This window comes from Cupressus sempervirens, chromosome 10 (assembly GCF_028749045.1).
Source record: "Cupressus sempervirens isolate cs-2001-9-10 chromosome 10, ASM2874904v1, whole genome shotgun sequence".
In the NCBI taxonomy this organism is placed as follows: Eukaryota; Viridiplantae; Streptophyta; class Pinopsida; order Cupressales; family Cupressaceae; genus Cupressus; species Cupressus sempervirens.
In genome coordinates this window covers 546,497,394-546,569,482 of record NC_143127.1, presented here as the reverse complement: position 1 = coordinate 546,569,482, position 72,089 = coordinate 546,497,394, and the positions used below count along the sequence as shown (strand labels likewise).

The 72,089-nt window shown below is 32.9% G+C and overlaps 2 pseudogenes; one reads left to right on the top strand and one right to left on the bottom strand.

Annotated features, from left to right (window-relative positions):
• Nucleotides 1-32,428: 32,428 nt before the first annotated feature.
• On the bottom strand, nt 32,429-39,734 carry LOC149535059 (structural maintenance of chromosomes protein 4-like; annotated as a pseudogene).
• An 87-nt stretch (nt 39,735-39,821) lies between these two features.
• On the top strand, nt 39,822-57,217 carry LOC149535058 (putative UPF0481 protein At3g02645; annotated as a pseudogene).
• The last annotated feature ends 14,872 nt before the right edge of the window (nt 57,218-72,089 follow it).

The following is a 72,089-nucleotide window of genomic DNA, read 5'->3' as shown; positions in this document are numbered from 1 at the left end:
AGATAGGAACAACTCCTATAGGAGACTAGGAGGGGTGGGTAGAGACATGGGCTCCTTCTATTACAGTAAGCCTATAAGTTTGATTCATCATAGCATCATTAATTTTAATCAGTATTTCTATAACTTCATACTTATGTACATTAAGGGATTCTTAAATTATGTCCAGTTAGTGACAAAGGAGGAGATGAGAAAATTGGTGGTGTCACACTTTCAGCCATTTCATTTAGCCTTGAGACTTTTATGATATGCATTATTTGATTACTCATTATTTTTCTATTTGATATTCTATTTTACATGATTTCTCATCTTCTTTTTCTCTTGTAGATTTCACCTGATAGAGAGGGATAGTGTGAGGGGGTTGTGCAACCAACCATTGATAAGAGGGAGGTAATTATATATTTTAAAGTCATTAAATGTATATATAGATAGATATGCACATTTTAATTATTTATGATAATGAAATGTTGTTGTATTGTTTATTTTATAGGGGGTAACATCTGATGATGCACATACCTCGATTCACCATCACAGACCCTCGAGTATTTCCATTCATAGTGATAGCCTATAGTATGTATATTTTTTATTTATTTGTTACTTATCTTAATATTGTTTGATTATAAAAGCTATATTTTTAACTGTCATAGGAAACACCTGATGTGATGGAGAGGGGTCAGTAGTGTTGGTATTAAGTCTTGTTTGTTATTAGTGACAACACTTATTCATATTTCATATGGTTACCAAATTCATCATTAAGTCTCTAGTGTTTACTGAGCATTCCAGTGGTTATCAAGTTTCATAGTTCACACCAAGCATTCCAGAGGTTACTGAGTGAAATCAGGTAGTGTGAAGTCTAGTAGTTATCACCGAGTAGTTTAGTTGTTACCAATCTTCGTAGTGTCTATCGAGTCATTAGTTCTTGTGATGTGAAGCCAGTGTTAACCAAGTGATGGGATGAGTAGAGTTTATCGAGTGCAAGCAAGGTAAACTTGGTATTCAATTTTTACTGAGTGACACTATATCTACCGAGTCTCCAATGTTTACCAAGTTTGAAGCTACGTTAAGTGATTAGTATGGATAGAGCCTCTTCTTCTACTAAATGCATGACAATGCTAAGTAATGTAGTGGACGTCGAGTATCAAAAATTCACCACGTCAGCTTATAGAACCCGAGTTTCTACATTTGGGTTGACTCAATAATATTGGTGTTATCTTGTGTTTTGGTTGACCTTGTAATTATGAGAATTAGGATGGTATATATGTAATGTATTGTATCATACCCAAGTATGATAAGGCAGTAATGTTTTGAGAAGAGTGAATGCAAATATGAATTAGTAGTAGAGAAAGGTATACAACAAGGTTAACTCAAGAGCGGTCAAGTTTTATCTATCACAAAGAGGTGATCAACATTTCAAGGATCTAAATCAACAATTAAGTTTTAAGTTAGATCTACTATTTCATCCTAATAGGTGAATCAACTTTAAATCCTTTGGTAGGGTAGACTTAACAGTCTTTTCTTCAAATCTCTTTACTGAGTGCATACTTCATTGTATGTTTGTAAAACCTCTAACAAGGTGGGCCTAATAGTCCTAATTGCTCTTAACAGGGTAGATCATTAGAATTGATCATTATAAGCCTTAATAAGCCAAATTTATACTGTAGTATTGAAGTTTTGTGGGTATCATCCCCACCCCAATTTTACTTTCTTATTGGAAGCTTTTTGGGTCACCAAATATTGTGTTCATGTGCCATGAATGTTTATCTTTTAGTTTCTCATGCATGTAGTAGATTAGATCTATTGATGATAATTGGTTTCTGTTATTAAGTGCTAAATTTGTTCAAAAGTTTTGAGGTTACTGATTCACCCCTCCCCTCTCAGTAACCTAGCTAGTCTTGATTATTTCCAACAAGTAGGGCTTTGTTATCTTTTCTCACTTAGGTGACATTTTCTAATTAGATATCACCTGAGGTAAATTATGATTTGAATTCTTGATTATGTTATCATTAATAGCATTATATTTTAAGTATGAGATCAATCTGACAACTATACAAACATGTTTAGGTCAAACTTAGTGAGGTGTGTGCTTTGTTGAGGACATATGTGAGGACTCCTAAGTGGTAGAGGAAGGTGCGGTGAAAGGAAAATGATGTTGCTTTCATTATTGATCAACATGCATTTGAATAAATTTATTTTTTATATGTACAAATCAATTAATAAGCTAGTCTAACTTGGATTTTGTCTTTTTTATTCATACAAGATCTAGGGAGTTCAGAGAGTGCATTAAAGAGGCTCCATTTTGATTACTCCCACAACCTAGGATGTAGTAATTTTTAGGGATTCCTTAGGGCACATTTTCAGATGGCATATGCCATATTTTATGTATAAACTTTGATTTTTTATACATATTTTGATGGCATGCACCATATTTTGTATATAGATGTACATTTTGACATACATTTACATCTATGTTATATATTATTATGTATTTTGATATACTATATTATTGTGAATTGATGCGCTTGTGTATTTTTATAGTGTATGGAATCTTGTTTATTTTAATAATATTCATAAGAATCTTGTCAATTAAATTCTCATTGATTGGAATCTTGTATATGGTTTATGAAATCTTATTCATTACATAGTCTTGTTCATTAGAATCTTGTTTATGGTTTATGAAATAAATATCACACTAATAGAAAATAATTGAACTCCTCCAAAGATTTAAGAAAGGTTTCATAGATAATCGTACCCACACCCTTAGTATTTGTACCCATGTACCTAAGTACCAAGTACACATCTCCCAAGTAATGGGTACTTGGTGGAGATCATCAGAGCTAAGGAATTTGATTAAGATTTTTGATATTTTTAAAATGTTTTTTGTTTGGGTATCATCTTATTGTTTATCAAGCTTAATGTAATACCTAGTTAGTTTAACTTTGATACAATATTGATTAACAAAAAACTTTATCATTGTTCAAGTTAGAAGCTTATCATTTTCAATATGTCATTATCATATGATTTATGATCTTATTGTTCATGTTTAAAGTCTACCTTCTCTATCATGCATGTAAAAATTTATCATATATTATTATTACAAACATATAGAAAATGTAAAACTAAAAACATTACATTGCATTTGTAAAATTTTATCACTATTCTTGTTATGCATCTAAACATTTATCATACATTATTATTACAAACATATAGCAAATCTGAAATTGAAAACAATAAATTACATTTGCAAACTTTATCATTGTTGTTTTCTTTTGAAAAACCATTGTCATGACACATAATTTCAGTTTTTCCATAACTATATAAGTATAATTTAAAATAAATTTTGGCATACCCAAGTACTCTCATCCTCTATTATGAAAAATAGTTGTATCTGTACCTGTACCTGTACCTTGACTACCTCACCTACCTCCATCCACATGCAACCTTAGATATAAGAAATCCCAATACCAAAAATCCCTCCTTAAGAAAAATAATGAACAAACAAAAGAACAAGGGCTTTGAGTTACAATCCTCAAAGATCGTTACCTGAATTTGTTTAATCTACATTGTAATCACCTTAATCTATGGTGTTTGTGAAAATTTTTAGTGATGAATGTTTCAAAATTTGTGCAATAATGCACCAATTCATTAAGGAACACTGTGAGGTTTAACATTGATTGGTATGGTTGTGTTTATTCCAAACAAAATTGAATCTCCTAGAACTAAGAGAGGTTATTATGAACATTTTTCTAGTAATTAATGTTCACAATATAACTAAGAAGGGGGGTGAATCAGTTATGTAATTATCAAAATTAACATCAACTTAAATCCAACTTAATTATGTGAGAAATTTAATCAACAGTCATGAAAGATAGATATACATAGTGACACTAGATATGTTGACTAGGGAAACCCTTGATCAGAGGGAAAACCTCAGTGGGAATGAAACCCACAAGATGATGTACTAATATAAATGTTCCTTCTAAAAGGATAGACCCATTTAGGAGTTTAATAAATCACATTCAATACATATGAGTTGTTGTTAGGAGACTTTGAATTTCTGTTAGGAGATTCCAACCCTATTAGGAGTTGTGGAAGGTAGCTAAACCCACTTTCCAAACAACTTTAGGATCACATCAATCAACCCACTATCCAATTGACCTCGATACTATTCTTTTTAGAATAATAGATGTGTAACAAGCTTTTACTTCTTCCTCTATCCAACATGTCAGACTCCCTCACCTTCAAATTGAGCAATTAGATTTGGAACTATGTACTCAGTAACAATAACTTTAAGGTCTCTTAGATGCATAGGTAGTTCACTCTTCTTGTCAATCACTTTTTTGCTCAATAATTTGCAAGTCTTCTCTACTCATAATATTTAAAACATGCTCAATAATAAATCCTTGAGTCAGCTTCCTAGGTAAAAGCACAAACCTGTGTCACCTTTTATAAAGGAGAAGTGATATCAAAATTTAAAGTCTTCAACTTTAATGACATAAAAGTGGCATTTGTGCTTAGAATTTGAAGATGATGTTTATGTTTGTAATTAAAAAAAAAAAAATTGAGTGAAAATTTTATCTATTTTTTAATTTTAAAGTCTATTTTTTATTTTTTTAAATGTTGAAACTATAGAGTTTTTTTCCCGTCAAACAAATAAATGCAAATGTTCATATTTTGGTCTGATTTTCGAATATGTTAGAGTCGACATGTACATATAGTGCACCAAAAAAGAAAAATTGAAATTCAACTAATATTTTTCAAGTTATAATTGGTCAAAGTCAAAGTTATCAAAAATTGATAGTTTTTTTCTCCGGTCAAACTTTTTCTATCAAATCTACATATTTTTTTTTTAAAATTACATATTCTTGAAGAAGACTCTCTCCTCTAGTGCAACATTAAAAAATAATAATTTTTGGACATGATTTACTATTTTTTTCTTATTTTTGAATAGAGAAATTCCTAAATCTTAAAATACCTACTAGTAATATTTTCAAATTATAACATATTATCCATAATAAAAATAATAAAAAATTTATATGATCGTAATCTTGACTCCCAGACCTACAAAACTATATTTTTAGTTTTAAAAAAACTTCAATTTAGTAGGTCAAATTGGCCTTCAAAGTGAGAATTTTGTAGAAGTTCTTATTTTTTCTTGTGTGGCTACCACCTAGGATGCCACATAGGTAGTTCCGGCTGAAACCGTTTAGGCCAGAATTGTTCCGGTCGAAAGTGTTTCAGCTGGAACCCTTGTCAGCCCAACTAACTGCAAGTGGTTAGTTTGACAATTTCAAGTATAAAATAACTTAGTTTCAAACCATTTCAGCTAACAAACAACATTTATGTTTTCTTTATTTTAATAAATATAGAAAACAACAAAAAATAGAAGAGCATTTTCGAAAGATGACGATTTTTGAAGTCCTTTTCAGCAATTATTTCGCAAAAATCCTTAAAATTGCAAAGGATTGAATATTTGTAAAAAAAAATTTCCCATCTAATTTTATTTTTATTTTTATGTATTCTAAATTGAAGCATTAGTTGGTATTTAGTATTCAAAATCTAATTTTTAAAATTTTTTTTCTATAGATAAAAGTATTCAATGGGCAGTAAAAGGAAAAGATCAAGGAAATGTGATAGGAAAAGAGATGAAAAAATGAAAAGTCATACTAAGTGTAACCAAAACCAACCTACTAAAATTCCTGATTAGGATGAGATTCATGAAGAGAATGAAAGTAATCAAGAGGAAGAAATTGGCAGTTCTGCTAATAGAAACAAATTAGAAGGCATAAAAAATTTGAAGGATTTGGATGAGGAACTACTTTTTAACCAAATTCCATTAAAGATCTAATAAATGATAACACTATTAGAAAGCATTTTTAGAACATGTGGGATGAATATTTCAAAGATAAAAGTATATTTGGACAGGCACAATTATTTGTCAAGTTCTCTATGAGAAAAGATATGAGACCTTTTTTAGAGTTGTTGGGTGTTGATAATAGGAAAAACCATGTGCATAATATTAATAAAATAATAGTTGAAAACTGGAAAAATTCTTATAACAAAATTGACAACACAACTCGAGGAGGTGATTTGAGTAATGTACGTAGAGCATTGATGACTACTATATCTAGTAGAAAATTGACACATAGAAAATAGGTATGTGCAATTTCTAATGTACTACATATATCCAAAAGAACTATTTAGAGATACATCAAGAGGATAAATATGCTAGATGATAACATTGAGAATAACTGGGAGAATATTTGTAGAGTTCCTCGAAAAGACAAAATTTCTAAAGATGTGAAAAGACAAGTTATTGAATTTTTGACCACACATTCTCGTGTTTCTTCCAATGGGTGTGATACTATACAAATTAAAGATCAAGAGATAGGGGCCAAAATTGAACATCCAAAACATTTCATAGATATAACTCAAAGTGAATTATTTCAAACATTCAAGCAAGAATTTTAAAATGTCAAAATATGTTAGAGAATGTTTGAGAGTTTGCATCCTTCCTTTGTACGCATAAATAAGATGTGTGAAACTTGTTGTTGTCGAAATTATGTTGAATTTGGTCTACACTTGCAATCATATAAAAAATTTATGGTAGTACTTGGTCCTAATTTGGTCATCCCTAGCAGTACAACACAATTTGTGAAGTTCATATTATGTGATAAATTAGAAGATTCAGATGAGTTCAAAGTGCAATGCATCAAAAATCAGTGTAAAGATTGTGGAGATTTATGCAAATTGTCTAAAATGAAAATTGAGAATATTAATGAATCCACACTAGTCTCATGGATAAGATATAAATATGAGACATACCAAAATAAGACAGGAGATGAATCCATAAAAATTGTATTGAAGGAGAGTGAATTGTATTATGATGAGTTTATGACCAAGTTTTGTCCATTGATATATCCACATATCCAACATTATCATGGTGCATCATGGCAAGCAAAATAGTTTCGTGATTCAAAAAATTATTTTCCACCTGGTTGTATACTTTCAGTTGTAGATTTTTCAAAGAATTATACATTTGCACCTCAAACAGAGCTTCAAGGGCAATATTATCATTATGAACAAGTTGCAATATTTGTGCAAGTGACCTATAGACATGCACAATTCGAGGTGGATTAGATAGAAAGGTTAGATGAAAATGAATGCATCATCATCAAAGAGGTTCATTTCTATATTAGTGATGATAGAGTTCATGATAGGAGTTATGTGGCTCATTGTTTTGCAATGTTCTCTAAAGATCTCAAAACTTATGGAATAAATGTTTCAGAGCACTGGATTTGGTCTGATGGATGTGTAGGTTAGTATACACAAACATACACATTTATTTAACTTTATTTTAACTTAATTTATTTGTACACACGTGCCTATTTTGATTTGATACATGTACACAGATAATTGTAGATACTTATCATATTTCATGTTCATAGGAAAATTCAAATATGCAAAAGCATTTAATTGGTTAGTAATGCAACATGTTAGAACCAATGTTAGGTTATGGAATTTCTTTGAAAGTGGACACGAAAAAGGGGAGCATAATGGAGCATGATGAACTTGTAGGTAAATATATGGATTTAATGTGCATGTTTAATACTAGTATCATATATACTTTTAAATTTTATATTTATGAATATTGTATTTGCATACAAAAAATAAGATAGAGAGTGCAAATCACATTATTGAATGGTGCAAAGTTCATTTTTCTACTCAAGATATTGAATACAATAAGTGTTACTTTTGGGAAGTGAAAGGTGAGTTCTAAGTAATATTTATTTTTAAATGTATTTTTCAAATTGTTTAGTTTTATATTAGATATAAATATTTTGAAATATGGCAATTATTTTTAATGTATTTGTAACAGATATAGATCGATCTAATCCTTACAATTGTCAAACGATCCTTGGTATTAGAAGTTTACATGAAGTGATGACTACAGGAAACCATAAACCTCTAGTATTTAAAGTAAGAGAGAAAACATGTTTTTGTGATGACTACATTAAGGACAATCCAGTGAGTGCATGTGAAAATATTGTGAATGGATATGTTTCACATTGGGATTTGAGGGAGATAGTTAGAAAGCCTTCTTTTGAAGATGTTTTCATTGACATTGACATTCATGATCCTGTATATTCAGCTGATTATTGTTAGAATTCTTTAGAATAACTGAGAGGGGGGGTGGGTGAATCAATTATCCAAGGTCCAAATGCCCTATTAACACCTTTTCACTACTTTTGATGAATCCATACACTTTTCATCCATGCAAACTTATATCAACCATATTAGCAAGTTATAGTAAATCAACATGCAAAGATAAAACATGCAAGATCAACACATGACATAATCATTTACGTGGAAACCCAATTTGGGAAAAACCACCAGTAACATGCTACTTGATTCTCACTCTTCTGAAATGATGCCCTATTAAAATTCTACCCTGTAAAAGGCTTACAACACACTATTAAATGTGATCTTGTTAGAGGATCTCACCAAACTGTTAGGAATGGGCCTGGTTAAAGGACTTTAGAATATTCACTTGGAATGTCACCCTGTTAAAGGATTTATATCATGGCTATTAAACCAACCTAAGTCCATAGGATTTAAACTAACTATTACAATTGCTAGAAAGTAACAATAATGACTTTTTGATCTAATATAACTTACAACATACTTTGCAGATTTTAGATCACACTTTCAGCTCAATCCTAATGCTTGGTTTCAATCACTTCAGCTCTGACTTCTTGTCTTCCTCTCAAGCTTCATCTCCTTGAGTCTTCTAACTCATTGTACCAATGCATCCATATCAGGGGTCTTCTTACTAAAATAGAGTAACTATGCTTTCTTTCCTTCTTAGCACCTCCTTCAGCATTTCATGCTTTCATGCATGATCGCCTCTCTCTCCCTTTTTCTTTATTAACTTATGACTCCTTAAATAGAAATCTAATTTTCCTTTGCCGCTCAATTTTCCTTCTCCAATTTTAGGGTTTCGAATGGATTAGGTAGGATACATAGTATCTACCTCATATCTTGTTCTTATCTACAAACTTCGTCAGTTGTATCCTTAAAAATGTTCTACATGGTGTTCTGTGCCACCAGCTCATCATTCTTATCTTCTATTTAATTCACAATTTTCTAGATAACAACCTTGTCAGCTTAGATCTGGCGAATCTTCGATTTCCAAAATAATGCAGCAACTTGGCATTATTGTTTTACTGGTGCTCGACATCTCTGTGTTACTCGGCATTATTGGTTTTACTGGTGTTCAATATCTCTGTGTTACTTGGCACTATTGGTTTTACCGGTGTTTGGCATCTCTGTGTTACTTGGCACCTATATCTGCTCGACACTTGATATCACTCGGCATCTGAACTTGCTCGGCACTTGAAGTTTACTCAGCTTTAACTAGGAATTTTTTCGACACATACTAGCTTGCTCGGCTCCTTTTCTCTAATGAATTTAGTTGAGCTTTACAAAAGACTTAGCTAAAACCTTACATCTTTGATATATTTTAGTGTACCCATTCTCTATGTCTTATTAGTATGTCATCAAATACACTTTTTCATCAATGGCTTAGCTGATCCTTGTACTTCATTACAACATCATAGCTTCAAACTTTCTCTAGGTGTTCTAGTTACATCTTATTGATTTCCTCCTCCTTGAAAATCAACTAATTGATAGTATTTGGATCACTGAAGCAATTGTCATTCCTGCAAGTAGCAAGTTTGACATCAATGACAAAACAATGATTGAGAACATTCTTTACCAGTTCCATATATCATTCCAACAACTTTCCTTATGATCATTTCAATAATTTCCAACAATCTCCCTCTTTGGCATTGATGGCAAACCAAACTGATCAATTAATCAACTTAGTTACCACCAAGATTTTATATGTTGTCCGCTACATTTTTTTGCTGGTGCATTTTTTCTACTGATCTCATATATTTCCCTCTTTCACATATATATCCCTCTTTCATATCTATCTCCCTCTTTCTTTGTATTGATCAGGTTTCTACACATTTCTCCCTCTTTGAAATAAATACCAAAGATGTAACATCTTTATCATGCAAAATATGAGCTTTGGCTTCTTGTTGTTTTCTCCCTCTATCACCATGCTTGTGACTGATTTGGAGTTTCTGCTCCTACTGTCATCTTGTGCATGAATCTATTAATATTTCAATGATTCGTTTCTGTTGATGCAGGGTAGCATCCTTGTTGCCTTAAACTAATTGTGTTAGGAGTATTACCCCCAACTTGCCTCTAAGATATTCATAAGCGTCCTTGGGAAATGGTTTGGGGAAGATATCTGCAGTCTGTTCCTTTGTGTGAATGTATTCCAACTTCACTTGTTTATCTTCTATCAATTCTCTAACATAATGATACTTGATTGCAATGTGCTTGGTTTGTGCATGCATCATTGGATTTTTGGATATGTTTATAGCACTTGTGTTATCACAATACAGTATCACAGGTTTTGTTACCTCTTCTTTCATTCCTTTCAATAGATGTGTGAGCCATACAATGTTTATACAATTGACTGCAGCTGCTACATATTCTGACTCTGCAGTGGACTGGGATGTACATGTTTATTTCTTGATAGTCTAGGTAACTAGCCTTTTGCCTAGAAATAATGTACCTCCACTTGTACTTTTTCTATCATCAATGTTGCCTCCCCAGTCTGCATCTGTATATGCATTGAGCTCAAATTTTCCATTCCTTGTGTAATATAGACCAAAATTATCAGTTCCTTTAAGATATCTCATTATTATTTTTACTGCTATGAGATGATTTTCTTTGGGATTAGCAGAGAATCTGGCTACTATTCCAACTGCTAATGCTATGTCTAGTCTACTATGTACAACATATTGTAATTTTCCAATCATGGATTTGTACATTGTTTGATTGACTTCAGTTGATTCATTATTTTTGGATAGCTTATTTCCTGTTGCCATTGGTGTGCTGACCGGTTTGGACTCCTCCAATCCAAATGTTTTAAGAATCTGTTTGATGTACTTTGATTGTATCACAAATATACCATGTTTGAATTGATGTACTTGCAATCCAACAAAAAAATTGATTTCTCCAAACATAGACATCTCAAATTCATGTTTCATTTTGTCAACAAAGCCTTTGCAAAGTACTTCCTTTCTACCAAACACTATGTCATCCACAAATATTTCAGATACAATAATGTCTTCTTTTGCTTTGATGTACAATGTGCATTTATCATCAGTTCTTTCAAATCCAATTTGCACTAGATACTTATGAAGTCTCTCATACCATGCTCTAGGTGCTTATTTCAAACTGTAGAGTGCTTTATGTAGCTTACACACCATATCCTTGTTGTTTTCATCAACAAATCCTTCTAGTTGTTCAATGTAGACTTCTTCTTCTAGTATGCCATTTAAGAAAGCAGATTTTACATCCATCTGATAGACTTTAAAATCTTTGTAGGCAGCATATGCAAGTAAAGTTCTTACTCCTTCCATTCTAGCAATAGGGGCAAATGTTTCCCCAGAGTTTAGTCCTTCTTCTTGAGCATAACCCTTGCATACTAGTCTAGCTTTGTTTCTGGTAATCTCACCATTCTCATCTAGCTTGTTTCTGAATACCCACTTGGTGCCAATCACATTCTTTTTAGTTGGTCTGGGAACCAAACTCTAGGTTTTGTTCTTCTTTATTTGATCAATCTCTTCTTCCATAGCTTTATACTAGTCATTATCTTGTAATGCACCGTATACTATCTTGGGTTCAGATTTGCTGATCAGACATGATTCATGTCTTAGTCTGTTCCTTTTCATTGGTCTTGCATCTTTGTCACCAATTATCTATTCAGCAGGTTGATGTATTTTTATATATTTGGATAATCTTGGCTCTGTCCTTGTTTCCATGTTTGATCTTTCAAATTCAGGATCACTATGCACTTCGTTGTCAAGTTGTTCTTCATCATGTGTGTTGTCTTCAGAATCATATTGTCCATTTCCTTCATTCTACAACTTGACATTCATTGGTTGGGACTCAGTTGAGACTGATACTTGTTGTTGAGTTTCAATTTGATTGACATCATCCTCATCAAAAATCATTCCTTCATAAGAATACACAAAGGTTCTGTACTCTTCCATTTTCTTTGGTACTTCAGCTTGGACTTCTATGTGCTCATCAAAATTTACATTTGCACTTTTCACAATTTTGTTAGTGTTAGTATTCAAACACTTATATGCCTTACTTCTAGTTGAATAACCAAGAAATATGCCTTCATCACTTTTTGCATCAAATTTTCCATTTCTAGCATCTTTAAGAATAAAGCATTTGCAACCAAATACTTTGAAATGTTTTACATTGGGTGAGTGACCATACCATAATTCAAAAGGTGTTGTATTTGTACCTTTCTTGACTTGTACTCGATTCAGTGTATGAATGGCTACACTTACAGCTTCTCTCCAATATTTTAGGGAAATAGTCTTTTCCATCTTTAGTGTTCTAGCACAGTCAATCATAGATCTATTTCTTCTTTCAGCAATTCCATTTTGTGGGGGAGTTCTAGGAGCTGACGTTTGTCTTTTGATCCCTTTATCATTATAGAATATCTTGAATTCATTTGATGTGAATTCACCACCTCTATCTGATCTTAGGCATTTCAAGCTTTTTCCTATTTCCTTTTCAACGCTAGCCACATACCACTTAAACATTTGAAAAGCATTAGATTTTTGTTTTAAGAACATAACAGTCATCATCGTGGAATAGTCATCAACAAATAACATTATGTATTTATCTCCTCTATAGCTTTGTACTTCCATTGGACCACATAAGTTAGTATGAACTAGCTCAAGTACTTCTTTAGATGTATAATTTTTGCTTTTGAAACTTGACTTTGTCATCTTTCCTAGCTGACATTGTTTGCACATGATGTTATCAGGCTTATTCAATTTTGGTAAACCTTAGACTTTCTTCATTTTACTGATGTTGACCAGATTGTCAAAGTTGACATGACATAATCTTCTATGCCACAACCATTCATCATCAAATTTTGCAATAAAATAAGAAACATCATCCATATCAAGGTAAAATAGATTACACTTTGTTTGATCTCATTTTCCTATCAATTTGCCATCAGTATCATAGATTTTTGTAGTTTTTTTTCCAAATTCTACTTTGCATCCTATATTTCCTAACTGTGAGACACTCAACAAATTATAGTTTAATCCTTCAACATAGTATGCATTATCACATGAATTTTTTTCTGTAAGCTTAATGGAACCTTTTCCTTTGATTTGATATGGAGCATCATTACCAAATCTAACACTATTTCCATCATACTGAGTAAAGTTAACGAACTTACTTTTGTCTCCTGTCATGTGATGTGAGCATCCACTGTCTATGATCCACCTGTCATTCTTATTCATACATGTTACTAGTGCTGTGGGCTCTTCTTTATCAGATTGATCCTTCATGGCTAAATAAAAAACTTCATCATCATTGTCATCAGAATTTTCTTCAACAATGTAACATTTCTTACCTTTTTCTTTGTAATCTCTCTTGTCATCATCTCTTCTAATTTTTTTTTTGTTGCCTTCCTTGTAATCCTTTTTTTGTGTACACCTGGTAGCAATATGACCTACTTCATTACAATTGAAACAAATGATAGGCATCTTACCTTTGAATTTTCCTTTACCTCTGTGAAAGCTTCTAGCAAGCAATGCTTCCAATTGTTCCACATCTTCCTCATCAGTGCTACTATCACTGGATACATACTTCATTTTTCTTCCTTTCTTTGATTTTACCTATTCAGCATCTTTTAGTGATAACTTGGCCTTAAAGGAAAATTCAACATTCTCTAGTCTATAGTTGTCAAAATTAGATAACTAAAATGCAGTGATTCTACCTATTATACCTTCAAAACTTAGATTGTTTCCTGGTATACATCTTAGCTCTTGTATTGCTAATACTCTAATAGCATAGATAGGGAGCAGGGTTCTTAAGAACTTACTATTAACAATATCTTCATCCAATTGACCACTCAAGCATCTTATTGCACTTACCACTTCCTTTATTCTTGCACCATATTGTGCAGCATTGTCATTTTCCTCCATTTTCATATCATCAAACTTTCCTCTGAGACTTTCTCTTTTTGCTCTTTCTACATTCTGATCTCCTCCATAGATGTCTAATAGGGCTTTCCACATTTTGAATGCAGTGTCACATCCTTTGATATCATCAAATTCAGCATAGCTGAGTGCAGAGGCAATTTTCAGCATTGTCTGATTGTGTTCTTGCTTGTTTTTCATGTCTTTTGCAGTAGAAGCACCTGTCGGATCTACATGTTCAATGACAATTGAATTTTGAGCATAATCTCCTATGGATCCAAGATGTAGCTTCATCAAGATTTTCCATGCAACAAAATTGTCTTTGTTGAGCTTGGGAACTTCTCTCTTTGGCATTTTGATCTTTTCTGCTTTTAGTCCCTTTAAACTGAATCAGCAGTCTCGCTCTGATACCAATTGTTAGAATACTTTAGAATAACTGAGAGGGGGGGGTGAATTAGTTATCCAAGGTCCAAATGCCCTATTAACACTTTTTCACTACTTTTAATGAATCCATACACTTTTCATCCATGCAAACTTAAATCAACCATATTAGCAAGTTATAGTAAATCAACATGCAAAGATAAAACATGGAAGATCAAAACATGACACAATCATTTACGTGGAAACCCAATTTGGGAAAAACTACTAGTAACATGCTACTCAATTCTCACTCTTCTGAAGTGATGCCCTATTAAAAGCCTACCCTATTAAAGGCTTACAACACACTGTTAAATGTGACCTTGTTAGAGGATTTCACCAAACTATTAGGAATGGGCCTGGTTAAAGGACTTTAGAACATTCACTTTGAATGTCACCCTATTAAAGGATTTATATCATGGCTATTAAACCAACCTAAGTCCATAGGATTTAAACTAATTGTTACAATTTCTAGAAAGTGACAATAATGACCTTTTGATCTGATATAACTTACAACATACTTTGCAGATTTCAGATCACACTTTCAGTTCAATCCTAATGCTTGGCTTCAATCACTTCAGCTCTGACTACTTATCTTCCTCTCAAGCTTCGTCTCCTTGAATCTTCTAACTCATTGTACCAATGCATCCATATCAAGGGCCTTCTTACTGAAACAGAGTAACTATGCTTTCTTTCCTTCTTAGCACCTCCTTCAACATTTCATGCTTTCATGCTTGACCACCTCTCTCTCCCTTTTTCTTTATTAACTTATGACTCCTTAAATAGAAATCTGATTTTCCTTTGCTTCTCAATTCTCCTTCTCCAATTTTAGGGTTTAAAATGGATTAGGCAGGATACATTGTATTTACCTCATATCTTGTTCTTATCTACAAAATTCATCAATTGTATCCTTAAAAATGTTCTACATGGTGTTCTGTGCCACCAACTCATCATTCTTATCTTCTATTTAATTCACAAACTTCTAGATGACAACCTTATTGGCTTAGATCTGGTGAATCTTTGATTTTCAAAATAATGCAGCAACTCGGCATTATTGTTTTACGAGTGCTCTACATCACTCGGCATCTGAACTTGCTGGGCACTTGAAGTTTACTTGGCTTTAACTAGGAATTTGCTTGGCACATACTAGCTTGCTCGGCTCCTTTTCTCTAATGAATTTAGTTGAGCTTTACAAAAGACTTAGCTAAAACCTTACATCTTTGATATATTTTAGTGTGCCCATTCTCTATGTCTTATTAGTATGTCATTAAATACACTTTTTCATCAATGGCTTAGCTAATCCTTGTACTTCATTATAACATCATAACGTCAACCTTTCTCTAGGTGTTCTAGTTACATCTTATTGATTGCCTCCTCCTTGAAAATCAACTAATTGATAGTATTTGGATCACTAAAGCAATTGTCATTCCTGGAAGTAGCAAGTTTGACATCAATGACAAAACAATGATTGAGAACATTCTTGACCAGTTCCATATATCATTCCAACAAGTTTTCTTATGATCATTTCAAACATTTCCAACAATTATGAGCTCATTTCTAATTTAGTTATGGAAAGTTTGTAAACGCATATATTATAGTACATCTATATAAATTAATATACATGCATATTCATTTTTAAATTAATTTATATTTATCTATATTTTTATATACATGTAGGAGATATTTTTGTAGTTTAAGCCTTACCAGATAATACAAAAAATGTGGAATATTATCTTTTAAGATGCACAAAAGCAAAAAACAAGTTTCTAGAAGGAACTATAGATGTTGGTGGACAATCTTATCCAATTGGATCGATTTTTATTGAAGGAACATATTATCAACAAACAAGGGTAACTGATAGTGACATTGAATTTATTGAATACAAGCCTAAAGAAAAAGTTTTACATTACAGTAACCATGTTATAGCAACAAAGTTACAATTTGAAGCAATACAAAGAAGATGACGTCATGGAAATCAAAAGTGAAAACTGTCTATTGAAGAACATGAAAAACTTCTAGAGATAGTAAAAACTAGAGAGGATCCTAACAATACATTGTTTGTGGAGCTCTAGTTTACCTCTGTACTTATTGTGGAGCTTTGGTTCAACTATGTCTATATAGCTAGATTATACTTTCACATTTAACATTGATAGAATATTTTTTTTATAAATTTGTATATATTTGATCATTTATCTTGGATATGTGAAATTAGACACATGTTTTATTATTTTTATTTAAATTAAACATGGATATCTCATTTAAGACAACCTAGATTAGGACCTCCCCTTAAGACAACCTGTTAGGACCTCCCGTTAAGACCACCTATTAGGACACCCCCTTAGTGCTACCTTTTAGGACCTCTCCTTAAGACAACCCCTTTAGTATTTGTATGTATTTATATACATTGTTTATGTTTTCTTACATATGATTGTTAATAAATGTATTTATGTTATATTCTATGTTATACTCTTTATATGTTACACATGTACATGTATATGTTGCCCTTAGGACATGTCATTATTTAATATAGTTAATTTTACTTAGATTAAGGCATTAAAAACAATAACATATACATATTTACATGAATATTGAAAACATATATGTCTACATTTAACACATGAACATAGTTACATACATCTATGGGATAAAATATACATAAATATATTGAATTTATGTATTAAATTTATTGAAATATATATATCAAGAATAACACATATACATAAACATGAATAACACATACATTAACATAAAACATTAAGACATTAAAAGATCAATTTAACATGTGTACATACATAAGACATTAAGTTCTAATACTCTTGAGTTATATTCTTAAATGCATGCATTAAATTTATTGATTAAATATTGAAAACATATGTATACATTCAACATGAACATAATGTGTACATCTATACATAAAATAACACATCTATAAAATAATGCATACATACATGGGTAGAATGTATCCAAAATGCCATATAAAATGTCTCCAAAATATGACATCAAATATCTCTAAAATACCACATGCATGCATCAAATGTATCTGAAATAAAATTTACATCCATATAAAAGTATCTGAAATAACATACATATATCTATATAAAAGTATCTATAAAATAACACATATATCTGAGATAACATACATCTCTAGATATAAAAGTATCTGAAATACATGTACATGTATATATATAAAATATCCTGGCAACATCAATGAAATAGATATGTATGTGTAAACTAACATCAATCACATCCCCCTCCTAATCCTTGACCCCAAAAGGCTCTATGATCTGGATCTGCACCCTGCATGTCAAATGAAAGAAATATATAATAAAAAATACATAAAATATAAGGTCCATATATAATTTAAAAAATACATATATATATAACATATATAATAAAATATATAATAAAAAATATAGAATATACTTGTGACTCATGTCATGGAGGATCTTTCAAGGTCTAAAGATCTCCAAAAGGAAACAAACTATCACTAAGACCCTATAGAACATACATGTACATGTACACACAAGTTAAATTGAATCACTCAAGAATATGTATGTGTAAATTTTATAGTAAAAAATAAATATAAACATATAGAAATTTACAATATTTATCGTAGTATCATGTAATGCTCTGACAATCTAACTAATATCTGAGTCATGTAGTGATAGAGTGATCACTAAATCATAGAATCTAGGTGCTCTAAGGCTAGGTTGTGCAGGAGGAGGAGTAGGAGTAGGTGTTATAGGATCCCAAGTAGGTGTGGGGATTGTTGTGGGGATAGGAGCTGTGGGGATAGGAGTTGCGTGGCCCTCTATAGGAGTAGGTCCTATAGAATGTGCAGGGATATCCTCCTATCCCTGTGAGGGTTGTGGTCTTGTTGTGCATGACAAAATATGGCTGATGTGTCCACCAATGTCATGAAGAGGAATCCCTGTGACCATCGAAAATACTTGATATGCTCCAAAAATATTAGATACTAAATAAGATGACATATGATGCAATTCATCCATATCTAATATGGCTGAAACCTCTAGTGGTGATGGTAGATCTGCCATCTCATATAGATCATCAGCTCCTGTGCTAGAGGGTGCACCTGTCAAAATGAGACCATGAGATTGTAACATGTATCTACCACATCTATCTAAAGATATCTCTTGTAACTGTGTGTTAACTGTGGCAATGCTAGAATATATCTGAGTCCTGACTATATCATCAAGAACACTCAAACCCACAGTAGTCATTTGTGGACCTCTCGACATGACCAAAAGGTTTGGACCCAGCATTGCCCATTTATTAATAGGCATAGGGGTGTCTATAGGTCTAAATCTCTCTGACAGTCAGCCTTGGCTCTATCTGATCAGGTTAGCAGTGGAAAAATACAAAAATAATAAAATTCTTTGGTATTTTTCTATGTCTCATTAAACTGCATTTTTGAAGGCCTTCGGAGCATTTCTGGGACAATCTTCCTCCCGAACATCTAACCTTGGTTTGATGTCCAAATTTTGGTTCTAGAGTTTTTGACCAGCTTTCCAACGAAGTAAACGATTTACAAATTGAAGCTAGTACTAGAAAGTTATGCCTTATCCAAGTGGACCTATTTTTTTATATAGTTTTTTGATAATCTTGGTAATTTGAATAAGTTTATTTATATTAAACATTCAATGACTCTTAATTTTCCTTTCTAAGGGGATTCTAGTGACCCTTGAGATCCTCCATATTTGTATAAACTCATATTTCGAACAAAATGGAGTTTTAGTTTTTGGTTGGCAATCTTATTGTTCATTATTATTGTTTTTCAATACTGCAGGTTTCACACTAGGTATTATAATCTGAATCTTTAATTCAGATCACTGTCCAACATGACCTAGAAAATTTGTATAGTCGACATCCTGATGTAAATGAAATTCTACAAATAATTGTTTGCGGAAATAAAGGAGAAACTCATCCTTCTGTAGCCACCTATGATGCATGGCTAACCACCGAGGATACATAAATAGAGCAACGAGTGGATCTGTACACTTAATTGCTAAATAACCTCTAACCCTAGGCCTATTTGTATAAAAGGAAAACATGGTCTTCACCATAGCAGTGGAGACCTGACTATCAATCTGTGAATACTTCACAATGCCAGTGACACTGTGAGAAAGGGAAGAGTAAAATGTCTCGATACTAATATCATCAAATGGGTTGTACCCAAAGATTGTGTCGATCATCTAGCACAACTCATATCTAATAGAAACAACCTTCTCCCTATTAGGGAGAGTGGTAGAAGCTAACAATGTAGAATCAAGATACTCGAGAGCATGAGATAATCTAGCAATAGTATCTATAAATAAATGTTGTCTCTCCTCAGTAGATGATGTCCATCTATGTGCTATGCCCAACTCATCACTAGGACCCCCTCCATGAACACTAGCCTCCCTTGAGGATGTAGGTGCTCCACCAGTACTGGATGCCATAATGATATATATGCAAAGATCTAGATATCTATAAATGTAGAGTTAAGATATACATACATAAGTACATATAAAACTAAAAGTTAAATTTAATTTAAAACATGTATGTATATAAATATGTACAAAGTTGAATGTAACTAAAAATATGCACATGTTATTTAGTACATATAGCTCATGTATGTGAACATATAGCTCAAATATGCACATCTAGCTCATGTATGTGAATAAAAAATATGCATGTATGTTATTTAGTACATCTAGGTTTACTATGTTAATGTTTTCTAAAATGTAACTAATAGGTTTGTAAAATGTAATGTTATTTAAAGGACATATTGGTTTACTATGTTAATATTTTGTAAAATGTAACTAATAGATTTGTTGAACTAATGTTTACTATGTTAATATTTTGTAAAATGTAACCAATAGGTTTGCTGTTAATCTATACTATGCTAATGTTTTCTAAAATGTAACTAATAGGTTTGTTGAACATTAATGTTTACTATGTTGATTTTTTGTATTTAAATGTAACTAATACTTGTTTGTTAAATATTAATGTTTACTATGTTAATGTTTCCTAAAATGTAACTAATAGTTTTGTTGAACATTAATGTTTTGTAAAATGTAACTAATGTTTTATTATCAACTACTAAACTCTATGCTAATGTTTTGTAAAATGTTTACCATGTTAATATTTTCTAAAACATAACTAATGCTTTATTATCAATTACTAAAAAATATATTTAAAATATAATTAATTTAATTAATAAAATATTTTAAAATAATCCATTTAATTGATATTATCATCTAATAACTAAAAAACATTTTAAAAATTTTTAGAAATAAAAAATAAAAAATTCACCTACCTATTATGGTTAAAACACTCTGACTACGTTGGTGACCGCTATAGTGAAATCAATAGTGAAAATGACTACTCGGGAGAGATTTTGGGATATTTATAAAATCACATAAGTTCCAGCTAGAACACTTTCAGCCGGAAGTGTTTCAGCCAAAACCCTGGCTGCCACGTTGGCATGGGAAAGTGCCACATCTGTCTAGCGAAAACTATTCTGGCCAAAACAGTTATGGCCGAAATCGATATCACAAAGGGTGACACAAGTTTGTGCTTCCATTCTCCCCCTTCATTATAAACATTAATAAAATGAAATACACATTTAATTAATGTTTTCAACTCACAGTTATACACAAACTTTCACATGTGTGACTTCTATACATGTACACTCTCTGATGTCATCAACATTCAATATACTCTCTCCAATTAACTGTACAACTCTTTACTACAATTATAATGAACTATAGCAATTGAACAATAGGTACTACTTTCCTAATACTCTATTTATATATGATTCTCTATAAATTAATCATATCTTTTGTACAGTGTAAATTCAAGTTTTGCACACTTACCCTTGTAAAAAAGACATAGTGTAGTATGCACTAGATACTAAACATAAGTAGATAAGTGATATATTGTCCTTAATACAAAAATTATAGTCTATTATTATGTCAATCTTTTACAAACTTATTACTATGTTGTCATCAATGACAAACATAGTTATAAATACATCATATCAATGTTCTACAATGCTCCCCCATAGCATCAACATTCATGCCAATAATCTCTCCCTTTAGCATTGATGGAAACATAGATGAAAAATATCTAAGTTCCAAGAATACTAAATTTACATCTTCATCATGTTCTACTTCCTTCCCAATTGAATTTTTTGCATGTCATTCTCTTCCCCGTTAACATCAATGTCAAAGGTAATATACAAATGGTTCAATTTCTCAAAGATACAATAATCTACCAACACAGCTGCAAGCTAATATGTTTCTTTGCAATCCATAAAAAGCTCAAGTGTCTAGAGATATTGTTGCTTATCAATCAGTAATTTCCAAAAGTCCTTTGACTTTTTTCATCACTGATACTCCCCTATTGAGGAAGCATCAACATTCAGTCTAGTCTAACAATGGTGCTTTGTTCCCTAGACTAATGCACTTTTTATATCTCTTATTCTAAATTAGGTAGGGCATAACCCTAGGCATGCCTCTTAGGTACTCAAATGTATCCTTTGGTAAGGCTTTTGTAAAAATATGTACAATATGTTCCTTAGCGTTAATATACTAAATAGTCTGATTTATTTCTCTACAACTTTCTCTCTCAACAAATGATACTTTGTAGAGATGTGCTTAGTCTTATAATGTAAGATAAGATTTTTAGACATGTTAACTATACTTGTGTTATCATAGTAGATGATAATAGATTCCTTGAATGTAATTCAAATATCCATGATCATCTACTTCATCCATATGACTTGATTACATTTGTTCACTGCTACAAAATATTTTGCCTCTGCACTACTCTATGAAGTGTAGTCTTGTTTCTTGTTGAGTCAAGAAACTAGTCTTCTACCAAGAAAGAATGCTCCTCTATTGGTGCTTTTTCTATCATCCACATCTCTAGCCTAATCAATATAAGTGCAAAGAGTAAAATTGTTACTTTTGTCATACCAAATACCATAATTAGTTGTCCCTTTTAGATATCTAAGTATCCTTTTTAATACTACATAGTGATATTCTTTAGGATCAGCTTGAAATCTTGCCATAATTCCAACGGCATTAGCTATATCTAGTCTACTATGAGTTAGCTACTGTAATCCTCCAATCATAGATTTGTACTTCTTTTGTTCAATAGTAGGTGTCTCATCTTTACTAGATAACTTGTGACTAGTTAACATAGGGGTTCCAATAGGTTTACAATTTTCCAGTCCAAATATTTTTAGCAAATCTTTCAAGTACCTAGTCTGAGAAATAAAGATACTTTCTTTGTTCTAAACAATTTATAATTCTAAGAAGAATTTCATTTCTCCAATAATACTCATCTCAAATTCATTCTTCATATCTTCTGAGAATTTTTTACTAGCTTCATCTTCCTCCAAAAATGATATCATCAACAAATACAATGATAATCAACAAACCATTTTATATTTCTTTCAAGTACAAGTTGTTGTTTGTTATCCCTTTAGCAAATCCAAGCTTTGCCAAGTATTTATTTAACCTTGTATACCAGGTTCTAGGTGCTTGTTTTAATCCATATAACACTTTCTTTAATTTGCAGATTGTATCCTTCTCTTCTGTCAAAGGAAAACCTTTTGGCTACTAAATAGAAACTTCTTCAAATTCTTCATTCAAGAATGTTGACTTGACATCCATCTGATATACTTTAAAGTTTTTATTAGCTACATATGCCAAGAGCATTCTAACTAGTTCCATTCTTGTTATAGGTGCATATGTTTCCTCATAGTCTATTCCTTCTTGTTGAGAGAAGCCTTTGCATACTAGTCTTGCTTTGTTTCTTTTCACTTCTACTTGTTCATTCATTTTGTTTCTGAATACCCACTTTGTGCCAATCACATTCTTATCCTTAGGTCTAGAGACTAGTTTCCATGTGTCACTCTTTATTATCTATTCGAGTTTTTCTTACATTACTTTCATCTAATGATCATACTTGATTGATTCATCTATGCTTTTTGGTTCTACTTGAGATTTTTGATATAGTTCTTCATTGATTCTACTTCTTGTCATTACTCCTTTTTTCTTACTTCCTATTATCTGAGCAGCAAGATTATTTCTTATCATATTCTTACTTGGGGTAGGAATTGTTGCTTTAACTCTTACTTTAGGTGCTATGCTCTATTCATCTCTTGTCTCTTCAGTTTGCACATTATTATGCAGTTCATTATTAGTCTTGAGAAATAATTCATTATGCATCTATTTGTTACCTCAGAGTTATCTTCATCAAAGTTAAATCCATCATCTTTTCTTTGGTATCAAAATTTTCATCTATTCTCACATTTGTGCACTCTACTATATTGTTTTTTTCTATAGTTAAAACATGTGTAGGCTTTACTTTTTAATGAATAGCCAAGAAACATACCTTTATTGCTCCTTGGATCAAACTTACTGATATCATCATCTCTTTCGATGCAACACTTGCTCCCAAATATTCTAAAATATTTTACTAATGGTGAGAATCCAAATCATAATTCATAAGGTGTTTTTTCAATACTTTTCCTGATCTGTAATTTGTTCAGAGTATATACTATTATATTGACTGCTTCTCTCCAAAATGTCTTTGGTACATCATTATCAAATAGCATAGTTCTTGGTATTTCAGAAATTGATCTATTTTCTTCTTTTAGTAATCCCATTTTGCTTAGGTGAATATGGTGAAGATAGCTATCTCTTGATTCCATGCTCTTCAAAGTAGATGTTGAATTCTTTAAAAGTGAATCCTCCTCCTCTATCAGATCTTAAGCTCTTGATTTTTGTTGTTGATTCATTCTCTATTGTGTTCTTGAATATCTTGCATTTCTCAAATGCTTCTAATTTTTCTTTAAGAAAATCTACCCACATCATCTTGATAAGATCATAAAATACCTTTCTCCATGGAATACTCTTTTTTTTGAAGAAACACTTAAATCTGTATGGACCAATTCTAGCTTCTATGTATTTCCAAACTACTTGCTAGGAAATGAAACTTTCTTCTACTTAGCGAAGATACATTCCCTACAAACAATGTTAGTGGGCTTAGTGATCTTAGGTAAATATGTTATAGCAAGTGTGTTAATAGCTTTTACAATGTTATCAAAGTTTACAAGACAAAACATTCTGTGTCATAACCAATTTTTGTCAACTTTAGCTACTAAATATGTTATTTCAATAGTGTTTAATTGAAATACATTACCTCTAGTTCTTGTGCCAGTACCAAGCAATTTTCCTTCTTTGTCCTTGATGATGCATGTTTCATTACCAAATTGTAGTTGGTAACCCTTGTCCATCAATTGTCCAACACTTAATAAGTTATGGTTTAGTCCATCAACAAAGTAAGCATCATCATTATTTGTCTTACCTTCAAGTGTGATACCTATGATGTGATAGGCTACATTGTTTCCTACTCTAACAATCCCTCCATCATGGCTTTTGAATTTGACAAATTTTCTCATATCACCAATCATGTGATGTGAACAACCACTATTAATGATCCAATCTTTCCTTTCAACTTGTGAAATCAGTGCACTTTCTTCTCTAATCTCTTTGTCAAGATCATCTTCATGTATAGCTATGAATCCCAATTCATCCTCACGTTTCCTTTGGTCAGATTCTTTTGTATCTTCTTCATTAGCATATAAGTAATTCCTAAGTCTTCTAGGTTTGAATCTTCCCTTATACTTCCTTTATCTTTTAGGATACTTAGATGCATAATAAACATATTCATTGCATGTCCAACACTTAAAAATGTTCTTACCATATTTTTCTCTTTCCACATGAAGAGATACTCCTTATTTGATATTTTCCTCAATAGTTTTCTACTACTGGCAATGTCTTCTTGTTCCCTTGTATTCTTTGCTAGACTAGATTTAACACAATGCACTAAATGTAGTCTCAACTTTTGCTAGTTCTCCAGATTTCTTTTAGATCAAATTCTGTAGCTTCCAATTTGCCAAGCAATATTTCTTTAGAGAAATTCCTAGTACAAGGTATCATCAGCTAAATCATTTGTGTTACTGTCTTGAATGGTGGTGTCATTCTTTTAAAGATCTTCCATATTACTTCATCATTGGATTTGATTCCTTCATAGGATTTGATTCCTGCAATAATTTTAGATTTTTTGCCAATATAGCTTCTTACAAATTCATCTTCCACCATTTTGGCATCTTGAAATTCACAATGCAAGTTTTGTAATCTAATTCTTTTGGGATGTGTATCACCATCATAGTTAGCTTCTAAAGTTTTCCAAATTTCATGAGATGTTTTGATTTGTTACCTAGTTGTACTCACTTTCAGGTAGAGATTATAGTATTGCTTCTCCTTGGTACAACACTCAGATCATCTTCTTTCGTAATCTCCTTGGATACATTTGTTACAAGCCAATATCTTGGACCCATGCATAAAAGATGAGTTTTCATCTTATCCCTCCAACTATCAAAATTTGTGCCATCAAATTTTAGACTTTCCTTTTTGAACTTATTTGCCATAGATCTCCTTAGGTTTTGAAACCTTTTTCTTCAAGGACCTGATGCTTTGGTACTAATTGTTAGTAATTAATATTCATAATATAACTAAGAGGGGGGAGGGTGAATTAGTTATGTAATTATCAAACTCAATATCAGCTTAAATCCAACTTAATTATGTGAGCAATGTAATCAATGATCATGAAAGATAGATATACACAGTGACACCAGATATGTTGACTAAAGAAACCCTTGATCAAAGGGAAAACCTTGATGGGGATGAAACCCATAAGATGATGTATTAATATAAATGTTCCTTGTGAAAGGCTAGACCTTGTTAGGAGTTTGATAAATCACATTTAGCACATATGAGTCCCTATTAGGATGCTTTGAATCCCTGTTAGGAGATTCCAACCCTCTTAGGAGTTGTCGAAGGCAATTGAACCCGTTGTCCAAATAGCTTTAGGATCAGATCATCAAACCCACTATCCAATTAACCTCAATTCTATTATTTTTAGAAGAATAGATGTGCAACAAGCTTTTACTTCTTCCTTTGTCTAGTACATCAAAATCCTTCACGTTTAGATCAAGAAATCAGATCTAGAACTCTATACTTTGTAACAATAACCCTTAAGGTCACTTGCACACATAGGTAGGTCACTCTACTTTTGTATCACTTTTTTTCTCAGTAATTCACAAGTCTTCTCTACTCATAATATGTAAAACATAGAAAACATCTTTCCCTTATACCATGCTCAATAATAAATCCTTCAGTCAGCTTACCACTTCATTATAATATGTTAATTAAATGAAATACACATTTAATTAATTTTGTCATCTTAGAGTTATACATAAAGTTTCACACGTGCAACTTTCATACATGCGCACTCTATGAGATCATCAATAGTCAGTATACTATCTCCAGTTAACTACACAGCCCTTCACTACAATTATAATGAACTATAGCAATCATACAATAGGAACTACTTTCCTAATATTCTATATCCATATAGTTTTCTTTAAATCAATCATATCTTTTGTACACTGTCAATTCAGGTTTTGCACACTTACCCTTGTAACAAAGACATATTGTAGTATGCACTAGATACTACACATAAGTAGATAAGTGATATATTTTCCTTAATACAGAAAACACAATCTTTTGTTATGTTAATCTTTCACAAAATTATTACTATAATGTGATCAATGAAAAAAATAGTTATAAATATATCATATCAATGTTTTGCAATGCTCCCCCCACTAGTACATTTGAGGCCATTTTTCAACCAAAATTGGTCGAAATTTTGACCCAATTTTTGAGCAAAGTTCGACAAAATTCGACCAACCCATTGGTCAAAGTTTTTCTCATCAAAATTTTGACCAACCTACTAGTTGGTCAAAATTTTGACCAATACATTGGTCGAAAACTGTGAAACATGTTGGCCCAAGTTCTGCCAAGCATTGGTCGAAACTTTGACCAATGCTAGTAGAAAACTACATAGCATTAGTTGAAATTTTGACCAATGCTTGGTTGAAAACTCCAAGCATTGGTCAAAATTTTGACCAATGTTTGGTCGAGAACTACCAAACATTGGTCAAAATTTTAACCAATGATTGGTCAAAATTTTTATTAGGCTCACACTTGTTGAGGTCCACTTTAGCAATGACCCTTCCTATGAAATTTTTGTCTAAAACCTTTCTAATGAGATAATGTGTTATGAGCTCTTCATCAGTGGGATGGAATGTAAATCCAAGAGGTAGTTGTACATCACTCGTATCATGATTGTAACTAAAGTTAAAAGCCTCTATTATTGAATTATCTTCCCTATCATCCATATTCATTTCTTTTTCTATGGGAAATAAGTAAGAGAATTCAATAATAGAGGCTCTTAACTTTAGTTACAGTCATGATATGGGTGATGCACAACTACCTTCTGGATTCACATTCCATCCCATTGATGAAAAGCTCATAACACATTATCTCATTAGAAAGGTTTTAGACAGAAATTTCATAGGAAGGGCCATTGCTGAAGTGGACCTCCACAAGTGTGAGCCTTAGGGAGGGTTCAATTCCCTCCTTTATTATTCACTATGCATATAATCCCACACACCCATTTGATCTTGAATGATGATGTACTAAATGCTAAGTGTCTATGTTGAGTGCTCCAAAACCATCCATTTCATGCCTTCATCTATACACAATGTCTTTCTAGTTTCTTTCTACTTACACACCCATTTCATTTCATATGATCATCCAAAAATTGTGTCACTCTAAGCTCTCAACTGTTTCCTCTTGATTGATCATCTCATAACTGTTAAATGAGAGCTTTGGGATAAGCTATAGGCATCCATCAAAGCATAAAGGATTTTGTCAGATGGTGTAGATGAAGTAGTAGCATTTGCCTTGGGAGACATGCTTGCAAAATGGAAGCATAGATAAGTCATGTGAACTATTTGACAGGATGCCTGAACGTAATGTGGTCATCAAAAGTCATGGTTGCTGGATATGCACAAAATAGATATATTGAGAGAATATATTTGTTTAAGTTGCAACTGCCCTAGTAGACATGCATGCAAAATGAGGAATCCTAGATGAATAGTTTAATTGAATCCTCCTCCTGGAGGAAGGCTACAAAAAATACATAGTTCAATTGAATGGTCTATAGATACCATTGGGATAAATCACAACTATGGATAAATCATCATATTAGAGAATCACAGCTATGGATAAATCATTGTTTAGAACTATTTTCACTAGTAGCTAAGATATTAATTTGCATCATACATGGAAGAAGTTGAAGAGCAGTCAATACACATCAACATCATGAGAAGAAGAAATTTGGTTAATGAACTGATTGCTAAATCAATATGGAGTGACATAGAATAGAAAATGAGGAATCCATAATGGGTATTCTGGTTCTCAAGTTCTGATAAGTATGATAGCTACTATGAAGACCAAAAACCAAGTCATAATTAATCAATGATCATAGGTATATCCAATGATGGTACATGATTACTATGTAACAAGATGATACACAAATCAGGAGAAGTTGTATCAATAAACATAAATAATCAAGAGGACATCAATCAACCTATGACTAAGAAATAATAAGCATACAACACTCATAACCAGTACCAATATGGAGGAACAAAGATTATGTTATGATAATGATTAAGTGAAAAAATGACAAACTTTGATATTTATTGAACCAATGAACCATATTATTATACTAGCTCATGCACACTGACTAGTGAGATTATCACTATTGGCATCCAATAAGGAGAATATTATAATAAATAACTAAAGGTTGATTAATTATTGAATGAAAGGATGCAAATCTAACAAGGAAAAGGTGCATCTAGAAATGATCATGAAGGGATGCAAACTTCATTATTAAAAAATGTTATACTAATTGATCTTATTGTTAGAAGACTTGTAACGAAAAGGTGTGATTAGAAAAGGAAATGAAGGGACACGAGACATGTCTCATACAATGGCACTCCTCACTCAAGGATGTAGATATAAGAAAGATTTTCCATTGATCATTTAGAAATACAATACAAATTATTCAAAACAAAAAACAATTTAACACAAATGTCTTATATTCATTTCAAGAGGTTCTTCAAAATCTATTTCTTCTTTCAATCATTTTATATTTATTATTCCTAGCTAAAAGAAATGAATGTTTCTAAGTTTTGAATCTACATGAACAGTGCACAACTTTTATTCAATAGAGGTATGAAGAATACTCATGATAGATAGTCATTGTCAGTACACTCCAGAATACTGTCAGCTGGCTTGTTCTCGTATGTTTTGATTGTCTCCAAGTAACGAGCACACTCTTCCACACTACAATCTCCAAACAACAATCCTAATTAAAGACAAAAAAAATCTCCCATTTCAAAGAAAATAAAATAGTTTTTCATGCATGTTTGACCCTATGTTCTAAGTGTTCCTTGGTGGGGTAGTACAAAGGATTCATGGTGTCTTCCTAGGCAAGTCTACAAGAGGTTGGAACATAGTAAATTAGAACCAAATCCCAATAACAAATGTATAATGTATAGTAATATTAAAACCTAGAAGGATTGCTACTGAAAAGGCAAAATTGATGCTAAGGATAATAATCTAATTTTGGAAGGTGAAGTAAAAGCGATTGCAATAGATGATCTAGTAATCAATTATGAAGTATTTTCCAAGACTTCAAAAATTGCGGCAAAACATTCATGTGAGCTAGTATTTTAAGAAAGAAGCCCCATTTAATACAATTGTGAAGTTGTATATTAAAAGTGTTACTCAGCATTTTGACTTTTACTAGCTTTGAGGATGAGTCTCTTTAAGGAAAAGGGAATGTTGTGTGCCTAGACACAAAATAACATTATACTTGTTTTCTAGCCTATAGCCCTAGTTCCCAAAAATACATCTCTTCTTTTCAAAATGCAATAGATAGAACCACCATTGTTTGAGTACTCTTTCTTTATAGTTAGGAATTTGTAGCTGCAGTTTATCTTAGGAGAGCATGTACTTCCCATTATTTTCAAATATGGTGTTCTTTGATATTTTTTTGCAATTCATTCTATGAATTTTTAAGGAACTCCTCAGAATCCACACTATGAAGGAAAGAAAACAATATTCAAAACTAAAATGAAAACTATTTATTTCATTGGTAAACAACATGGAACATAGTCCTCTAATGGTAGAAATGATAGCTTAAGGTTAAAAAGGCTTCTAAGGAGATGCAAGCAAGATGATTAAAGAATTTTTTCATTCTTGATAGATAGAATCATACCTCAAAAATCCATCCACAGGTTTGATGAGAGGTTCCAAAAAGTCATGCCTTTCATTGTATGACCTTGTCACTAATGATAGATTTACTGTTGAATTTAAGTAATCGAGTCTTCCATGTAAACTAGACATGATGCCAGTGAAAAAAAATGTTCAACAATGGAACCATCTACATGGACAAATGAAAAGTGAAAACCAATGTCAAACCACTAATGGATTCCATGATTTAAACATCATCATATAGATCAAAACTATTGAGATATAAGATTTACATAGCCATTTTTATCACTAAATTGTGAGAGTACATGCAAGCAAAGTGTCACATCGCAACATTCCTACCCATCAAATGCTTACCAGACCCCTAAAATCATCAAAAAGTGTTGTTGAAATTATTTGTACTTGGGCATCAATCACTAAGTCATCTAGTTCATGGGAATTGGTTTGATTAGCTAGTCTTAGGGAAAACCTTCTTGGTGGCCTTTTTATTCCAATTCTTACAAGCAATGTACCAGCCTATAAATTGCCTCACATGGTCAGATTCCAAAAAAATTAAAAAGGAATCTCAATTATCCTTCTACAAAAGTGATCAATAGATTATACCTCACTATCTAGCATCCATATGCTAAAGTCTTCTCTTGTTTGTTTAATTTTAGTAGCGTCCTAAACATTGTTATCAGGGAATTGAACTCCAGTTACTAAATCATTACGAATACAATGCAATGATTTGAATTCACTTGGTTTTGGGGGAGATTTTCTCGCAATGCATCCTAGAGAAACATATCTAGGAGGAGCCTAAGGAAACTAGAAGGAGATACTTTGCATGCCTCTATGTTTATATATTTGTCCCATTTTTATGAAGTCTAATGGTAGTTTTAAAAGAACCTTGTCATTTAGGTCATGAAGAATCAAACTTTCATTTGGAGGCTCAAATCTGCATTCTAGAACATTTCAACAATAAGAGAAATGTTAATAATAGTAGTTGCTTGAAGTACAAAATAAAGAAAAGCATTATAGCAATTGACCTGTACAGTGAAGAATTGAACATGTAAGGAAGATAGTTAATAACCAAGATTGATGTACAAAAATTAAAAAATATAGATAAATTGTGCTTTTCCTATTGAGGTATAAGTGGCATCTACTACTTCTGCTATTGTTTTTTAATGGGTGTAGCTCCAAACCACCTAACATTAGATTGATGTCCTTGTTGTGGCTGAACCAGAGAAAGATAAAAATTTGGAATAGGTGCATTTCCTGGATGAATACGAGGGACAAGCTATTTCTGATAACCAAATCCACCAGCCTACGAAAAAATTGGCATCAGATCATAAACTACCAATGTAAATAATGTTGAATGAAGAACTTGCAAAAATTTGGAATGGTTTTCCAAGCATGACATGCTAAAAAGGACAATTTGTTCTTATATAAGAACATAACAAATAAAAGCTGATGAACATTGAGCTTTTCATTTTAGATCGGTCACTAAACAAAAGTTGACACATCTTTTTCTTCAAGATGAGCATAGAGCCATTTGCAAGGCATCAAAATTAACTTTGAATTGATTAGCATAGATTAACAACATCAGTAGAAAATATATCAAAAAATATGAATATATATCATATTTACTTGAGGTGGCATGAGTGTGGGTGGCCCCTATCCATAGATTATTGGTTGGCTTAGACCTAGACCTCCAGGAGGGTATATAGGAAGATGAGTTGGCATAGCTTGTGCCACGCCAACTAGATTTCGCATTTGTGAGAATTGCGCCTGCATAAAACAATCAAGATATGCCAAATTAGTATGGCATTTCCACTAATAGAATACTAATAATTTCAACCAAAAAAATAGACATTTTGAATCAATAATTCCCAGAGTCATACTAGTTACAACAATATTTTGAGTAAGAAAATACATTCCAGTAATAAACACACATTTAGGAACCCAACAATTCCTAAATTTCTACTGAGACTTAACTATCTAACCTATTGACTATATTATTAATACCCTTCCACCCCCTATAACCTCATGACCATTCTTTCCTACTCTTATCAGAAATAGTTCCATCAAGATAGCTCAAGTCCATACTAAATGTCTTAATGATTGAGTTTCTATATATAGCTATCTTATTTAGACTACTTGACTTTGACTTTCAGTAAGTTTGCTAAATCTTAGAGATAAATTGTAAGATAAGCACAAGAATTGAATATGGATCCATCTTGTTGAATTGGTTTCAAAATAAATAGCATGGAATCAAGTTTGTAAATATACTCCTCAAAATAAGAATGAAAAGAAGTACCTGTAACCTTGCTCTTCTCTCTTCTTTGTGCTGAGCCAGTGCAACATAGAGTGGCTTGCTGACTACCATTTTCCCATTCATTTTTACAAGCTACATATAGAAACTTACAATCTTAATACAAGAGATATTAGAAGACAAGTTTCAAAAGTTCAAAATATTTAATAAACATTTACATCTACTCAAAACAAGCCATACTTATAGCTCAAGATGCTTCATCAGGAGTTGAGAAGGCCACAAAATCAGAGCCCCAACTATAACATTCAATCAATACAATCACATAGCATTCATTAATATGATATAAAATTAATTAATACACAATAATTAGCATTGGCTTCCATTCATTAATGATGTAGAGGGAGGGTGGTGGTCTTCATGACACAATGAGAATTTAGAAATTTCAGAGGTTTAGGCACTCTAGCCTATCAACTACTTCAAATGCTTAAGAGATCAAACTTGTCAAAGCCTTATACTACACTCCTAAATGATAATTTTGGTGTTAAAGGCTATTAATGACTTTGATTGAATGGAGTCTAAGGTTGTATATCAATCCCATACTCAACATTTGGTAAAATGCTCACAATCTATCATAGAGACCTACTTCAGCAATCAAGTAGCCCTACAACAGAGCAAAAAATGGAAATAACTTTGTTTTTACTCAAAACACCTGGAAAGAATTTTTCATTTACAAATACCCTTTTGGAAGTAATACAACATATCAAAAACTTCTTGTTGACTATTTTGAACCAGTACACCTATTCTTAACAGTTACCTTGTTTCAATGCATGAAAATTGTCCAAATTAACAAAGGAAGTATGTGGTAAATTACACCTGGCACTTCCAACTCCTGAATAGTGACTTATTCTATCTCCACTTTCCCAAATCCAAAGGAAATTTGTCTCATGGGCCTTGCAACACCTGTATCTCCAATTGGTGTCTTTTAACCCTATCAACTAGGGCTTCCTCAATCCACTATCTCCACATGACCCTGCAATGAATTGGTGATAGATTTACCATCAAATGAACATTGTATAATGTTCCCAAACATAAAATATACCTATTTTTTGGCTAGGTTAGCCACTACAATACTCGGTACCCAATTTCAACACTTATTCTCACTGTTCAACTTGTGATCACACTGTTCCCCCATGATTTCTATATATACATGGTTAGCAAAATCTATATACAAGTTAGGCAATGAACTTCCATGAATATTAGGCCTTTATATTCATGGAATGGTCTTCATTAATCCTAAAACCCAACTGCTATAATGGAAACAATCAAAGACAAATCACTGCTCTACAACTCATGCAACAGCAAGTTCAATGTAATGAAAAAACACATTTGAGAATAGATAAATTAAATGCCTGAACCTGCTAATTTTATTACTACATCAACCCAAATCAAATTAAGATTCTAGAAAGTGAAACGGTCTGTAGAAAATGAAGGTTTTTATTGTTGTCATTCACCAGTTCATAAACCCAATCTCACTACCCCCTCTGTACACCCGATTCTTACATAGATAAAAGCTTCCAAATAACTTCTTCAAATGGTTTCAACCAACTCTTATTAACAGTTTTTGACCTGGTACATTTCCTTCAACTTTAAAGAAACATTATTGAATCCAAGCATGAACTCGTCCAACCTAAACATTAGGCAATCTAAAAATTACAAAAATATAAAGAAGTTACTGACCTGGTTATACATGAACACAAATTGGAGAGAATTTCTAGCCTAAGAATAATGACGATTAGAGTTTAGTGTGTAAAATATCAATACTAATTGTATGACCAAAGTTCATCCTTGAAGTATCATGCATGTCCATGGTTGAATTTTGCAAGTCTTCAAGCACTCACCTTTTTTTCTATAGTTCATCATATTGTCTCTTTCGATCATCATGTTCCAAAGTTATGTTATTGAGTTCTTCAACCCATTCACTATATAAAGCAGCCTTCCTCTGATACTTGAGAGATTATAGAACTTAATAACATTTATGTACATCAAAATATTTTAACATCATAAGTAAATCAAAACTTATGATTTCTTTATTTATATTTTTTCAAGTAAAAATTAGGTAAAAACTTTTACTCTTGTACTGAGGGTGGACTTGGAATTTTCATCCTTGAGTTTCCAACTACCTTTCAAATTGTTCACTAAATAAAATTTCTTAACCAATAAATTGCATACGGAAAAATAGATGGTACAAGAATTTCCTCTTGTATGGAGTCCAAGCTTGGCTTTAACTCCTTTAATTGAGCCTGCAATAAAGCTACTTTCTCAAGTACTCTTTCAAGGGTACTCAATTCAAGCAATTTTTTGTTTCCTAGTGTTGTTTGAAGAAAATTAGGATCAATGCCTTCAATTCAAATTCTACAAGGACAATAGCACCACAAAAATTTATCAGCATATCAATGTCTATTAAGAGATTGCTTCAAGTTCCAGTCCCCACATCAGAATAAAGCATACCACAGTTTGATAGCCATTCCAATCCCCACATTGGAAGAGTGCAACTCACAATTTGACAGGCATGCATATGTAATAACATGCCCAAAACTAGGGCTTTTGCATGCCCAAAATTGGTCAGGGTTTAATAATGTTCCCATTTTCCCATAAATCAATGAAAAAGGTACATAAATGACTTTAGATCTATTCACAAGGTTTGACTAGGTAAGAAGAAAGGAAACCCACTACTCAATATGTTGTTCAAGTGCTTTGCTTAGTTCTTCTAACTTTTTACAATACCCTAGCCCTTTGCTTCCCATTCTTTAGAAATCTTCTTTACATCTTCTAATTTGTATTGCACATCAACCTGTAAATGAAACATATTTTTTATTCAGTTAACAACAAAACTATTTGATCATGCATGAACCATCTATTTCACTAAAATTGTGTATTTTGCCCATCTAGGGTTTTCAAACACTTTATGGGAGTTTTATATTTAAACTGAGGCAAAGATCACTTGCCTCTCCTGATTGCAGCTCGTCCACAACCTTTTTGAGCTCATTGTATTCATTCCTGGCTTTCTCTACCTCTTCATTATGTGCATCTAATAGGTACAGAGTGAAATAGTCAAGCCTCATAACAGGTGGGAAAAGAACTCATATATGTGAATACAAGACTCAAGACTATCCTAAATAAAACAATTCACAACATAAAAATGTTAAAATCATATGAGAAAATATCCATCTATATAAGCATGTATATCAAACTGGGAAAGACATAAACAGAAAACTCATAAAAAAGTAAAACCTCTTGTTTTTTTTATAGTTTTCTTGCATCACAAGTGCTTTTTGTTCAATCTCTTTAAAAGTGGCTATTTTTTCCTCTTTCTCAGGTACAACTCTTTCTTTTTCTTTTGTTGACTCCTTGATAGCTTTCTTTAATTTATGTATAGTTGTCTTGCTTGTGGTAATCTGAACCTTAGGACGATTTATTTATGTGCTTGAATTGTCAATATCCTGCTCAAATGATGTAGACAATACAAAATTTGGCAAATCAAACAAATAAATTTAGTAAATTTAGCATAGCCAAAAAACACACTAATGGTACTTACACTTTACAATTTTGCAACTTTAGATTTTTTCTTTTGTAACTTTTCTCCTCCTACATTATCCATCTATATGAAATTAGTTTTGAATTTACTAGAAATGGATTGTAAATAAGGCCTGCTAGCCTTCCAAGTTCATGAGATCTCATGTACACTAACCCAACATGGATTGAACAAAAATCCTATCATGCTCATGGGTTGTGTGGCAAATAAGTGTTCCAAGGATTGATTAAGGAGGACAGTCAGCCTCCAAGGTGGGCTGAGGCATGGAATGGACTGAAGATCATACCATATTCATGGACCAGGAAGTGTATGAGTGTTCCCGGGCTAGAGGGTCTTATCAAGTACACCACACAGAGATGGATGAACAAAGAATTCACCCATGTTCTCACAATACAAAGACAACCATCCTTGAGATTTATGTTTAGAAAACATTTCCAGAAAATTCTTGACATTGATCACTCTTTAATTCTTACAAAAATGGCCTTGTCATTGATATTTCATAAATTGAATTGAATGTTTCAATTTATATGCCTTTTAAAATGAATAAAAGCATAAAGTGTAGACCTGATTTTGAAATTAAATTATTTATTTAGGATAAATTATTTATTCTACTTATTAGTTCTTCTTCTTTCTCTTCCTTTTCTATCATTAGCCCAAGATCTTCCTCTTTCTCTTCTTTTGCTTCAACAACCCAATACATCAAACCATATATATAATATACTGGTGATATTATGTGAAAAATATTTGCTAAATATATCTTTGATGAAAAAAAAATTTTAGGTGTTAAATGTATCTCTATTGGCTATGACAATAGTTTAAAAAAGGAAAAAGAAGGGTAGAATTTCTTTGAGACTCACCAAACCCTGGTTGAAGATTGAGAAGGAGATATCAAGATAAGACAACTTTTTCAGTATGTTGAAGCCCTTAATGCTCCACAGCTTCCACAAACTATTGATTTTAATTATTTCAATTGAGCTTAGACATTTTTAATTCAAGGCATCCAGTTATATTAAGATATTTGTGTCTTTCTAGATTAGAAAAATATGCCAATGTTGTTAACCCCAAACAATTGTTGAAATCCAAACTTACTAAACTACTTGATAAACTTCCAATCTTTGTCAACATTCTATTGTTGGATAGAATAAGAAATTCAAGATTAGGAAAAACACTTCCACTTGGAGGAACGTGTTTCAATTTATATAAAGTGTTGGGACTAATGTTCTCTCCCCCATAATCACTTTTCAATCTCTTATTAGAAAAGTTCCCTTGATGATTAACTTACATTGAAGCAAGGCCATGGCTAGTCAGTTACTCTGGGATCTTCAATCTTTCCAAAAAAGCATACAATAAAAAGAACATTTTTTAGTCACCATATCTTCTACATTTTCCATGAAGGTTTTAAATAGAGAAAACAAAACAACAAAAATAACAAAGATAGATCACCAAAAAAAGTAACAAAGATGATCATAGATAGAACTACATAAAAATCTATTGGTTCTTCTTATTTATCAAATGTAACAGCAATACATATATATAATATAATGTGATTTAATAGATCATTCAAGTTTCAGCAATGTTCCTTTAAAGCTCGAGTGTGACAACAAACTTGCAAAGTAATAAAACTAATGAGCAGCTCTATAGTCTTCAATTAAATCCTACTCAAACTCTATGACACATGAACAAGAAATGTAAACTCAATTAGACTAACTCAAATAGTTTTCTGAATAGATACCTTGTTTTGGTTCTACTCAGGGTTTGCTTAACCTACAGATTCAGTTGTTTTTTCCACCATTCCAAGATCCTTAGTATTATATTCAGTAATGAATGCATTAATAAGCCACTTGCTGAATATTATGCCCATGATTGAGGGGGTCATCGAGGAGTTTCAATATAGTGAGTTTTACAGCAACAGAGTGGAGATAATACTCAAGTTGGGGAAGAGCGAGAAGAGAGCATAATAAATTAGAGTATAGAGCTCACTATAGTTTAAGGTACACTTTGGGGCAAATAGTCACAAGATAATTGATCAACTCTTAGCCCACTTTTTCATAATTGATGACCCTTTTAAAAACATTATTTTTCTCTATTCATGATGTTTTTCTTTCTTAGTCAAGTAATAATGAGATTATAGTTGATCATTTAAGCTGCTTTTAAATAACAATTGTAAGTGCACCATTTTCATTATACATGTCCAGTTAGAATTTAAGTTCCAAGATGTCAAACCCTCTGTTAAGGATCTACTATTGATATTTCATAAATTTATATAATTTCAAATGCCTTATGCCTTATCCTAGACATTAGGGATTCCCAATATGTGTGAAAAAGAAAACACAAAAATCTAGACTTTATATTCATGTCCCATCCCAAATATAACAATCTAAAATTTCCATGTCCACTAGCGAAACAACCTTTCCTAACTATGATCAGATAGCCAAGGATAAATAAATAATAAAAAGTATTGAAGATGGATTAAACTAATACCAAGAAAATTTAGTTTGGAAATTGTTGATTTGCAAAATCCATGTAATAACCTGCAAATCACTAAACAATTAAATCAGTAAGAATTAAAACACTTGCACACTTAAGAAATTTACTTGTTGGAAGTTGACAACCCATCAAAGAGGAAGATGGCCAACAACAACCATTTTCACTAGGATGAATAATTAATCTCACTTGAGGGATGATATTTTTAGAGGCTAGTTATAGAAAATCAAAGTATATTAATAGAAAAACAAGACTAGTTCTAATCTTAGGGAGTACCCAAAACGTGGGGATATATAAATAGAAAAACAAGACTAGTTTTAATCATTTTAAAAGCCATATATAAATCTTCTTCTTAGCCAAGTATTATATACAATGCATTTATATAAGTACTTAGGAATTTATTTAGGGTTGTTGGGCTAATGATAGAAAAAGAAGAGAAAGAAAAAGAACTAATAAGTAGAATAAGGATCCTTAGCCAAAAGATGCCTAGTTGGAGAATCAATATTGGCTAGTGTGTTGATGAGATCCATAAGCTTCTATTGCTCATCAAATGACATATCTTCAACCTCCATACCCAATTTCAAGCCTCCATTATTATTAACATTGGGCAATTTTTTCTTGGTCTTCGCCATTAGACCAGCAAGAATAAACAACATTATCGAGAATGACAATGATAATGGAACTCTAGTGTACAATCCAGGTGCCATGAGTTGAAGACAATGGAAATGCATGGAAATGGAAGAGGGAGAAGAAAATACTTAGCTTTCATGGTTGTTGACGTTCAATGCGGTTTGGAGACGCGGGAGAGGGAGGGTTTGCATGTGGATGTGTGTGCCACTTGTTTTCTTGTGGCACTATTATTGGGGTAAAAGCATAGATCTGTGTCACCGTTTGTGATACAAAAACCTGCTTTTGTCAAATCTCATTTCTCTATCAAAACTCAATTTTAAAAAAAAAAACTAAAAATACCCTTTTATAGATTTTAGATTCAATATCATCATTATATAAATTTTTGAGTGTTTTGATTAGTTATAATATGCTATAATCTAAAAATATTATAAATCGATATTTTAACATTTCAGAAGATGCTCTCTCAAAAAATGAAAAAAAAATAGTAAATCGTATAAAAAAAATAAAAATAAAAATATTTATCACTAGAGGAGAGAATCCTCTTCATGAATATGTAATTTTTTTTCAAGAAGGTATAGATTTGATAGGGAAGTTTTGACGGGAGCAAAAAACTATTGGATTCTGACAAGGTCGAACTTGAGTACTTATAACAAAGAAAATATACATCAAAAATAATTATTTGTTTTTTTTTGCACTAGCTATACATGTCATCTATAAAATATTTTCAAATCATAACAAAAAAAGATGATTTGCACATACTTGTTTGATGGGAACTACATCCTATATTTTTTACAGTTAAAAAAGGGACTTCAAAATAAAATAAAATGAATAAATTCTTAGTCAAAAAAATAATAAAAATTATAGGCATAAAATTCATACAATTCTACACATTTCATCAGTTTACATCATCTTCATATTTTAAACACAAATACCATTTTTTTTGTCATTAATGTTGAACTGTCACATTTTGATATCACTTTTCTTTATAAAAGGTGACACAGGTTTGTGCTTTTACCCATTGCTCTCTTCTGCCTCATTATCCCTGCTGCCCTATTGATTCTTTGCACCAAAACAAGGAAATTATATTAAAGAAATTGTATGATTTCAATGATATAGGGTAATTATTGTTGTTGGTGATGGTGGTACATTGTAGATTAGTCTTTTTTTGGTTGAATGCAATAATTTCATGGCGAGTTGAATGCTCATCTATGTCTCAATATTCTACTATTTTTCAAAATGTTTGCAAGAATACATATAGCCATCACGGGGATTTATGAACATTTTTTGTGTGAGACAACAATCTTTAGCCATGTAGATAAACATGATGCTACAACAATAAGTAATGAGAATCATGTTATTTTATCAAATATAGCCAAATGGAAAGAGACATAGAATCTTAGAAGCTTTCAGTAATATTCGAAGCAATGTTTTCCATTAGGTACAAGGTTTGAATCTACAGCTACATAAATAGCCAAGATATCCATAAATCTCCATAATGTATGTGCTTCAAAATGAATTCCAAATGAAGATGGAAAAACCTTCATTAGCAGGAATGAAGTTCAAAACAAGAAAGCATGAGAACCCATAAGACATTTGCTATTGTTCACATGTATCTCATAGAATTTGAGAGCCTTCTAGCAAGAGTAAATAAAGAGAACAAATACCCACAAGGGTTTTTGTGAAAATGAAGCTATCTACAAATTTTTTTAAAAATTGGTGGCCAAGGAAAGTTCAAACATCTTAAACTCCGAATTCTAGAAAGAATTTAAAGCCACATACTCATAGCCAAGTCCAAAGAGTTTGTAAGTAAAATTTTCTCAATACCAATCAAGATAACCCAAACAATAGAAAATATAAGGAAGAAGCTAACCCTTTGAATCAAGGAGATATGTATAAGAAAAGAAGCACATTTCATGGAAAAGAGAAACAAGCAACAAGAGTTTCCAAAAGTTCCCAAGTTATTATTAACTTGCAACAACAAATCCAGATCTGGTGATGGAAAATAAAATGTTTCCCAAAAATTAAAGATAACTTAGCATTGTTTGAAAACTTTGTCTCTTCATGAACGATGGCTAGAATAGCAGAAGGAAAAAAATCTTTAGAATAAGTTGAGGCCACATTTTGTGATGGCCAGAGACTCCAGTAGGAGTTAATAATGTAGTGAAAGACCAAGTGCAAAACATTTTGATAAAACTCCAGGAGATCAGACCAATTCGTGGCTGTAGGTGAAGACTCCAATGTGCCAATGAAATGCAAAAATAGGTAGGATAAACTCTAAAGACAAAGCTCCAAATATTCAATCCAAACAACAGAAAGAACATAGATTCCTAACTCTTAGGAAGCACACACTTTGTGTTAAACAAATAGCAAATTTTCAAATAAAACTTTTTTTATTTTAACACAATGAAGCCCGTGTTGGTCAAAATTTTGACCAACACTTACTATTGGTAAAAATTTTGACCAACATAGGCATGGATTTTTAAAAAAAGATGTTTTCTCTTACATATTCTGACCAATTTGACCCCATTTTAATAAATGGTCAAAATTTTTGGTCTAAAAATGAGGTCAACTGTAATGGTGCCCATAGCATCAACATTCATGCTAACACATCCATATTATGGTCCTCTAGTATCTAAAAGTTTATTGATAGGCCTCATGAGTTATGAGTTACAAGTATCAGAAGATCATAGCCCAAACATGCTTAGGGTACCTTGGAGACACTCCAGTTTAGGGTGCTCATGAACATTTTAGGCTCTCCATTGTCAAATATTGGTATCATTAGGGTTGACCTGACCATCCAGAGATAATGACACCAAAAAAATGATTCCAAGATGAATGGTTTGAAAGTTGTACAATGGTGCACCAATTTAGAAAGGAAAGTTGTGAGGTTTGGCATTGACCGAGATGGTTGTGCCAATTCCAAACAAAATTGAATCTCGCAAAATTATGAGAAGTTATTATGGACATCAATATCATCGTCCTCTAACATCTAAAATTTCTTCAATAGGCCTCATGAGTTTCAAGTTACAAGCATCATAAGATCACAACCCAAATGTGCTTAAGGAACCTTGGAGACACTATAGTTTGGGGTGCTCATGAATGTTCGAGGCTCTCCATGGTTGAAACCATGATATCTCTAGGATTCACTTGGCCATCCCAAGATAAAAACATGAATAAATTTACACCATGAATAAAAGTTTGAAAATTATGCAATGGTGTACCAATTCACTAAGGAGCACTATGAGGTTTGGCATCATTTGAGATGGGTGTGACAATTCCATATGAAATTGAATCTCCTAGAACTTAGAGAGGTTATTATGGACATTTATATCATGGTCCTCTAGCATCTAGCAATTTTTTGATAGGCCTCATAAATTCTATGTTACAAGTGTTAAAATATCGCAATCCAAATGTGCTTAGGGCACCTTGAAGACACTTTGATTCAAGGTACTTATAAATGTTTTAAACTCTCTATGGTAAGGAAATGGTGTCACTAGGGCTCACCTATCCATTTAGAGCTAACAATGATGACAAAATGATGCCACAATGAATGGTTTGAAAGTTATACAATGGTGCACCAATTCATTAAGGACCATTGTGAGGTTTGGCATCGACCAAGATGGTTGTGCCAATTCCAAAAAAAATTGAATCTCTCATAATTGGGAGAGGTTATTATGGAAATTGATATCATGGTCTTATATAATTTTACAGTTCATTGCTGAGCCTCATGAGTTCCAAGCTAAAAGCATCATAAGATCATAGCCCAAATGTGATTAGAGCATCTTGGAGACACTCTAGTTCATAGTTCTTGCATATGTTCCAAGCTCTTCATGGTCAAAATAGTAGTGTCACTAGTGTTCACCTGACCATCTTGAGCTAATAAAATTGGTGAAATGATGCCATAATGAGTGGTTCAAAAGTTGTGCAATGGTGTACTAATTTACTGAGGAACATAATGAGGTTTTGCATTGATCGAGATGGCTGTGCTAGTTCCAAATAAAATTGATTCTCCTAGAACTGAGAGAGGTTAGTGTGGACATCAATACCTCAATCCTCTAGCATCTAACAAACTTTTAATAAGACTTACAAGTTTTGAATTACAAGTGTCAGAATATCAAAACCAAAACATGCATAGGGCACCTTAGATACACTTGATTTTAGGGTGCTCATGATCATTTTAGGCTCTCCATGGTCAAAATAGTGGTGTCACTAGGGTGACCCAGCCATCCATAGCTAAAACCACTGATGAAATGATGCCACAGTGAATGGTTAGAAAGTTGTACAATGGTGCACCAATTCACTAAGGAATACTGTGAGGTTTGTCATTGACCAAGATGGCTTTGCCAATTCCAAATGAAATTGAATCTCCCAAAAATGAGATAAGCTATTGTGGAAATTGATATCATGGTCCTCTAGAATTTGACAACTCATCAATAGGCCTCATGAGTTTCAAGTTACAAGTGTCATAAGATTATAGCTCAAGCACGTGTATGGCACCTTGGAGACACTCTGGTTTGGGGTGATCGTGAATATTCTAGGTTCTCTGTGGTTGAAATGATGATATCACTAGGGTTTCCCTAACTATCCAGAGATAATGATATTGATAAAATGATGCCATGAAAAATGACTCAAAAGTTGCACACTAATGCACCAATTCACTAAGGAACACTACGAGGTTTGACCTCAACTGAGATGGTTGTGTTGATTCCAAACAAAATTGAATATCCTTGAACTGAGAGAGATTATTGTAGAAATTAATTTCATAATTCTATAACATCTAATATTTTATCAATAGGCCTCATGATTTTCACATTATAAGGGTTAAGAAATCAAAACCTAGATGTACCTAGGGAATCTTGGAGACATTCCCATTTAGGGTTCTTGCAAATGATCTAAGCTCTCCATGGTCAAAACAATGATGTAATTGGGGTTCACCTGACCATCTAGAACTAATGGAACCAATTAAATGACTCCATGAATGGTGCACCAATACAATAAGGAAGAGTGTTAGGTTTAACATTGACTGAGATGGCTATGCCAATTTCAAAAAAAAATGAATCTCCTAGAACTAAGAGATTTTATTGTGGACATTTTTATTACATTCCTATAGTATCTAACAATTTGTTGATGGTTCTCATGAGTTTTAAGTTACAAGTGTTGTAATCACAACCCAAATGTGCTTAAGGCACCTTGGAGACAATCTAGTTTAGGGTGCTCACAAACATTCTAGGCTCTCTATGGTTGAAACAATGGTATCACTGGGGTTCACCTGACCATCCAATCTAAAAACATCAAAAAAATTATGCCACAATGAATAGTTCAAAAGTTGCATAATGGTGAAAAAATTCACTAATGAACACTATGAGGTTTGGCATCGACTGAGATGGTTGTACCAATTCCAAATGAAATTGAATCTCCTAGAACTAAGATAGTTTATTATGGACATTAATATCATGGTCCTCTTGTATCTAATAGTTTATTGATAGGCCTCATGAGTTCCAAGTTATAAGCACTGAAAGATCACAACACAAACATACTTAGGGCACCTTGGAGACACTCCAGTTTAGGGTATTTGTGAATGTTCCAAACTCTCTATGGTAAAAAAATGGTGTAATTGGGGTTTACCTGATCATCTGGAGATAATGACACTAGCAAAATGATGCCATGATAAATGGTTTGAAATTTGCACAATGGTGCACCAATTTACTAAGGGACATTGTGAGATTTGGAATCAACCGAGATGACTGTGTCACTTCCAAAAAAATTGAATCTCCCATGATTGAGAGAGGTTATTGTGGACATCAATATCATGGTCCTCTAGAATCTAACAGTTTGTTGATAGGCCTTATGCATTCTAAGTTACAAGTGTCAAAAGATCATAGCTCAAACGTGCTTAGTGTACCTTGGAGACACTCCAGTTCAAGATTCTCCTGAATGTTCCAGGCTCTCCATGGGTGAAACAACTATGTCACTAGGGTTCACTTGAACATTATAAACATGACCAATATGAATTACATGAACTAAAAATATTATTTTCATGCTCCCTCCATGTTATTTAATGACTTTGACTACTTTGACCAATATGGACTAATAGTATAAGAGGTTACCTAGATTTCTATTAGAATGTACCATTAATATATTTAAAATGAAAACACAAATTAGTGAACTTACAAAAAGATATAATAAATCAATGAGTTTATATTTCCAATATTTCAAGTGTTTCATCATAATTACAATAGAATGATATAAATACAAATATATCTTTTCTATACAAAGTTATGTATATGGAATAAAAGGTATATAATATCATTGTGCATATTAGAAAGTCCTTATGTATATAAATGATAGAACAATATTTGATGTACACAACTACCAAAAATACTAGAGACTAAACTATCATAGAATTGTCTTTGTTCCAGTCCTTAATATTATTTCTATCTTTATGCACTAGTAGTGTTGAAGACACCTATAATTCAATATCATTTTAAATGTTAGTATTTATAGTAATTTCATATTAAGTATGTGTATAGGCATATAATTAACATATTAAACTAAATCTAAAGCATATAATTAACATATGATACCTTTTTGTGAGTTTTTATTACCTAGTGAAGTGTTCCTAAAGGATCATCTCTCTACTTGAGGGTCTCTAATAGGATTCTATGATCAACATTACTAATAGTAAAAAGATCTTTTACTTTTGGTCTTCTTTGATTCTTCAACAACTTCACATTTACTACTATAATAAGATGTGAATATACGAGAATTGTTTTGTGCTTCTCATAGTCTTCGAATGCGGGATTTCCATTCCTTCTAATCATGTATGTTCACAACCATGTTACATCAAAAAAAATTGAACCAATAGGATATGTGAATCAATCATCATTTGTAATCAATAGTGCAAGATTTTTCTTACCTCTTATATAACTTGCTAACCAATAATCTAATTTTCCATTAGTTCTATGTGGTGCAACCAATGCAAACACCTATCATGACAGAAGAAGATCTAATAGATGGTTATGCTCAACATAACTGTCCATCTAACTATCCATCTCATCATTTCTGATTGAGGGCATGAGAGATAATGGAGTAAGATAATGTGGAGCCCATGTATCCACCCACTCACTTGTGTCACAATGATCCCAATCAAACTGAAAATAGTTAGGACAAAATAAAGATAGTTATCGTGTCCAAATCATCCATGTACTACAATTAGAGCTACAAAAATGAATGCATCTTTGGAGAATCTCTGACTATAGAACAATCTGATCTATCACCTAAGTATCTCTCCTCAATCAACCAAAAGAACCTATACACTATTGAATCAAGATCCCCTACTTTGACAATGTAAATGTACACATTTCAACTATGGTATGAGCATCAAGAAGTTTTTTCATTGAAATCTTCATTTTCTCCTTCACTAGAGCTCTCTTCATATATGCGCCCACTCTATCATGCTCCTCTTTCCCATGTCTGCACACTAGAAATATCCAAATATGTGGTACAACCATCTTTGCATGCATTCTGCACAACCAATAAAACATGCAAGCATTCTTGAATTGATGTCTACAATTATTTGACCAAATGAGATGTATATCCATAGCAAGATCATGTTCTCACAAGAAATCAAAATAATTCTCAAAACAATGTTGGACAAACTCATGAGAGTGAGATCTATCATTGCTCTTATAAAAGTAGTTCTCTTTTATTATCTTCTAGTTATCTTCCACACTATCACTTGGACATGCCTATATGTTATGTGGAAAACAAAAACAATCTAAACGAATTTGTAATATTCAGATTGTGTCTCATTTTGGGGTCGTAACGTATATTTCTCTATAAAGTCAATAACTAATTTAATAGTGCCAATGAGGAAACTGTCTTTACACATTCTAAATTGTTGATCCAACGACTGAGACCTATGATTATGCCTTGCATACTTGTAAAAAATATTTTCCTTCAAATCTAAAATAAAATCAGCCACAATTTTTTGTTTGCAACCAAATCACATCTAAAGCCTTTACCTACATTCTTCAATGTGTATTTCACCATTTCATTAATGTTATTTGAAACTAAGGTCTTTCCAATAACTTTTTTATACCCCTCATGGAAACATGTCACAAATTTTGATAAACTGTCTAATTGTGAGCACTTCTCATTTAAGAAATCATTTCTATAAAAGAAACAAACATCATCTCTAGGACATAAGAATTGATCTAGTAATGATCTTGATGATTTTGGAAGGCAACTAAAAATATAACTTTCTATCATTTCATTAGTATGCAAAGCAAAATGGATGAAGCGTAATACTTCATGGTGCATAGAAAACTCTATATGATATTTGCAACAACATATATTTTGAATTGGAAGAGGCACAGAATAAAATGACTTCATTGATCCAAAATCCCTTCATGATATATGAAATGTTGGATTATTTTCATAAAAAAATTTGAATAACATTGTTTGAGTTACCTCCAAATAATGTTTTGGATGTGGTGTATGGTCTTTATTTCCAATTCTCAACTTCAGAACATCCTTTGAATTTGGTGACACTCTTGAAATAGAGTGCCAAAATTGTGAAATTTGTTCCTTCACACCCTTTGTTATTTCTTATCAAAATGTTGAAGTCTCTCACAATAAGCTCATGTATCATCTCGAAGAGGATTGTCAAGTCTCTCTCTTAGTTCTAGTGCTCTACTCAAAGTTGTATGACTTATTTTTAAGTCAACACAAGTTTTTCTAAGAAATATTTCTTTTCTCATATGATGACTTACCAAGGAAGTTGTAATAACCCTATGAGTAGTCATCTTGTCCATTTCCCTACTCTTTTTTCCTATGGTATTGAGAGCACTAAAAATATTATTCATAAAACTATTTGAATAACATTGTTTGACTTACCTCCAAATAATATTTTGGATGCAGGGTATGGTCTAAATTATTACCAATTCTCAACTTCAAAACATCCTTCGCATTTGGTAACACTCTTGAGATAGAGTGCCAAAATTGTGCAATTTGTTCCATCAAACCCACTATTATTTCTTATTAGAATCTAGAAGTCTCCCATAATAAGCCCATGTATCATTTTGAAGAGGATCGTCAAGTCTTTCTCTTAGTTCAAGTGCTCTACTCAAAGTTGTATGTCTTAAATGTTTAAGTCAACACAAGTTTGTCTCAAAAATCTTGCTTTTCTCATATGATAACTTACCAAAGAAATTATAATAACCTTATGAGAAGTTTTCTTGTCCTTTCCCCTACTCTTCTTTACTATGGTATTAAGAGCACTAAAAATATTCTTCACAATAATGGCATTTCTCTCCATTTTCTTGTTGACACAAATTTTCAATTTTGATTGCATAGGACTTAATTTTTGCATTATTAACAATTTCGCAAAAGTTGACATTCCTCCACCAATGTCTTGTTTCCAAAAACTATACATATAGTCTTGAAGTGAACAAATAAACTACTCTATGTGATCTCTTCCCTTCTAGTGGGCTCAAAATGGGCCCATCAATCTCTAATAACCACTATGGTGTTCTACCAATTTTATGGTTAGATCAATGTTTGTCTCTATTCATTACAGGGAACCTCATTTTGATTATAATGAGGAGATGTGTAACATTCATTTGTAACATTATCACTTTCATTCTCAATTGTTATATTTTATCTTTCAAGCTCTATATTCTCATCTTCGATTAATACATTGTCATTGACAGCATTAAGTGGATTCATATTATCAAATTCAACATCATCTTCACTAGACACTACTATTATGAGATCAACCTCATTGACATCTAACATACCTTGCCTCTTTCTATGATGGTTTTCCCTATCTTTTGCCCTATATTCTTCAATTTCTTTATTCATTACCTTCCCCTTTCAATTAGACTTTCACCTACTACTACTCTCCATAGTGTCAACAATTTCAAGACACCAAATCAATTCATTCAAAAGAATTTTGAAAGTCTAGGCCCAAAATATTTTTTTGCTTGCAAAAGCCTCAAATCCCATGAAAAGGTGATTGGAAATTTTCATGTCTCGAGTAAGGGAACCACAGTCATTTAAAAGAATGTTTGCCAATAAAATATCAGGTATCTGATATGTCCCACCTAAACATCTAAAGGAACCTTATGGAAACTGAAGGGTTGGGAATTAAAGTTGAGGAAGGGTCCTCTTTATCCCCTCCATGATCAATGTGAGTTGTTTTTGTGTCTGTCCTGAATAAGATATGATTGAATTGCTAAGTGAATGTTTAGTTATTTAAATTATTTTGTAAGTTGATTTTTGTAGGTAGTCAATATATATCTCCTTTAAATAGTATTGATCTATTTAGTTAATAATCTGAGGAAAATAAATATATAAATACGTTGTTATGCACATGCATGTAATCAACCTTTTAAATGATAACCTAATAGATTGAACTTTGTATAACAAAATAAAATCTAATGAATCCTTGCCTTATATGGCGCACTTATAAATTATGACAAAATATAATTATTCTAATTGATCTTATGTGTTGAAAGGGGTCATAGGCTAACCTAAAACCCTTTTTTGACCCATACAATCAATTAGAATATCTCTCTAGGGGTCCTATGACCCCTTTCAACCTATACGATATATTGGATACCCGATTAGGCATGGTAATTACCAAGCCTCCTCGGTTAACTCAAAAAATATGACTTCTCCCCATTTAGGTTACTTCTAGACTTCAAGGAGGTTCCTGACGACTTTCAATATGACTAGATTTGTTAAAATGAAAAGGATTTCTTGAGGATGTGTCAAAATATAAGTTTGATAAGTAATTATTACTCATTTTTAAATGAAGATATCTATAAAGTATTGACTTTTATATTGATTGAAAAATGGCTATACCTTTCAAAGGGTAAAACATTTTTGAAATCTAAAAGATGCACTATGCTTCACCTACTATAATAATAATAATTGATAATATCTTGAATTAGTTAAGGTGGTTAGACATGGGCCTTTTATTTTCTAAAATGTTGTAATAGAAAATTCATTTTTTTTTGGATTAAAAATACAAAAAAGTAAGTGTGACATCCATGCATGAGCTTACCTCCTATATTTAGAATCTAATAAAAAAAGATTATTATATAATTGTGATTAAGGTGGTCACACATACACCTATTTCTTTTTTTTGTCCTGAAATTTTTGTACTGCTACATTAAAATGCACATTTTTGAATAATGAGATTAAATTATATTCAAATAAGGCCTTGTAGTTTAGAAACTAAATTCAATTTCCTACACATTCTATTCTTACAACTTTTTAATATAATTTTCATTACTAGCTCAAAATTGCATGTCAAGTTGATATAAACCTAATTTGTTGATTTTAGATTGTCAGTTAAGGGTATAGTTTGGCCCACCATGATCCTGCACATACTTGTGCATGTATGTATGTGATGTAGTGCATGGTAGGAGAATCCCCAAAGGAGATGTCCTAGCCCCTAGCATATGACTACACAATGCAAGATAAACAACAATGCAAGATTTGAAGCCAAGTCACAATAATTTATTCATAGATAAAACTTATTACATGCAATTTGCTAGGCTATAAGGCCTTCTTGATTATGGCCAAATACAAAGCAAGTAATAGTTCTGCAAGATCCCTCAAGATCCAATCCGAACCCGAGCTAGTCTAGATCCACATTCTAGTAGAAACCTCCAAGGAAGATCCAAAGGGTACTCACAAATCCAACAAGAAATCTCCTTGTTTCCCAAGCCTTAGCTACTAGATTTCTCAAAATTTTGCTCCTCTGCCACTTCCTCTTCTCCAAGATGGATGAATATATCTAAAGACTCCACAAGACTTCTCACTTATACCCAAGTAAGCCACAAGTCAACATAGCAATTACAAAGTAAACAATAACACTTACATTAACTACTTGAAGAGCCACAAGTCAGCCTCCAATGGGAATTGATTAAGTGTTGTGTGATATTGTGGACATGAATAGTTGTCATGTGTTGCTTGGTAGACCTTGGCAATATGATTGCAAGGCTATGCATGATTGTGTTAAGAATGTGTTTACAATTGAGAAAGGTGACAGAAAGCATTCCCTAATTCCTTTACAGAATGAAGAGGTTGGTAGAAGGAACCTGAGTATTGGTGGATGAGTTGAGTTGGCAGATTCTAAAAGGGTTAGTGATCACCATGGGTAGAAAACCTATGGAACATTGAGGATGGAGGTGAAGAAATAGAAGAAGATCAAGGGAAAGAGTGCACAAGTTGAAGACTTTGACAACATGTATGTGAAGAAATAGTTTGGGATTTGTGCATTGAATCTTGGAAGATGTTCTTCTAGCTATAGAGAACATCTTTTTCACACTTGGGGAGTCTAATGCAGGAGCATCTTGGGGTAGTTGGCTATCCTTTATGATTAAGGGATTTTGGTGGGGTTTGAGTGGAGCTATTTGGGTCTTGTGTAAACAAGGAACTCGCCCCTCACTTCCAAAGCATGCTCACCTCACAACTAGCCAATCCTATAAGGATAAGGATGTCTCTCTCTCTTCAAACCAAGTTTCTAAACCATCTCCTTAGTAACAAGGTTATTAGTACTACCACCATCCATAATCACATTGTAGACTTTACCACCAATCTTACAATGAGTTCTGAACAAATTACTCCTCTGATAAGATTCCAATGTCTTCTGACTAGCCAATACTCACCAAGCCAATATACTCTCCCCTTGCTCAGGTTCATGGTCTACAACTTCATTGACAATGACAATTCTTTTCTGACCAGTCTTCGACAAACATTCATAAGATCTATGTCCTTCTTCATGACATTTGAAACAAGTACCCTTAAACTCAGCTCTACCTATCCTTCTCTTTTGATCAATAAGTTTTGGTTCATCTTTTATACTCACTTTACCCTTTTTCGAGTAGTCTTGCTTCTCCTTCCCTTAAGAACTACCTTGGTTCTTCCTTTTCAGCTTCTCCTCTACTCTTAAAGAATATTGATAAGCATCCTCAATCGAAGAAATATTCAACATACCAACCTCATCCTAAATATTGAATCTCAAATTGTTAATGTACCACGCTACCTTCTCCTTTCATAATTCTCTATGCCTAGACCGAATAGTCAACTTGTAGAACTCCTCAGTATAATCTTTCATAGTCATATCCTTTTGCTTCAGATTCTATAACCTCTTAAACAACTCAAGTTCATAATCAGTAGGAATGAACTTAGTCACCATCAATCTCCATCTAGTGATATTCATTTCACCTTCCTCTTCTCTATCTCTTCGCAATTCTTTCCACCAAAGAGCATCATGTCCCTTAAGCTTAGTTTGTGCCAACCTTACTCTGAGTGGATCCTCAATATCCTCAAGCTCAAAGTAGTCTTAAAATTCATGAATCTAATCAATCAGGTCTTCAGGATTCAAAGTACCTAAGAAATTAGAAACATCCATCTTATGCTTCAACTTCAACTAAGATCTAGGTCTAGCAAACTGACCAATCTGATTTCCCATAGGTCTCTCCACATAATCAGTTATGGCCTCACCACTCAATCCAACAAATTCAAAGTCTTCAACAACTTCCTCATAACCATCTTTAGTACCCATATGCCAAGGTACACCACCTATAGCACTTATGATCTCAATGATCATATCACTTTTCATCAACACCATCTCAAATTTGAAAGTGGCATCAACCTCCTCTATTTCAAATCTAAAATCTACTTTAACCCTCTTTGAGATCATTTCTTCCACAACATCAATAAGATCATCAATCACCCTAAGGTCCAATCTTCTTGGAGGCATCTTCCAAGATTTTTTCAAACCCTAATAAATACACTTCAGAAAATGCTACTGCAAAATGCCTCAACTTTGGTGTTCGGTCTACACACTCAGGAACAACCTCTGCTCTGATACCACTTAATGCAGTGCAAGGTAGGATAATCCCAATGGAGATGTTGTAGCCCCCAGCAAATAACTACACAATGGAAGATAAATGACAATGCAAGATTTGAAGCCAAGTCACGATAATTTATTCATAGATATAACTAATTACATTCAATGTGTTGGGTTGTAAGGCCTTCATGATTATGGCCAAATACAAAGCAAGTAATAGTTGTGCAAGATCCCTCAAGATCCAATGTAAACCCTAGCTATTCCAGATTCACACTCTGGTAGAAACCTCTAAGGAAGATCCAACAAGTACTCACAAACCCACCAAGCAATCTCCTTGTTTCCCAAGCCTCAACTACTAGCTTTCTCAAAATTTTGTTCCTCTACCACCTCCTCTTCTCCAAAATGGATAAATATATCTAAAGACTCCACAAGACTCCTTACTTATACCCAACTAAGCCACAAGTCGGCCTAGTAATTACAAATTAAATAACACCCCTTACATTAACTACTTGAAGAGCCACAAGTCAACCTCCAACAGGGATTAAATACCAAATGCCTTTAAAGGCTTACAATACTTATTAAATACATCAAAATTAACTACCCAAGATCCAAATAGGTCCACTCAACCCTACCAAAATCCCTTATTCATGTAGGATAGCCAACTACCCTAGGATCCTCTTGCATCAATATGTATGTATGTATGTATGCATGCATGCATGCATGTGTGTGTGTGTAGAGAGAGCGAGAGAGAGAGTGAGAGTGAGTGAGTGAGAGAGAGAGAGAGAGAGAGAGAGAGAGAGAGAGAGAGAGAATCATAAATTTGAACTCTAGCATTATGAACAATCCTAATCTTTAACTTTAATACTATTCTATCATAATTTCATTTAGGTTAACGTTTTGTTACCCTAATCATAATTCTAACCGTTGCCCCTGTCCTAACTTTTATATAAAACCTAATCATAATCCTAAACATAACACAAAATTCTAACCCTAACTATAAACCTAAACACATTAAACTTAACATGTAATTGTACATATAATCCTAACTATAAGCTTAAACCCCAACAATGATCATAATCGTACTCATTAAAAGATAAAACATAATTATAAATGCTAAAAACTAATCATAATTGGAAACCATAAACCTCATAGTATACCTAACTATGATGCTAACCCTAAACCTAGATATAATAATACATTCAACTTATAAAATTAAAATCTAACCCTAATATTAACCCTAATTATAATTCTAAACCCCAACCCTAATCATAATCATAAACCTAAATCAAATCCTAACCATAGCACTGATGCTAACCTTAGTCCTATCCTTGATCCTAACCTTAACTCAAACCATAATTGTGATCAAATCTAAAGCTTTGCCCTTAACCTTATCATAATTCCAATCCCAACTCTATTAGTAATTCCAACTTTGCCCTTAACACTTACCACAATCTTATTCCTAACGTAAAACCTATTATAATTAGAATGCAAACTCTAGCCTTAACCCTAACCTTAACCATAATTCTACTCCTAATCATGTAATTAAAACCTAACTTTAACTTTAGATCTTGATCATAATAATAAATCTAAACCAAACTCAAGTCCTAATGCTAACTGTAATTAGCTTATAAATTGTAACCCTAACCACGATAAATATTGTATCACATAATCAAATTTATTTATTCAATGTATTAGGTGCCTTGGAGACTACTTCATATTTAAAAATCACTAATCATACATATAAATACAACTAAGTAAATCGTTTCCTTAAAATATTTTTCTAAATTATTTCATGGACAGTCCAACTCTAGAAAGTAATTTTTAATTTAAACTTGGGGTATCTGGAATGGGATTCCGTGCGCACCTACTCCGCGGCCGACATGTAAACTAGTAGTTGCTTGCTGAGATCACTACTCTGCCTTGACAGAAGAATATCATTTGAAGGTTACTGGGCGTGCAAGGCGAATCTGGGCTTTGTGTGTTGTGAGGGTAATGGCTGCAAGAGGTCTGCTTCCTCGTTCATCAGTTGTCACACCGTACGCCTCTGCAGCAGTCGAGTCTGAGAGCAACACTGATGAGTCGCGGAGGTCCAGGCAGAAGCCAGAACCCCGTAGAGGTAGAGAATGGATCAACGAGGATGAATGGATAATTAATATTACGGAGGTTTCCGATGTTACTGATCTCCGGTCACCGTTGGAAGTGTCCATATTCAGGGTTCCCGACTTCCTCAAACAATCAAGAGGAGCGTATGTTCCTAGAATCGTATCCTTGGGTCCATACAATATTCGCAGTAATAACGAGCAGCAACAACAACCACAGCCACAGCCACAACAGCTTTCTCCAATGGAGAAGCATTAAAAAAGAGCCCTTAGCAGAATGGGGCTGAGGTTCAATGTTAAACGTGGTCTGGATCCAACTACTGAGAGATTCTCCTCTTGTGCACAAACGGAGATCTTGAATCTGGAAAAAGAAGTCAGGGAGATCTACGAATCGAAATTGGACTTGGATGCGGAGACTCTCGCCCGGATGCTAAGTTTGGACGGTTGCTTCGTTCTCGAAATATTGAGGACGCTGCGTAAGGAAAAACTGCCTGTATCAGAAGCGGGTAAGTACTATGAACCTATTTTCGAGAGAAATAAGATCGATTATACTGGATTTGATATACTGTGTGACATTTTGATGCTTGAAAATCAAATCCCCTTGATCGTTCTCCGAAAGCTGCTTGAACTGGAGCTCAACTCACCAGATGATGTGGCGAGAAAGATTTTCGATGTGCTAGTTAAATCTTCAAGGTTCAAATTCTACCCTTTCAAATATGATATGGAAAATTGGTCCTTGTTGTTGTCGCCGCAACAGCCACAGGCACAACATCAGCAGCCACAGCAACAGCCACAGGCACAACAACAGGCACAGCAAGAGCTACGCTTCGAAGTTTCTCCACAAGTTCATGATCATCTACTGGGTTTGTTGCACGGCCTCATTGTGTCTCCACCATTTCGTCGTCATCAGAACAAATCATGCTGCTCGAACATCTCATGCTGCGCGTGCTCCACGAACAAACCCGTGAATGCCGTGAGACGCATCCCTTGTGCAGTGGAATTGGCAAATGTTGGAATAAAATTTGAGCGACATGTTGGAGGCATCAAAGCGATTAAATTTGAGGGTGCCACAATTTATCTTCCTCCGATCCAAATAACAGACTTCACGGAGGTGCTTTTCCGTAACCTAATCGCCCTTGAGATGTGCAAGCCAGCTCTAACCAATTCTGTGACGTGCTACGTGAGTTTGATGGAGGAGTTGATCAACTCAGAAGAGGACGTGGCTGTGCTCAGAAAAAGTGAAATTATTACAAACTATCTTGGGATCGATGCAAAGGTCGCCGAGCTCTTCAATGGTTTATTGGATGGAGTGGCGATGAGTCGGAAAGCTGCTTTCCGGGAGGTGAAAGGATTAGTTTATGCGCACTACAAAAGTAAATTCCAGGTTAGGTGGGCAGAGTTTGTGAAGCAGCATTTCTCATCGCCTTGGAGACAAATAGCTCTGGCTGGGGCAATTCTTGCACTGCTGTTCAGTTTTCTGCAAACTTTCTTCACAATATACGGAATATACAAGTAATCTCTTTGCCGTTTGTTTATCTTTTCCAAACGCCGTTTGTCTTATTATATGAGTTTATGATTGTTGTCATATGAGTTCATTGGTGCAAACTTTTTAGTATTAGGTAAGCTTAGTATTTTTCATTTTGTCTCAAAACTTTTATGTATTTTGACGATGGAAGAAGATAAAAGAAGTTTCGGAAATCCCTAAATTAGTTACTACTATTTACAAGCAGTGTATATATGCTTCATTTACAATAAACTTTTATTGGCCTATAGGTCTAATATAATTATTTTAGCATTTTTACTTTTAAATATATTTTTGTTTCTTTTTCATTTTTCACTTCAGGTTGTCAATTTGTAAATTTAAAAGCACACAAAATAGAAACATCTTACTTCAAGATACAAATAATTTGTTTTCTTCAATATAATTTTTTGCCTGGTTTATGTATTGTTACAATATAGAGGTCTTATTTTGAGCTCAGCACACCGCAGCTTGCATTATTTAAATTAAAACACCAATAAACATGGAAATTTCTAATTGTTGAAAGATAAAGAAATCATTTCGAATGTCTGTCCTAAGAGATTCAATTGAATCTTCAGTTGCATGTTAGTTGCATGCTTGATGTGATTGTTCAACCTACTCCCTCTTGAAACTATGCAAACTAACAAATTAAATCACTGCACCTCACTACAAAATAATACATTCACTATCGTATCTAATCTTATTTAGTACCAGTAAACTTATTGCAGAAGTCTACCCAATTCTAACTGGTACAGGCTAATCTCCATAAAAAAAAAAAACCAAAGACAAAATAAAGGTAAACTATTTTTCCAGATTCATGAAAATGTATTGATTTTTTTTTCAATTTTGTTGTTGTTTTCAACTATAAACTATGCAGATCATGAAGATCAAATGCTGATTTTTTCAAAAAAATCTATGATGTTTTCAATCTTTTGAAATTTGTTCAATTATACAGTTTCCATAGAAGATAGCCACTACTTCAAATTGCATGACATCTTTCAATGCATCAATGACAACAAGAAATCATAAGTCATGTGACTCAAACATTGAACCTTTGTTTCACCACTATTTTGGTCAACATGTAAATATTTAAGCTTTTACAATCTTTTGAGGACATTTGTTGCTTGTTACAATCCAGACGCATCAATCTAGCCATAATTAACATAATTGTTTTCATAGATTGTCTATTCCCCTCTTTATTCCAATATAAGTTTTCAAATTGCTATGGGAGAGAATTTTAGGAGCGAAAAGGAAAAAGAATTATATAAAAGGGTGAACTGGTCAAATGGATTGTCGGTTATCATTACTTTCAATTCCATTTTCAGAGATTGAGCATTTGCGGGCAAAACAATTGGGAGATGAAAGCTATCTCTTGCTATCTATTGTGGATTTGAATAGACAATTCCAAATCTTGTATATTTGATGTGATACCATCAAAGACTTTTTTAAGTGTCCACAAATTTCAATTTCAATTTGTTATAATGTTGTTAAAGTGCCCATTCATTGTGATTAGCATATATTTCAATATTTATAATAAATAATATTTTGTGATATATATATATATATATATATAGTCATAAAAAAATAATTATTCATATCAAGTATTCAATTAAATCAATATGTATTATTTAGAAATATAAGAGTTTTCATTATTATTTTAGCCATTAACATTCGAATCAATTGTCATAATCAATTTTGTTTGACATAATTTTGATATTTATACCAATATTGTTTATTCTCAAATATACTATAATATCAATGATATTTAGACGTATGAAAGTTTTCAAAACTTAGCTATATTAAAAGCTAGTCATCAATATTTTATTTTATGATTAGAGAAAAACTAGTTTTATACGACCAGAAACCCAAGTCTTACAAACATAAAGTGTCATCATGTCAAAAATTAAACCAAAAGCCAATAAGATAGGACCTGGATCCTTACCAAAATTTAAAAAAAAAGGATTTGTAGACCCCCCAAAATCACCTATAGGCTCATGGCCAAGTATGTAAAGCCTAAGATAGAAATAATGAAAAACAACTTACAAGTATTAGCTTTGACCTTCATCATGAGGTAGTCTCTTTGTTCTTTCTCCTTAGGTTCATGGTAGGACCCAGGTTGTAGTCTTGACCCTCAACATCTCTCACATCATGCAGTTCTTTAACAGTCCCCTTACCCTTCTTAAATATAATTGTCAGCATTTTGTATGGCATATTTAGAGCTGGAGGTGGGAGAATTATCTTTTGGTAAGAAGTGGACCACTTTTTCTTACTCATTTAGTCTCCTCAACCCACCACTGATATATACCTATCTTCCATGCTTTTGATATTATCCCCATGCCCTTTTTTGAGGTTGATTATCCCCTACACCAAATTATGAGTGTTGTGAAGAATGTCATCTAATTTATGCATGGCATGGCATGACATTTTGTCATATTTCTCTTATTTTTAAGATTACCCAATTGAATAAATCCTCCTCAAAAACAAGGAAGTTACTTAAGCCTTTTCCAACCAAGGCTTTATGTTTACAAGAAAAACCCTTTTCAATGGGAGCATCCTTCTCAGTCTCCAATGGTAAGTCTACATGTATCTCTTTTCTTATTATGAATAATAATTCTTTTCAAGAATGAATCATTGACTAAAGTGGGGTGATATTCTTAGATGGGGATTTGACACTAGTATCGGGGCCCTTCTCTTTAGAGTTAGTCTTTTACTCCAAAGAACCAAGAAAAAAATTCTACAATGGGGTATAATTAGAGTAAGCTTCCTCATATACATAAACCACCTTCTTCATGTGACAAAAAGAGAAAATGATAGTTTTAGGGAATGAGAGTTTATGTTTCTTCTTATAAACTTGATGGGATACGTCACCATCTGGATCAAAATAATCATGGTCTAAACCCTATTCATCATAATGCACAATAGTTTTCTTAAACTCCAAACCAAATTTCACAGTTAATTTTTTCTCAAACATATCGGGATTTTTCTCTTTCTACAATCAACAAAATTAAACTTTCATGTAAATTAGGAGCTAAAGGTTTCTTTTATGGGCTGATGTATGAAGTGGCTAAATAAAATGATATTGATATTGCACCCATCATATAGGAAGTTGTTTAAAATTTAAAAAGTGATAGCTAAAGAGACTCACAAATTCATCATTTAAGGCAATATTCCTCATATAACTTTTACAATAATTGATCATTGCTTAATCAATGATGTGCATTTGCATCCCCATCCATAGTTCTAGTACCTTTCTCCCTATCTTTAGGCAAGAAGGAGATGTCTACTACATCTGCTACCAACTTTTTATCTTTGTATAAATTTCTCCCTTCCTTTTGAATATTAGAGATGAAGATAATGAACTTGTCATCTATAGGTATTTCTAGCCTATAAATTCTTAAAACACTATTGTTCCTATATGTGTCAAAATGGGGCTACACACACTTCAACATAGTCATTGCATGCCAGATTCATCCAAGAATAAACATGAGATTGTTCATCCTAAAAGATCTAAGAAAATTAACCCATCGCCTTTTATGTAGTAGAGGTTTGAGTACATCATCTCATAATCAAGAGCTTTAGTGACCATAAAACCTTGATAGAACAAAGAACTTGAAAACATGAAGATGAATGAAATGCTTAAACCAAATTTTTTTGGGTATTTTCGATGTAAATAAATGAAGCTAAGCTAGATATGAAATATAGATTTAATCTCAGAATAAGTAAATAGAGAGATCTAAGCTAGAATCTATGCAAGACTAAAATATATTTTTGGGATTTTTTTAATGCAATAGAATGAGAGCTATGCTATGAAATTAAAGAAAAAGGCTAATCTAAAAATGGATGTAAGTATGAAACTATGATGTAGTTACTAATTTTTTGATTATATCTCCTAGTAGAGATATATTCTAAGTAAGCAAGGGTTTACAAAGGTAGAAGACATTGTGAAGGAGAAGTGGTTAAGTGAGAAAATTCAGATCAACACTGAGTAGAGAGTTATGAAGACTATGAGCTGACAATTTGAGTATAATTATACAATGATTTAATATTGTAATGTAACATGTAAATAAAATATCCTAAGATGATCCTATATCATAATTGTAAATTGGGAAATCATCAAAGTTGACTTAATAACAATTTTTAGGACCTGGTATGAAGGAAGGAAAATTTTCTTAGTGTAATCATCTAGTGCAGATACTTGTGTAATGTGAGTATGCAAACTTGTATGTGTGATCTAGCGAACCTAATAGTGAATATATTTTGATCAGAGAAGTGTTTGGTGCAACTAGGCACAATGAGCTTAGAAATAAACTTTATTTGGAAAAGAAGTTGATGTTAGATAGTTCTATACTTGTATTATTCTAAGAAGGATAGTACTAAGGACAATTGGATAATGAGGTCGGTGGTCTTTCATTAAGTGTTTTGGATAGCAGATCTATCTACCTTCCATAATTCATAACAGGGTTTGTAGAACTCCTAATAGGGTTGGACTATTCTAATAAGGACTGGTATGTACTAATTATATTTCATTGACTTCTTACAAGGTCTATGCTTTCACAAGGAATATTTATATTACTACATAATTTGTGGGTACCATCCCCACTAGGGTTTTCCCTCTAATCAAGAGTTTCCCTAGTAACATATCTGGTGTTATTGCGTATGTATATCTTCTTATGGTTTCTAATTATATTTTTCACATGCTTAAGGTTTAATAAGGTTGATAAAAGTTATATTGATCAGATAACTGATTCACCCCTCAGTAGTTATATTAGTGGACTTTACTTTTAAACAACACCCACACCATTCTCCCTAAGAAGAAGAAGACATCATGCGTCTACTTGAGATATGGTGTTATTGTGTATGGTGATCTTTCTATGATTTTTTCATCTACTCTTTAAATGCTTTAGAATTAATAAAGATATTGAGAGTTATTTTAATTCCATAACTGATTCCCCCCTCTCGCCCTCTCAGTTATCTTGTTAGAATTTACTTTCTAACAAGATACGCTCCAAGTTTGATTATATCAAGCCCGATAGATGAGATAGAATTGGTTCCAAACTTGGTTTTAATGAAAGTGAATCCTCAAGTGTTCAACCAATATAGATGATGAAGAGATGAATACCTATTCATTGAAAAAAGTTTAGGGTTATATCCAAAACAAAGCTTAATCCTCTAGAGTCTAGATAGAACATTGAGATACTCGTCTATTTTAAAAGAGAATAAGAAATATCATGATTCATAGGACCATCCTCAGAGCAGGGATTGATCCTCAGGAGTCTGTATAGAACATCTAGATACCTGTCCATTAAAAAGTGATTGAAAGAGAGTTTAGATTATCTCTAAATCATACCCAGTTCAAAATGAGATATGAGGAACTAGATATGTCTTTAATGATATTCCCCTAGCAATGAGGACTTTGAATTTTAACTAGATTGGTTTTGAAGCAATATTTGATTGATGTAAGAAATGTATCCATCCCTCTCCCTTAGGAGAAAAATCAAAAGATGAGACATGGGAATGATTTTGAAGAATAACTAGTGCAAGTTGAAGATTGAATTGAGGATGCAATACAATATAGAATGAATTAGAATATATTTATTTTGATATGAAGAAAATGTGAAGATTTACTATCTAGAATTTAGGTCTTGGTTAAGAAAGCTTGACAAAAGTTAACTGGAGTTTAATTTTGTTATGAAAAGTCAAAGATTTCAAGAAATTGTTGATAGAACTAAATTTCAATATAAACACTATGTTAGAAAGATGGACTGCACAAGTGGTTGATTATCTCAGTCTCCAAATTTTAAATCACATTTTGAGCTACTTAGGAGTCTCATATTTTGATTTCAATCCCAAAAATGGATGTAGGACCATAAAATTAGATAAGGGTAAATGTTTCATGTCAATCAAAGAACTTTTGAATTTTAGGTGAAAAAACTATATAAGGGTCAAGATAGTGATTTTTAAACCATTTTCTCATTTGTATTCTTGTGACCTTTCTTTGAGACCATGAAGAGGATTTCCATGAGAGACCATCAATTGGAGCTCTAGAGATGTCATGCATGGCTGGTTGACTACCGTCCACTTGCAAGTTGACAAAATCCTCCTCTATGATTCCAGTTTTGTGAATTTTAGTTGAAACTTACCTATTTAAAAAAAAATTCTAGATAAATCTAGGAATATGCTCATATGTAGCTTGATTTAGCCTTGTACAAGCTTTCATGACAATTATGTTGTGGTTTCTTTACTCATATGAGTCAATGGGAAAGCTCATATGGGAGGAACCCAACTCTCATACCAATAGGCCCTCTTTCAGTCTTGGCTTGTGTAAGCTATTGAAAATCCATGTATGAGCTTAAATGCTTGTATAATGCTTGGTTAGGGCTTGTACGAGCTTGTGTTATTTTTGTTTCCTCATATTAAAATAGATAGTTGATCTTGCATGTTTAAGGTAAACATTTTTTTAAATTTTGATTCTTACGATTGATAGTTTGATTTGTTTAGCACTTGTAGGTAGGTTTAAATGTCATATGTTTGTGATCCATTTATTATACTTTTATGGTGGAGTTTTGATGTTTTCTAGTTGGTTGATCATTGTTGCATGTGGAATTTCCTATAGTTGAGTTTAGATCCACATATCCAGCCTTATAGGGCATGATGAAGCATTTATCTCAAATAGAGGTGGTGCACCTTGATGTATTAGGCCTCTCTCATCTCTGTGAGTTCCTTGACATTAGGGTGAACAACGAACTTTTGACAGCTTTGATTGAGAATTTTCATAGTGAAACAAATATGTTTCACTTGCCTATAGGGGGGATAATGGTCACCCTTGAGGACATCTACAAGATTCTCCAGATTCTAGTATATAATGCCCTCATCTCATATGATTCATAGGATCAAGGAAGTTCATCAAGTCTTTGGAGATAGATACATTTTGGAGAGATTCATCTCGTGGGATAAGTTAGTTTGGTGGTATGGTGCTACACACAAGTTAGCTTACATCTTGGCATGGTTTATTCATTGCATACTAGTGTCAGTCAGAGGCTAGTAGGGATTCCAATGTGGATGGGGTAGATAGTTGAAGAAGATATTACATAGATGATCAACATTTTGGTGGGGTTAGTGCATACTAGCCCACATGTACTATGAGATGCACAAGGTGATAATCTATCATAGGTAAAAGAAAAAACCAGCTGGAGTTGTAGAGCTGTAGATCTAGACCTAGGAGTACATCCGCATAATAAGGTTGGTATTTGAAGACCAATGACAGGAGGGAGAGGCCTATTTAATGAGATATAATGCATATATTACCCAACCTTGGTTTGGTAAGCTTGGTTATTGGTGGAGGTTATTAGATGATCTAGCCTTAGTGATATGGACATTATAGAGGAAAAAAAGGCATGAGGAGAGGGGAGATCCTAGGCAGAATATATGCTAGTATATTAGCCACTAATAAGCTAATCTCCTCAGTTGTTGGAGATATTTCCTATCTCTCATGAATGGTGGTAGTTTGGGAAGATGTAGAACCTCTTGAACCTAGTTCATCAATGAGGTGAACAAGGGCTGGGGTGTATGGCTAAAAACTAATTTCATGGAAGAGAAGATGTGAGGCATGGTGTAGTGCCTCTTTCGTTTGCAGTTTGTACCCTTGTTGATTTTTGATTCGAGAGATATGTGATACTCTCATTATATGTACTTTGAGATGACCTAAGGGTCAAATTTTATACTTTGATTTAGTATTATAGATGCTATGCTGGTATGCTTTTTAGTTTATCATATTTACATGTTGATGCCATTTTGAAATGACAATAGATCTATGATGATATCTGATTATGTTATGTGATGGATTTTATGCTATGGTTATTTACTTTATTCTTGTTTCTTTGTACTTAATGCGAATGTGAGTGATGTTAATGGTTTTTAAGAATAATTGAATAAATGGTTAAATTAGTTATTTAATGCATTTATTGCTTCAACTATGTTATTATATGCAATTGCACTTGATCGCATGATTTAGTGTGCAAGAATTATATCCCTGACAGTGGTACATAGAGTAAGTGATTCAACTATTCATATTTTACCAAATTCATCCTTGTATGGTTGATGTATCCTTATTTTAACTATTTTAATTAAAACCTTTTGGTGATTATTAAATCTGAACTCATTTGCATTATGTAATTAGACTAGTGAGCCTGTCTGTGCATTTAGAGGTTCACATTGTCACGAAAGTTAAGTGATTTTTTGTGATTTTGGGTTTTTGAGCTTTGTATCTTATTGAATTTAATTTCTGGCAACTTTTCCTTAGGTGAATTCTCATTATGAGGAATAACCTATTATGTTTAGGTCAATTCAGAGTCTAACTACTCTATCTAGCTATTTGCTCTAATTGACTATTCACTTGAAAAGTGAATAAGTATTGAAAAAGGTATTTATTTTCTCACTTTTCAATTTTTCAATTTAGAAATTGGAGAGCTTTTCTAAAACCCTTTTCCTGAACAATTGGTTTTATGTTCATTCTAAGAGCTGTGAGCATGAGATTTTTGTGAGATTAGTCGTGTTGGATCCAGCTCAGGGTGACCTTTCTTTGCTATCACTTTTGACAGTATCGGTGGGTTAATTAATTTATTAGCTTGATTTCTATTTCTTCCCCTTTTGCTATCAGGTAGGGCTTTCTAGTTTTCTTGTTTCTATTTCATTTCAGCTTTTGTTTCTAGTAGCAGTTTGTTAGGAGGCTGAGAACTAGTGTTTTGCTCTATTTCTATTTGTTGGTTTTGTGTAGTTGGTTAGGTATGAACATTTTTCCTATTTTTGGGATGCGGGTTTGCGATTTCACACAATTATGCTGGTCATTTTTGCATATGGTGTCCAAACCCAAATATTATTGGATTTTTGAGGTTTTTGTACCCAAAGATCAAATGGGTTATAATTTCAAATTTTTCTAGTTTTTGGGGTTTTTACCTCATTTTGCGTATGGCCCTATTTTCTTGGGTTTTCTTGGCATGAGTTTGGTCATGGACCTGGATTATCCATTTGGATGTCGATCAAACCTTTATTGCACTATTTTGTTGTAGTGGGATGTGTGTTGCATCCATCCTCTCAATTCTATTTTTGGTTGAGTGGCTTTTTATTTTGTGTTCTCATATAGTCCTTGTGTTATGACCTTCGTGATTGTGGTGCATCACATACGAGCACATGCACATACATTTCTTAGGTGACTTGCGAGGCATAATCTTCTATGGTACTTCTCAAAGGTGTGATCATTGGGGTTGGGTTGGGAATTTGCATGCTTATAGGCACTCATCATTGGATGAGCATGGGTAGGGTAGGGTAGCATATGGAGGGGGCTTCTTTTATGCAACTTGATGTCTATTTCCAAAGGGTTGGCATGCAGAAGTTTTAATTAAGTGATAACTAAAGAAAACATTGGGTGGTAATAAAATTTAAGATAATAAAATGTATGTGTGTGGGGCCCTCCATTGAGGAGTTGAAACACACAATCCAAGCTCGGGCTTGTCGATGCCAAGTGATTATCTATGATGTCAGCCCCTACTTAGTAGCCCATTGAGTATCTAACCAAGATTGATGATTTATGTATTGTCTATGTTCTTAGTTTCAGTCATCATACTGCCTAGCATGTGTTAGCCATGGATGTTTTCTTTGTGTGTGTTTATGGTTGGATCGTTATATCCATTAGCATGAAAGGAGTGGACCTATGGTTTCCACATGGTTGGGACATGTAGCTACCTATACCACTGTGAGGGAGCAATTTACAATGATGGTCTTTTGTCCTAATGTGACCATTGCTGGATATTTTCACTTGGTGATTTGGGTTCTAGAGTATGCTTTCTTGTGATTTATGCTTTCATTGGGATGCTTATTTATCATGTTTAGATGGTTTTATTTATTGACACATTTCCTTATTACAATGATTAGCATATGATAGATGATGTTATTTGTATTCATAGATTTATCTTATGCTTGACTTTTAGCATGTTAGATTTCCTTATGCTTATGTTGTAGGATGTTTTAGTAGTGACGTCCTTATATGATAGTACCGATGATCTGATCAGTAGCTTGGGATGTTACTTGTGGGGGATGGCTAGGGACCATGATGGTCTTATGATGCTATTATCATTGGGAGGAACCACATACTTAGTTTGGTTGTACTGCTCATTGTGATATCATTTCTGTTATTGCGATATTGTTTTAGTACACTATGATGTTTCCTTCTGTACTTCCCTTCACTATTTGTTAGATGGTTAGATTGTGTTTCTATCTTTTAGTATTGTGTTCAACTGTTTACACTGAGAATTATGGATCTGGTACTCCCCGATGTGAAGGGTCTAAACTCTATTTTACTCTTTAGTTCATCCTTAGAGTTTATTTCTTTCTTTCCTAGGTGATCTTGGGTCAGCATGTGGTCATACATTAAAGTGTGCTCACCTATCAAAGTTCTATCGTATGATATTGGAAAGTATCGCACATCTTAGGAAGAAATGTCAACAATACTAGAATGTATTACATCCCCTTTGAAGAAGTATCATATGATACTGGTAAAGTATCACACACCCTCTTGAGGAGTGTTGCCCAAGCCCTAAAAGTGTCACACCTATTCTTGAGAAAGGTTGTATGATACTAGAAAGTATCGCTTAGTGTTGATTTAAAGTATTGCCTGATATTTGCATAAACCTGTCTAGGTGGATAGTGAGCACTTTTTGGTTTGACCCAAATTTTTTGGGAAGTGTTTTGGCTACCCTCTTAGGTGTTCTTCAATCATTCGGCATTGCATTTTGAATTCAAATTTTTCTATTCAAACTTAGTTTTGTGCCTTCCATTGTTAGTCATTTTTGTGAGTAGTGCCATTTGGAGAACCATTAGTGCCAGGATGTTTGGTTAGTATTATATTACAATCTTTCTAATCCTCATTTTTTGTTTGTCATGTGCATTCATACTTATTATATAATTTTTTTAATCTTGGCTTATATTTATACTTGTTTCCAAGGATCTCCAGGTTGGGCATTACACATGGTGTCCCAAAGATGGGATCACCTACCAAAGGTTGGAGATGCAAGGAACATCCCAAGGTACAAAGACAGGCTTCTAAGTCATCCTTACCCTTGGTTTGCAAATATGATAGGGATGGGGGTACAGTTATAGGTAGTTCCTCTAGCAGAGAAGCCATGACCATCCACAGTGAAAGAAACATGGTTAGGATCACGGTCAGCATTAGGGACCCAAATAAAGGGTTACATAGGTTTTGATCCCACCATGTGTTATGAGAGTGGACCAAGAGCAAGGAGAAGCAGGGAAACAATGAGGTCATGAGGAGAGGATGATTTATTCGGAGAAGTTGTAGGAGAGGACTTGGAATAAGGAGTCTATGTGACAGAGTAAGTGATACACCATGCTCAAAGGTAGAGTGTGGAGGTATCACTAGAAAAGAAGGTATAGGTTGATGACATGGATTATTTAGATGTGAGAGGAGGTCAAAAAAAGGAGATGCTTGAGCATCCTTAACAAGGACCTTCCCTAGCAGATCTATTAACATAGACACAAGAGGCATCGAGGAGGTATAGAGAGAGGTCACAAACTATACCGAATTAGGCCACAAATGTATAGATTTAGGTCATAGTCAAAGATGTGAGGATGGTGGACAAAGATCAAGAGATCACTGGTCTAAGGGATGAGATTATAGAGTTGTGCCAATAGCTATTAAATGCTTGAAAGGAGGCCCATAACTATTCTATGAGGGTGACATACTACTTTGTAGTGTATGAAATGGTTGTGCCTATAGAGAGACACGTAGCTCAATACTCTGACTATGTTTGAGCCTTAGATGGAGTGGATCCACCATCGTCTCTCTCCACTCCTAGAGGTGAGGGAGAGGGGTCTTGTTAGAGCCCCTGACCAAGTCTTTATTTTGATGTACTTAATGATATATCAGATGTTTTGACATCATGCTTTGTACTCTTATGGCATTGATAGTGCTCGAGTAAGTATATATATATATATATATATATATATATATGCGCTCATCTATTGATGTCTTGTGTACTTATTACCATGTGTTTATGATTCTTTCATGAGATGTATCCTAGATGTTAGATTTTTTTTCCTATATGCTATGCAAATTTGATAAATGTATGGATTTCTAGCTTACATGCTTTGAGATAGATATGCATGTAGTAGATGCAATGTATGAGATGCAAATGTATGATTTCTTTTTCCATGTATATGAGATGTGTGGATGAAGACATGTTTTTATTTTTCAAATGCACATGAATGATGTGAGATGCATATGTTTATGCATATATTTCCTTTTATGCATGTGTTGATGGATAGTGGATGTATATGTAAAATAATCATATTAACATCTTATGTAGGTGTTTGTTTTGTGCTGTGATAGTTCTTTGAGGGTAAAAGTACAAAGTTGTGTCACCTTTAAGGATGACTTATCAGAACAACTGAATTTGAGTATTTCTATCTAAAAATCAATATTGTTCAAATATGTGATCTAGATAAATTCTTTCTAACTAATTTATATATCTAGTCTCACACGTTTCCAATTGGAAATGTTCATTAAATGCATGTTTTATACTAGTTTGTATCCAATTACTAAAGAAATATAATTATTTCAGAAAACTGATGTTTCAACAACTTTTACTAGTTTTTATATTTATCTTTAGTAACTTATAAACACCATTTTACATAGCTCAAAGTCAAGAATATCCTCATATAGAGTTTATAGTGTTTTAATTAGATATAGTATATTGTAATTATAAAATTCTACAAGCATGCATTTTAACACTCGAAAAGATGTTGATTTTGAGAAAGAAAAAATAATAATAAATCATATCAAAAAAATATAAAAATTATATGACGGTTTATAGGAGAGAGTCCTCTTCTAGAATGTATAATTTTTATTCTATTTAGAATAGATTAGTTTTGAAAAATGTGGTGGGAGATGAAAACTATCGAGTTCAGGGGAGTTGAAATTTGAATCATTATAAAAGAAAAAATATAGGTCTAAATAAAATTTATACTTTTGAATGTTCTAAATATATATGTTATCTATAACATGGTCTAGGATCAAAGGGAAATGATTTTATTTCCATATAGTTTTGTGATGGGAACTAGACCCCTAATTTTTAGTGGTTTTCAGTAACCAATATGTTATCTATAAAAATTATGAAATATATCAATTCTTATTCCAAATAATTATTAAAAATTATAATCCTGAACTTGATAAATTTCTACAAATTTTATTATTTTATTTCATTTTCAAATACTAAATAATAATACTAGTTTTATATCATTGAAAGTGAATAGTTATATGTTTGTTAGCCTTTTCCTTTACAAAAGGGTGACACAAGTTTGTGCTTTTGCCCTTGAGCAAGTTATGAAAGATCAAGCAAGCGATCAATCACTTGTGGAGTTAGGATGAAGACATGACACTTATAGAGAGTTGTCCACCTCTCATTGTGTTGACTATGGGTGAGTGAGAGAACCCATGTCAAATGTGAAAATCTAGAAAATGCAATGCAAACTAACTAAATGCAAACCTAAGATTTGGTCATTGAAGCATCATGACATAGTTTTCATCATTGAGCATTGTGTTGGTAATGCCATAGTGTGTAATACATTCCTCACTAGTATGTGTATCATGAGAATATGAATATGAATTAGTCAAAGTTTTGTCTAAAGTAAATGTAATCATTAAGGTACAAGTTTCTAGAATGACTATAGCATCCTTTCCTAATGATTTATCAAGTGAACATAAGCATCAAGGCATAAGTGATAGGATGAACAAATTTTTTCTTGCATATAAGTACTCCAAATACACGAGAGTTATTTCTCATGCTAAGTAATAATAAGTTTTCTTTCTGCAATGACCCTTTATTGTTTGTGACCTAGGAAAGAAATTCATGAGATGTACCCATAGTGACCCTTATGTTAACTTCACAATATGGGTATTTATATGTACTATAGCATACATAAGTCACTCAAATAGACAAGGAGAAGAACTAACCTCACCAAAGTATCCCTATTGAATGAGTTGAGGTACACATTGTCGTCCAACATGAGATAGAGACTCTTATAGTGGACATCCATTTTATTTGGACCTTTCAAATCATTGGAGCTAAACGAACAGATGGGAAAAAAAAGATCATGCAACTAGTTATTTCTCCTCTAGTGAAGATTGACATCCTAGAGTTGCTCAAAGGGGCCTGAAAAGTAAGATCAAAGCACACAAAAAAATTATCAGCATAACTTAAACAATTTTAGTTTTTAGTGATCATTTTAGTGGATTGATGTTAGTTTTTAACTTCAAAGTGGGAGTGAGAAATATATTCATTATTTGGATAATAACATGGTGGACTCCACTAGAATAGTGAGTGACTAACACACAAGAGATTATAGGAAAGTATAGGACATTTCCCCCAAATAAACAAGCAATTTTACACTAGACTATGATTGATTTCAATCCATAAAGGTATGAGTAGAATCTCAAACTAGTTTGGAGCTTATGCTTAAAAAAAAAGAAGCAAACAAAAGTAGGAAATTTCAGAAAGCAAAGAACTCAAAGTAGGAAGATGAATGTGAAAAACAACTACACAAATACCTAGAGGTGCATTGATAGATGGATCATTTTGAACAAGAGGCACCTATTTACCAGGTTTTCACCATCTTGGTAGAGATTCTATTTTTTCTAGCATGACTCATATTTTCTAGGTTTTCATTAATGCTACTTTTCATTTTAATTTATTTTTTGGTTATTTTTTCATTTTTCAAATTTTTTGTGGTATTATCCAAGAACCCATTACTAGGTTTTCACTAGGATAATATATTTTTTCAACAATTTTTCCAAATTTTA